Below are 72,089 nucleotides of genomic sequence, written 5' to 3' on the forward strand. Positions count from 1 at the left end.
GAAAAATATGTTATATATTAAAATCAATGTTTTAAGATTTAGAAATGAAAATATATGGGTTTGTGACCGAGTAGAGCCATAATTTAGTCATAATTTATTGTTTTGTATGAGTGGGTTGCAGTAGAGTTACGGTTCAACCATAATCTATTATTTTGTGGGATGTGTGGTTGACTAAAGCCATGGTTTAGCCATAATCTAATGGTAGTCTATGTACGAGTAGAGTCAGGGTATGTGTCATAATCTATCATGTCTTGTTGATTTGATTTATGTATGATGTAAATGTAATTATTTTCAAGAAAGAAGTATTGTATTGAATTGTTGTAGGATATGTGTTGAACGATAATTCATTGACGAGATTATCTTCACTCTATTAATAGTAAACTTACATAAAGAAAAATATTAGATGGTGAGAGTTGATAAATATTCTTATAATCTCGAGTGCGATGTGAAAAAGAACCTTATAGGATTTATCCTACTATATGATGATGACTTTGTTTTTAGGATGTGACTATGTGTGAGTTGATGATTATACGAGAGATGTAGAATCTCTAAATCTAATTCAACACACGACTCTTCAAAAAATAAAATTAATAATTGATAATTTAATAAGTTTTATTATTAACTAATATGAAATCAAACTTTCACTTTTATTAACACAATTAAGCATATTACACTAATAAATCATAGGTTTAATACCCAATTTTGTCCCCAGTTTGGTTCGGAAATCTCAATTTAGTCCCTTGTTAGAAAAGTAATTGTAATGGATCATTACTTGTACATTTGTGAGTCAAGTTAGTCCATTCCGTTAAATATAAGCAAACGGCGTTAATGGGATGATGATGTGGCAATAGTTAGTGGTTAGGTGTCAAAACGCAATAGTGTACGAATCGGATTGGGGGAACAAGCTTTTGTTTCTACCTGCGGTGCGGAACATGTCCATGCTTGTGGTGGAGTCGAGTCCTTGGAATGCGAATGATTTTGGGATTCCTTATCCCACCTATTTTCACCCTGCTAAGGATGATGATGTCTTCATTTGGCAGGAGAGGATGCGGAGGTTGGAGAGGAAGTGGTTGTTTTCTTTCGCCGGGGCTCCACGTCCGGATAACCCGAAATCGATTCGGGGGCAGATTATTGATCAGTGTAAGAGATCCAAGGTGGGTAAGTTGTTGGAGTGTGATTTTGGTGAGAGTAAATGTGATTCCCCGAGCAGCATAGTGCAGATATTTCAAGGGTCACTTTTCTGCCTTCAGCCTCAAGGGGATTCCTATACCCGACGATCTGCTTTTGATTCAATGCTAGTTGGGTGTATACCTGTGTTTTTTCATCTGGGTTCGGCTTACACTCAATACACTTGGCACCTTCCCAAGAATTATACTAAGTACTCGGTGTTCATTCCAGAGGACGATATTCGGGCAGGGGAGGTAAAAATTGCATCTGTAGGTTCTTAGATGTATTTTATTACTGACTCAAATGGTTTCCCTGAATTAGGGAAGAATTAAAGCTATAAAATAATTGCTGGATTGTTGCTACGATCTTACTCCAGTGCATGTACCTGAGTTTATTGAGCAGGCTTTCTCGTTGAAAACCACTAGCATGGAGAGATATCGCTGCTTTCTACAGTTTTGTTATATAGATTTTTTTTCCTGATATCTGTCATATGTATTTCTAGATGTATTGGCCTAAATTAATAATTTCTTTGTTACTTTATATTTTCTCCCCTTGATTCATATAGGAAATATAAACAAAATTATGTCAATGAGCGGAAGTGTTCAATGAATGATAATATCATTTGGCAGCTGCATTATCAGAGTTGCCTACATTGTTAGTGGCCTTATTTGGATTGTGGTTAATAGATTACTCTATTTTGATAACCGTGAAAAAAAATGTTTTCGGTTGCTATATTTTACTAGTTGTTTATCTATTTTTTTTAGCCAAATGATGCAAACATATTGGGTGGTATTAATATACTGTTTCAGGCCTTCATCTGTTTGATTGGTTAATTACATGGCCCGATAAAGCATGCATCTAATGAAAACTACGGTTATTTTTTGATTCTGATTTGAAAAACTCTTGTTTCTGATCCCTTATTGTTGTGTTATTTAGAATTAGAAACAAAAATTGGGCGCACAATGAAATCTACTCTTTGATTCAGTTGACAAATGAGAGTATTCTGATTTCCTTTACACCTCCCTCTCCAAATACCTCACCACCTGCCTCATGCTGGGCCTCTTCTCTAGTGCCTCCGTGGAACAGTACAACCCTACTTTAATCACTACCAAAACTTCCACCTCATCAAACGCCCCACCCAACCTGGGGTCCACCACCGCAAGTGGCGCCCCCATGCACCACCGCTCCCAGACCCAATCCACCAGCACTAGCTCCTCCGGCAATGCCTTCACCTCAATGGGCCTCCTCCCGCACACCACCTCCAATAACACTCCGAAAGCGTAAACATCAGAACTGGTGGTGGGTTTCCCCGTTCGTGTGAGTTCAGGTGCAAGGTACCCCATCGTTCCCACATGAGTTCAGCTGCCAATTTATCCCCAATTAAAATAAATTCAATTTCTAATAAAATCCAAACTTCTCTAATTCAACACCACGTAAGCACGTACACTATTGCGTTTTGACACCTAACCACTAACTATTGCCACATCATCATCTTATTAACGCCGTTTGCTTATATTTAACGGAAGGGACTAACTTGACTCACAAATATACAAGTAAGGATCCATTACAATTACTTTTCTAATAAGGAACTAAATTGAGATTTCCGAACCAAACTAGGAACAAAATTGGGTATTAAACCTAAATCATTAATTTAATTTTTGTCAAAAAAAATTATCTACATTTAATAAAATTGAATTCAACTTCATAAAATCTTATTTATATTAATCAAATAAATTTGTTCAAACTTATCTAACAAATACCCTTATTTTATATATATATATATATATATATATATATATATATATATATATATATATATATATATATATATATATATATAAGTTTTCATGTATCTAGTCTATCAAATATGTAGACATTTTATGTTAACTATTATCATAAATATATTAGTAAACTTTATCTTATAAATTAATTTTATAAATTGAGTTAAATATAAAGTCACTTATTACTTAAATACTATGTTTATTGATCATTTACCTTGCTTAAATTACTATACAAAGGACATTTAAAAATAAATCATATATTTGTAACTATCCATCACCTAGTAATGGTTTTCTTATGTTTGACTTTAGTGTTATAGTATTTTTTTTATTTTGATTTTTGGATATAGTTACTTTTGAAATAACATTGGGAATAGAAGATACTAAAATATAAAAAGGAAAATTGTTAGCAACAGGTATTGTGCAGGTACATTTATTTTCTTGCCCCAAATGAAAAGGACAAAAGTGATTCACACAAATATATATGGAAGCAAACTGAGTGACACTTCAATTGAGAACATGGTAATTGGGTTTTGACTAGCAATTGAGAACTCTAAAAAGTTAAGCTTTCAAACAATTTACCTTTGCATTTAACAAAAATAATTGGGTGAAGAATCTTGGCAACTCATGAAAGCAAGTCATTGCAGAAAAGGACATGTTTAAGGATTTTATCATTGTTTTCGACCAAAAAAACCACTTTATCATTTTCCACTGTTCAAACGTGGCTTTAAGCTCATCAAGAACCATTTCCAATCACCCTCAACAAAACATAAAATAGACAGAGGGCCATAAAATTAAAGCCTTTAGTAATATACATTTGTAAACAAATTAAAAAAATTTACCTTTTTCATACTTTTAAATTTGGAAAGATATACATTATTTGAAATGTCCTTAAGTTTTATATGAAAAAGTTGTTTTTTTTAAATGTATAAATAACTTATAGAATATTATTAGTTTTTCCTATTTATGCTCAGAGAGTCACACACATAAGATATTCACTACTTTTACACCATATAAGATTTTAGTAAAATCAAATTTCTGGTGTTGCACAAAGAGTCATCCCAAATATCTAGAATTTCAAATTTCACCAATAATATTTTACCTTCAATTTTATATTTTTATGAATTAAATACTTTACAACAATTTTATTTCATTTTATTCTATCATGTATGGAATATTAAAGTAGTAAACGATTTTTTTTCAAAAAAATTGATAAAAATAAGAGAAAATTGTCCAAATAATTAATGCATGACTGACTTTAGAGTAGCTAGGTATTGTATAAAAAAATATTTGAGGGAGTAATATGATCTTAAAAATTATCCTTCCTGCAATATGTTATCATCTAATTCAAAAAGTCAAGTTAAATTTTAACATCTTTTTATTTTTACAAAATAAACCTAAATTTGAAAATACTTGTCTTGTGTCCACTTGTGTACATATATCCTCACAATTATGAATATGGTCACAAAATCATGATTTGATATGAAATTGATAAGTACTATATTGCCAATCAATAGGATATATAGCATAGACATAGACTTGAGCATCCAATCTACATATTCCACTAATCTTCACCACCTACCTCATTATATTCAATAATGTTGTCTTTATATACTCACACCCCTTTTCTAATTATGCTCCATCATAACAAAATATTTCAACACAAATACACAAAATTACTATTCCTAATTCAAATAAGTTTTTATGAAGCTAAAATGCAAAAGAATGCCTTAATTACTAATTGGTCTTACAAAATTAAATCAAGTCTGAATTTTTAAGGTTGTCGTTTTATTACGTAGAATGATCCCATGATTTAAGAGTACTTGTTGAAATGGTTTTGTTTATTTTGTGGGTATTTTTTGTGACAAGAAAACAAAATATAAAATGAGTGTGGAAATGATGGTGAATGAAAAGAAAAAAATAATGGGGAAAAGGAAGAAACTCATGATTACAAAGGAAAATAGGATGCAAAAGGACAATCTAATTGAGGATCCTTTACCCCACAAAACATACACATCACATATAAATGAGAGATCTTTTGGTTTTATGAATAAAATAGGAATGCATAGAGAGAGAGAGAGAATGAGAGAATGATAGAGAGTACTTTAAACAAAGCCTCCATCTTGGACCCAATATGTCTAAGCAAAACTTCTTTGCCATTTTCCCCCTTATGATGGACTCCATTTATTTATTTCATACCAATATTAAAAACCACAATAATGCCTTTTTCTTATTCTTCTAAGCAAAACTTTCCAATGCATGTGTACCATAATAATACAAAATAAACCCTCTTTTCTTGCCGCTAATCACTCCACATGGCATCCATCAAACTCCATTTGCCTCAAACTAATTCTCTTTAAATGGTTTCATTAAAGTTGGAGATTCTACACACACCCATTATGATTGCGCATTTCTTGGCCAATTTGGCTTCACTTGAGCAAACCTTTTTTCTCTTTATACAAATTATCTGTGTGTTTTACTAGAGAGGATAAGATTACCATGAACAATGAGATTACTTTTCAGAACGGGAAATAGATTTTAAAAAAGTAGAATTATCAATCTTAATGTATGAACTAAGAAGAATAAAAGAACTTTTGAGCTTTTGTAACAGAAATGTAAACATAAACGAGCACTTAGTAATTCACAAATTCATACCTATTATTGATAGCCCTTGAGAATTTAGAGATATGCACATGTAAGTGAAGAGTGATGGAATCCCAATGGAGAATGTAAAGTTTGGCATGTTACTAAAGCAAGACAAAGAGGGCAAAGGGGATACCAAGAGGGAGATATATCTAGGGATACCTTCCTAGGGATTTATAAAATATTCAAATAACCATTAGGGTAGCCATTATTTTAAGGGTACAAGAGCCACATTACTTAGTGCTTACCTTGAAAATGCAAAAGTGAGAGAGGAAAAAAAAAAGAGTAAGTGAAATAAAGAAAGAAAAGGGTGAGAGGAAGTGTAATTGTGTGATGAAATTGCATGAAAATTAAGAGTGAAATTGGATTTTGAAAGTTGAAAGGATAGGGAAAAGAAAAGATGATGTTTGCTTTTGGTCCTTTGCCTCCTTTTCCTTTTTTGTGATAAAGTGGAGAGAGAGTGGTGAAGATGTACTTGAAAGGATTTACAATAAAGTGTTTCCACATGGAAAATTACATACCATATCAACCAACATCACCATCCTTCGGCTAAAATTAAGCTTCACACTGCTTCTTGTCTTCTTGAGACCTGTGTTCATACACTATCACAATTAAATATTATTTTTCTTTACAGTTTACATTAATTTATATAATTAACACGCTTTCGTTAAATCTAATAATTTCACATTATTTAAAAATTAAAAAAAATAGTTTAAAATTTTTTTTTTTTAATCTTATGAATTTTTTTTAACTGTTGACAAAACATTCAAATTTTAAATCGTAAATTATAATTGTTAAAAAGTGGATTTTAATCTAATTCAATATAAAATTGATTTGGAAAATAAAATTTATATTTTTATAAATTTTTTGAATCAATCTTATCTTCTTCAGTCGATAAGACTTTTAGTTAATGTTAATTATATTATGTTTATTGAAGATCAGAATTCTAACTTTATAATTTAATTTGCATAATTATTTAAGTGATTTTGTCATAAAAGAAAAGATATAAGTAGGCTAGCAAAAACCAAGATAATTTTGAGACTTTGGTGTATCCTTTTGTTTTTACCTTTTTTTCTTTTCTTTTCGATTTCTTCCTTAGCATGATTTAAGTATAGGACATGGGTTGGTGAAGAAAATCAAAGATAAAAAGTGACATAAATGGGAAGAACTTTCCTCATTTATGAAATCGTTTGTTTAGTAAAATGTTGAATGTATGGCTTTCACTTTCTTCTCAGGGCACTTTGTTTTGTTTGTCTTTTTTTTCTTATGGTTGTAACTTTTTTGTTTTGCCTGATGATGTTGTTACATGGATTTATTCGAATGCACTTTGTTGTTTGTTAGAAACTCTAGGGTTATAGCTGAAACTTATTATATAGCACGTGAAATCTAAAATCATCTACTGTTGGGTTTGAATGGGCTGAATTCTGGCCCAAATTCTCAAAAGATTTCAGCTGAGATTTGTACAATGCAAGATCAAAGCTATCCAAAAATTTCCTACCATAAGCACAGATCCCAAGCTCTTTCGGTCATTGTCACTTGTTACTTTTTGAATAATTGTCACATGTGATACTTTAATTTTTCTTAATTTTTTGCTATTCTCTTTATGTACCGAATATCTTACTTGGAATTATATTCAAGTATAAATTGAAACTTGATTAAAAAAAATTAATAGTATATAAGAAAAAGAAAGATATATAAGCATTACGTTTTAAGATTTTATGGTGAAAGTTTTGTCAATTTTTTTATATAAACAACCCATATTCCAAAAGTATTAATTTCTTCATTCTATTCCAATAAAAATTATCATAATTTAATGTAAAATTCTTTATTTTATATTTACATTTCTCGTTTTTTTTCTTATATATATATATATATATATATATATATATATATATATATATATATATATATATATATATATATGATGTATCTCAATCATCTTCACATTTAGTGGGATTCTCAAATCCACATTTGACTTCTCTCAACTCTACATTTGAATACTTTGCCTTTGCATTTAGATAGACTTTATTCATATGTTGAGTACTCAAATCTTATTCTAAGAATGATTTTTTCTCTTAACACTAATTGATTGATTATTAACATTCGTTTCTGCTATCAATATGGTTAAACAAAATCATGAAATTTTATATGATAAAGACTAGAAACACACTTTTAGATCATTTTTTATTATTATTTAAAATTGATTAAAAACACGATTTTGTGGGTCGTAATTTAGTGTGTTAGAAATAGTTTGTTTGAAAAAAAAAAATATAAGACCAATTATAATTAGGTAAGCCTAAATGAATTTAAGCGAATCTAATTAAGCCAAGCGAAAATATATTGGGTGTTGCTTCCTTCACCACCACTACTTCTTCCTCCACCTCCGCAATCTTATGAAAAAAAATTTTAATTACAAAAATAACCTTTTTACTTTTAACTCTATTTATTTACTTTAAACTCAAACCCTATCTTTCTACCAATTTTTACTTTTCACTCAGTCCCACCTCCCAACTCTCATTCTCTCTCTTTTTAGATTCTCACCCCTCAACTTCACCACATCTGTTTGTTTTAATTACAAAAATATTAATATAATAAAATTATATATTTCATATAATTAAACTAATAAATAATTTTTTATATTGTTAAAGAATACAAAAACCATATATAAAAAATATATATTATACAAAAACATTAAAACAAAAAACTAATTATATATAACTGCAAAATACAAGAAAATATAAAAATATAAACTAATAACAATAAAGATCTTCAAAAATACATTATTAAAATACATCAAAACATATAAATTACATTATTAAAATATCTCCAAAATTAATATAAAAAAATAAACTAATAAAAATAAATTGAAAAATAAACATGTAACTTTAAACGGAACATCCGTTTAAGGCAAGACGGATATTGACATCCGTTTTCCCGGATGTTGACATCCGCTGAGGATGCTCACATCTGTTTAAAGATTATACGTTTATTTTATTAGGGTTTATTACGCACCTTCACGACGAATCCTTAAAGCACCACCACCACACACCGATCTTGACACGAACGTGAAAAAGAAGAAGAAGAGCACAATAAAACAATGAGGGGACGAACGATAAAGAGGAAGAAGAGTTGTCGCTGCATACATGTACATTATTGGGGTGGGTAGAGGTTAAAAAATATTAACTCTAAAATTTTACTAAGGGTAAAATAGGAATGAAAAAATAAAGAAAGGGATAAAATAAAAATGGGGTGGTGGAGGGAGTAAGGGGTGGTGGTGGAGGAGCAACACCCAAATATATTTGAGTTACTGGTGTCGTGGGTATACAATTACCAGCTCAAACTCTTAGTTTCAGCATCGATCTCTTAAAAATTGACTGTTATTTCCTGCACTCCCTCAAATTTCTTCCTGCACCCCCTCAAATTTCTTCCTGCACCCTATTATTCTGGATTTTATTTTCCCCAAAGATTTTTCCAGAAGAGACTTACTCAATTTTTCGGAAAACACTCACCTATTTCTATTCATAAAGAAAGTTGATCATTTAACATTTAACGCATCGGTTTTTGCTATCTCGACGTGATTCTAAACAGCCAAAATCACAATCATTATACCACACGATCCCTCAAACCCAGTCCACAATCTTAGGATTAAAATGTTAGTCGTATTAGCCTTGCATTTTCTCTCCAAACATAAGCACATCAAAACTACATTATAGCGAAAGTATTACCCAGAAGTCCTTTTGATTAGTTTCATGCAAGAGTAAGCATAACCAAGTTGACATGAGGTTGATTTGAACATTTTTCAGATTTTGAAATTTGAAAATTATAACATCTTTTGAAATGGATTTGCATTATGTTTCCAGTTGTTTCTACCTAGTTTGGTGTCTTGCATTCTTCTTACGTAGCTTTTTAAAACCATGATTTTTTTTTAATAATAACATTTTATTTTGTCCTATTTTTGATACTCATTGGTTATTTTATATATTATAGTTTCAGTACATTCATTTGATCGATTATTAAATAAAAATGTAATTTAGTTATTTACCCAGGTGACCAATAATCCTCATGTTACCGCGTCCTTGGGTTCTCATCAATGAGGGTGAAGAAATTATGACAAAAGAAACACATCAATTGATCATCCTCTATTAATTGAACCAAATTTAACTACCGACCAGTTTCAGGAAAGAAAAAAAAAACTACAGAAAAAGAATTGGGACACCCAAATACTCTTTCTCAAAATATATCACCACAATAATTACAAAATCCTATCAGATCAAAGGATCCAAAGAATACAGCCTTAATTCAATGACACTTATGTTTCATTGTATGTAACTTCCTTTGCTTTTAAAAAACTAATTCAATGTCATCTATTTCAAGCAGCTAGTTCACACTTACATTTAAAAGAAAATTTATTTACTCACTCCTCACTTACATTTATACATGGTTCCATTGCAGTTTCTTTCAAATGACTCAAATTGAGCGACACTATCCCATTACCTTTCCTGGCTACAATCAAACTCCATTAATATGTACAAATTTTCATTTCAAATGTGAGGGAAGGTACTCACCATTATTATTACCAGTTTGGTAATTAGCATATTCACTTGAAGTAGAATGCAGACTAGGTAGCCAAAGAACATATTCTATTCTTTGTTAAAAAGAAAAGAAAAACTTTATAAAATAAGTGTTGATATTTCCATTATTCTATCTGATTTACCTTAGGCTAATCTATCAAACTGGTCCGTTTCTGGGACACGTACTTCCACACTTACCCTTCAACCTACATCGTACCAATCTAGCAACGGCGTCAACTTTCTTAACAACTAGAGGAAATATCTCAGCTGCCTCGTCTAAAAACTGAGCTCCTGCTTCAGTTGCAACCTCTTCGCTGTAAAACTTTTCTAATTCTGAAAATAATCGCAGCGCATTCTCAGCTGCGACCTCCAATTTACCAAGTGCATCCTTGCACACAGCTATGGTTTCTCCCTGTTCACTCCCTTTCTCAACTGAATTTTCATTAACTGGGAGTCTGACTAGTTCACATGTTGATTCTGTTGAAGGTTCTGAATTCTTCATATCCTACCATAGGCATTTTGAGCATCAAACATTTCAGCAAAGTCACAGTGATACTTTCATAGAAAAATCAGACTTTTCAAATTCCATTATGAAATATAAAACCAGAAAAGATCACTTGCGGGATCGCATATACTTGAGAATTAAACTATAAAATAATTCTAGAGGGCTTGATTGATCTCTCGTAATCTTCTATTTATAAGAATAAATTGATATAAGAATACATGATAAATAGAGTAATCTTAGACCCAATATAATCATGACACAATATAATCATAATAAATAGATAATCCTTTGACACAATATAATCATGATAAATAGGATAACACAATATAATGATGATAAAATAGAATAAATATCCTAACACATCATATATTAAGGAAACAGATTTATGGTTCTAGTGCTAATGTTAGTATTAAGGAAACAGATGTGGACCCAGCAATGCTTAATAAAACATGACCCCCACAAGGGATAATTGAAAGCAAACTAACCTTCCGTTTACTGTCAATCTTAATATTCTTCAAAGAAATTTTTAACATGTCCCTATTGCTAAAGGAATGGTATGATTTTATAGTAAGCCTGTATAAAGCCCCCATACATACCTGTCCCGAAGAATGTCTCACTTTCTCAATTTCTCAATTTCCTTCCCCTGTGAGGATCCGTCTTCTGATATAATATAAGTAGCAGTTTCATCCTTAGAGTTCTTTCTAACACTTGTATTCTCTACAGGACTGCTAAACCGTTCCTTAAAATCCCCTGGGTAATCCCATTGCACAATATATCTAGCAGAAAACTTTCTAACTAAAGACTTCCTTGACTCTGCCTGCACAGATAGCAAACTGGGTAATATTAAGGAAATGAAGTTGCAGACTCAAGAAAATCTAAACAATTGTCATCGAAATCAATTATAAGATATTTAAACTTCTAAACAATTATAAGTTTTAGAGCAATTCCACCACATCTCGGTAAACTTAATTTCCATAAATTGCACATTTTCTCAATTATAAGTTTTGGAGCAATTCCACCACATCTCGGTAAACTTAATTTCCATAAATTGCACATTTTCTCGGGAAGACTTGGTAAGTATCTATCTTTTTTTCATTTAGGAATAGCACGATTTATTAGAAGAAAAAAATAAATATCAACGTTCATTATCCACTATACATTTATAATGATTTTCCGATAATATAACGAATGACATGTTAATAACTGAGGTATTCATCCCATCCATTGGTTGAGGACATCAAGACACTATTATAGAGTACATTTTCACTATTAAGCTGGACAAGAAATCATGAGATTAATTCAAGGTTGAAGAAACAAGACTTGTTTGTTTTTTAATTCCTTCTCTACACTTCAGAATACAACACCAACCTTGCGCGTATTTGATAAGCTACCAAAATGTTGCTTAAACATGTGACTGTCTTCTTCATATGATACACTGTCCAAATTGCCTTCAGTAGATTCACTCAAATACAACTGCTCTGCTTTACTCTCAGAAAGTTCTTCAGAACACCAAGAAACATCGTTATTATTGCAACCAACATGTTGGTCTGGAGCAACACCCATCTTTTCATTCTTACTAAGGTTATTAAGCCCAAAGGAGTTCTGGTCCTCACTAATCACAGTCCTATGTTTTCCTGCAACAAACCATTATTCATAAGGTTAAAGCATAATGTCATGGGTTTGTTTTATTGAAATTACCGGGTTTTAAATATTGAGGAAGGATTTGAGCGAAGAGACATTGAATGATATTCTACTTATGTTGCTAAGATGAATTACAATGTGATGTTAAGATCATAAAACTCATAGCTCTAACCTTTATTTATACTAATCATATCCTAAACAAATCACTAGTATCAGAAAAATAAGAAAATAGAAACACTTGTACTAACAGAATCTCTAAGATACCCAATTAAACTTCCAAGGTATTTGGTTGACAGAATTAGTCTTCTAAGCTATCATAATAAAGATGAAAATTGAGAAGAAAAAGAAATTATGTGGGAACAAGCTATGAACTTACTTATATTCAAGGGAATCTCTGCAAACTCTGTCTTACACAAATCAAACATCTCAGGGGAAGAAAGCGCTTCCGTAAAAACAGTGTAAACAGAGTGCCAATGGTTGTCTAACGGAACGTTGCTGAAATTGTAGTGACTTCATGAATAAACAGATATCCCATCACCAAAAGTCCATGATTGAGATTTGAGACTCAACACTTACCTATAAGTTCTTCCATTAACAGTACCAGGCGATGGAGAAGCATTATCGGATGGAATTTGAACTTCGGTGGACAAAGGAGAAAAAACCTAATCATCATAAATTCAAGAGATATTAGACACTTAGTCAAAATCCTAATACTGCTGTGTTGTTATTAAGGAGCTAAGACTTGTGTGTCATAGCACCTGTAAATTAGACTTTTAATTTTTTTAAACGTTGGCACTCTAACAGGATAAGCTTCAACTAGAGTTGGCTGGGCTCTCATTCGATGCCATCGTGACAACCATAGATTTTGACCCAAAAAAGTTATCCCTAGACGTAGCTTTGGGCTTAATTGTTATACCAAAACAGCAACAATAATTGTCTGGTGCAGATACAGATTACGTAGACACTTCAATTACCAGATATGAATTGGCAGTGACTCAATTTCCTCTCCAACAAATGACTAGGCGGACAACTAGCTTAGCCCAATTTCATTACAAGGAATTACTTCTCTTGCACATTCCAAAACTAAATGTCCACTAAAATACCAGCTTCAACCAAAAATGATTAACTTGCAATAGATATAGTTTATTTAAGTACAGATCTTCAAATTCCAAAGAGGTTTACAATAAGATATACATAAGCTTCTGAATCTTCAAAAATACTACTGTGGTAGGGGCGCTCAGCATATATATATATATGTATAAATATATATATATATATATGTGTATAAATATATATATATATATATAGATATATATATTTATATATACATATATATATATATATGTATATATGTATAGATATATATATATTTATACACATATATATATATATACATATATACATATATATATATATATATGTATATATAAATATATATATATCTATATATACACACACATATATATATATATATATATATATATCTATATATATATATATATCTATATATATATATATATTGAAGAGTACACATACCTCTGACGAAGTGCAATTTAGATTCTTGCAGACACCATTTGAACCGGTCACTTTTGCTTGTGCCCATTTGGGAAGTCTTGAAACACTAAATTTAAAAGCTGAAGCCTCTCTCTGACTGATCCCAGGATTAAGCATTCCATTCAAATGTTGGCTGTTGTTCATCATTGACCAAACACCATCAGGATTGATATTGGAATGCTGGAATTCTTCTTTGCAAAATGATAGACAACCAAGGTAGGGAGGCTGACTAGAGCTTCTTGGAGACAATGGATTGTTTCTTTCCATTACTCTCTCCAATATTCTAGAAGACAATGAAGCAGGCAATTTCCACACAAAAACACAACCCGTACCATCCACCTGAATAATGATAGGTTGATTAACAAAATCGCTGATCACAAAGGCAGGACATCAATATCTTAATTTTTTCCAACATGATGAAAATAAATATATGCATAACTAACCACCCAAAAATAAATAATCAAATGAATTATAAAGCATTCATGTTAAATTGCCTATTGTTAACTCAAAGAAATGAAGAAGAAATCGACAGTGGGTGTTAAGGAAGCTCACCGAAACTATATGCTTGCAATCAGGTAAAAAGATGACACCAGTAACAATTTCAGCATGCCCTGCTGCCTTCGAAGCCATCTTCCCTGTGATCAAGTCATATATGCATATAGACTTGTTAGAGAATGAGCAGACCACGTAACTGCAGCTTGGGTCCATTATAACCTGTTAACAAAATTAATTTCAGATAAAGAAGGTTAAAATCAGCACTCACTTTCTGATAATGAAGCTCACCTTTATAGGTTCACCAAAATTTTTATCGTGGTTGTGCGACCTAATTAGTTTCTGAGCAGCCATGTCAAACGTCTTTATTTTCTTATCCTATAAGATAATAATATTAGTACTCAAGTGCTGATTCCGCAAATTGAGTGATAATCTTATCAAATTGAGACATGAATATACTAATTGTTAAAGAATTCACGAGGAAGGTCTTCCACAACAGAAGCAACCCTCCCTTGAATTTTGATGATTTTCAATGTTGACATCATCTATCTCACCTGCCCAACAGTGACAACAGTCTCACATGTCGCATCCACAGCCATGTCATAGACAGTTCCACGTTGTAAAGCCTTTTGGCGATGTTGTTGCAAAATCTTATAACCATCATCTGCTATTACCACATCTCGAAGAACCAGGAAACTGTGAAAGAAGGATTATGCTTTTGTTAATCATAGAGGAAACCTTTCAGTGTCATACAAACAATGTTAGGTTCACTGGTTATTGTATATTACAGAGTAATTTAAAAACAGAAATATAACAGCCAAATAGAATAAGTATAAAATCAACAAATGGTAAAACTTAAAAAAAATTAATTATTCTAAAAAATTTGTTGGCGTTTCCATCCAAAGATAAGACTGCCTCAAACGCAGATTATATGGGTCTGTATTACGCATCTACGAAACTACTTCATAGAGAAACTATATTCAAACTAGCGAGGAATGAATTGTTTGTCTCAAATGGTCTTTCTTTAATACAAATTAGATATAGGATAAAAGCAAGCAAGTGATATTTTATATTTCTTTCAACAGCCTGCAATACAAACCTATCATACTTTGTAAAGGGGCTGTCTTTCTCAGATTCATTTTTAAAGGGGCTGGAACAGCTTTCAGATCAACCGAATACTACAATCCTATCATACTTTGTAATTTGCATGCAGAAATAAAGCTAAAAGTTTTATTATTTAAATTATAACAATACGTCACACGCATTATTAATGTAAAATTAATGCAATTTTTTAAACATGGAATGCATTGTGCTAATATATACCAAGTAGACTACGTAGAAACCAATTAAAAGTTTCCTTCACCTGAATTTTCAAGTTCATAGCCAACCAACCTATCAGCCATCTCATAATTGATATTTCAATAAGTAGACAAATAAAGAACTGTAATTTGTTTTGGCTTCTAAGATCGTCTTTCCAGTACATTTTGACTCCTTTCCAGTAATACTCGTTAATTGAAAGGCACTGCTAGACACTATTTCCTAATTGCAGTCGTTATTCCCAAGAGAGTGGTAATGCTTAAATTAAATATGTTTAAATTTTTCTTCCCAGATAGAATCAGAACATTAAGGTGAAAATTTTCAGTTTTCCTTTGTTCATCTGTCAAGCATTTTGACTCCTTTCCAGTAATACTCGTTAATTGAAAGGCACTGCTAGACACTATTTCCTAATTGCAGTCGTTATTCCCAAGAGAGTGGTAATGCTTAAATTAAATATGTTTAAATTTTTCTTCCCAGATAGAATCAGAACATTAAGGTGAAAATTTTCAGTTTTCCTTTGTTCCTCAGACCTTGTTGAGGGGGATTAGGCTCCCGTTATTGTATTTCGTTATACGTTACAGTAAATACATACAATCATAGTGAAATTCATACTATTCCTTTGTTATTTCTTGTTTGATTGCCTTTGTTTGAGTGGGAGTTGTGAGAACGTTAGGCTTCTATCTTAGAAACCTAACATACTATCCTAACTGTTGTAGCAGTTAGGATGGACGGGAAATATTTAGTAATAATTATAGTAAATAGAGCTATATCCTACGAAAATATTCAGTATAAGATAATTACAGTAAATAGAGCTATATTCTAGGGAAATGTTCTGTTACGTAGCTGAGTACGTAAACTAGCCAAATACAACCTTTCACTCTCTCTCACACGGAATAGAACAATAAACGAATAATATTGGATGAATGAATCTCTTTTATTGATGGTAATATCTGAATAAACAAGGATAAACAATAATTGGGAGCATAACCTCCTTCAATTACTTTGAGAGCATAACCTCCCTCACAAGACAATAATGTCTGTCACAAAACTCAATAATCAAAAGCCTCCCTTTAACCCTGGACTCTAACCTTATTTATATTAATTATTTCCCGCCCATCTCTTATTAAATATTCCTCTAGAATATATCTGCATTTGATATAAATATCCCTATATTTAATATTCAATAATTTATATAAATATCTCTATATTTAATATAAATATCTCTATATTTAATATAAATATCTCTCCGTATATTATCTTAGCACATATCCTTAATTATAAATATCTTATATTGAATATTTCCCTAAATATATATTTATTTACTCTAATTAACTTATACTATATTTATTTACTCTAATTAACTTATATTATATTTATTTACTCTAATTAACTTATACTAAATATTCTCTATGCTCATATACTTCCTAACCCTTATTATTACCCCTACCTTAGGTCGTAACATTACACCCCGCTGCAAAACAACCTTGTCCTCAAGGTTGGAAACAGGGAGCTGGACCTCATGGCTCCTCATCAATTCATGTCTGGAGGTTCGGGTGGTGGTAAAACCTTCTCTAATGTCTTCCATTCTTCATCCAACATTCTGGTTACCACTTCTCCTAAATCATAAGCCCTGAGGGAATGGTTTTCAATGTCTTGCAGTACTTCACGTCGCGCTCTTCCTTCTGCCAGTGTACCAAACACTGCAAGCCCCCTGTTCTTTTTGTCGGCCCATCTCTTCACAGACTCCATTGTTCTCTCCAGGGTATTGATTCTTCCATTTTCCCTTCCTTCCAAAGCCTTCATCCTTCCTTCCAATACTAGACCGTTTGGTTCAGGTAGTTTTCTCACGCTCGGTTCTGGCCGTCTCCTCCCGTTCGGCTCGGTAAGTCCTCTCTCTATAGGTTCCGTCCATTCTTTCACGTTCGGATCCAACAGTCTGCTATCGTTCGGTTCTGGCCGTTTGCTCACGTTCGGATCCGTTAGTCCACTATCGTTTGGTTCCAGCAGTCCCTTCCCATTTGGAGCTTGGACTTCATGGCGTATTCCACTCAACTCTGCCTTCAACCTCCTTAGGGAGAACTCCATGTTCTTTATTCTCTGCTCCATGCTCTCCAGTTTCCCTTCAACTGCATTTATTCTTCCCTCCATGATGTCTTTCACTCGTCTCTATTAGGATCCGACAGGTCGGACCAATTGTTACGTACCTGAGTACGTAAACTAGCCAAATACAACCTTTCACTCTCTCTCACACGGAATAGAACAATAAACGAATAATATTGGATGAATGAATCTCTTTTATTGATGGTAATATCTGAATAAACAAGGATAAACAATAATTGGGAGCATAACCTCCCTCACAAGACAATAATGTCTGTCACAAAACTCAATAATCAAAAGCCTGTCTTTAACCCTGGACTCTAACCTTATTTATATTAATTATTTCCCGCCCATCTCTTATTAAATATTCCTCTAGAATATATCTGCATTTGATATAAATATCCCTATATTTAATATTCAATAATTTATATAAATATCTCTATATTTAATATAAATATCTCTATATTTAATATAAATATCTCTATATTTAATATAAATATCTCTCCGTATATTATCTTAGCACATATCCTTAATTATAAATATCTTATATTGAATATTTCCCTAAATATATATTTATTTACTCTAATTAACTTATACTATATTTATTTACTCTAATTAACTTATATTATATTTATTTACTCTAATTAACTTATACTAAATATTCTCTATGCTCATATACTTCCTAACCCTTATTATTACCCCTACCTTAGGTCGTAACATGTTCATTATAAGATAATTATAGTAAATAGAGCTATATTCTAGGGAGATATTTAATATAAATAAAGCTAGATGCTATTGTTAGAGTTATGTTTTGATTATTGAGTTTGTTGACAGACAGCTACAGTCTTGTGAGGGAGGTTATGCTCCCATCTATCCTTGTTTAGTAAGGGAGGTTATGCTCCCAACTATCCTTTGTTTACAGAATTCTATTACCATTAATAAGATAAATTCATTCTTTCATTATCTTTTCTGCCTACTATGATCGTGATTAATTATGTCTGGTACTCGGAAACGTAACAGATAGTGTGATGCAAAACCTACTAACATACCTGTCAGCACTACAACTGAGGATCCTGCAACCATTGCTGCTAATTTTGATAGAAGTCACTGCAGCCGAATGGTCATCAATGCTGTCAATAAGATCAAAATTTCTGCGACATACAATCAAAAAGTTATTGAAATGTATAAACAACCAACTAGGTTATCCTTACAAATTGCAGAAACACACCTTTTCACATCATAGAGATGGATCATACAATCTCGTCCCCCTGAAGCAAGAAAATAATTGTTTTTCACAATTTCCTTATCTTGGGTGGACAAGGTGAAGCTTAATGTAAGAATCTCCCCATCATGAGCACCCTGAAATATTGTGAAGGATATAAATGACCATATAAATGTTGTGAAGCTTCAAATATGGTTTTACAGCACAATAATTTCTAAAAAAAAAAAGCAGGTGCCTGAGCTCACCTGGAAACATGTGTAATCCGATGTTTGAAGGTTGTATATATGAATGTTCCCTTTGGAATCACCAGCAGCGAGATAATTTCCATCGGAACTAACAGCAAGTGACCGAAACTCTCCATTTGTAACATGTACCTTAACTGCATCACGTTCAAATGTCCCAGCAGTTACTGTAGCAATAGACAAGAAGAGCACAACTTGTGAGAACTAAATAACTTAAAAGAGGAGATAATTGAGAATTTTTTCTAACAATCAAGTTACCTAAAAATGAAGAACTCAATAGTTCAGTCTTCAAATCTTCAGCATCATTTGAAAAATCAGATTGCAAAGCAATATCCCAGATCCTGATTGTACCATCAGTAGAACAAGTTGCAAAAGAAATCCCCCCCAGACAACCTCTAGCAGTGCATGCAAGAGATGGATCATGCATGTTTTCACAACATAGATTCTTGATATCCCATATGCATGAGGAATGTGAAACAAGCACATAACACTTTGTGACCTGGAAAATAATGACAATTTGTTTCCCATTAACCATTGCAGATTTGTCAACACCTTGTGGCCAAAAAATATGGGGAATAAAGCTTGCTGCATCATACAGTAACTTACAAAAAAAGAGTTGAGTAGCACGAGCTTAATTAATCTAATATGAATTATAACCAATTTATAATAAATCAAAAACTATTGTAGAAGGATTGTTGTGTGTTGTACACAAGAGTTGTTTATAATCACATAGTAGGGCACAATAGAATCATTCATAATACATAGGAATAAATTAAACCCTAAACTATGGTAATTGCATCCCTAATTTCTAGTAAAAACTATTAAAACATTGAACATGTTAAATATACTATTGAAAAGTCATAATAACAAACATATTACAAAAACATCTACCTGATTCACATCATGGATGTCATAGATGTAGAGACTATGATCTCCGTAAACAACAACTATATCGAAAACATAAATACATCAGTGCACAACACAAGAATATGTTAAATAGAATTAGAAAAACAAGTAGAAGATTTAGCAATCACCAATCTTTTCTAAGGCCGAAAACTGACAGGCAATTGCATCAGGCAGGGCATGTAACTGTTCAGAAGCCTGCTCTGGAACTATAGTGTGACTAACTAAATTGCTTCCTTTAAGTAACTTTTTTTTCTTTGAATACAATATACTACCCACGTATTCTAGAGAGATGGGGGTGAATAATTGGACTGTTCCATTATTGCATGCACACGCAATTAGCTTTGCTGATGTTGATAATGCAAAAGCTTTTCGAACCTGAAAATGAGAATTTGGGAATAATGAAAATTTCAAGGAACTAACAGTCTAACACCATAATAAATCCTCAAACTAGTAGCAACTATAATTAACTTTAAACTAATACAGTTCATGATGGCATGATCATCTTAGAAAGTACAAACAACATAAGAATGTTAAGTCTTGTACTTATATCATCATTTACTACTACATGTAGTTTTAAGTCTCTACAAATCTGTTAAAACATAACCTTTGGTATGCTAAAGACATATTACAAAAATGAGAAGACATGGACATACTTTCAAGGTCACAGACTTTTCAACCGACATCCCAGAATTAATAAGGTATAAAATGCCTGCAAACAGAAAGAAAACAAATAAGGCGCAAAATGCCAGTAAAACAGAAAGAAATGAAATTGTACTAAGATCATACTCATCATGGAAATCCAAGAAACACGAATGCCTTAAAATCTTAACAAAAAACAAATTCAAACTGAGACTCTCTGAACTGAATCTAACCTGAATCAGTCAATGTATATATGGGAAAGCAATCACCAGCTTTTTTACAATTATCATAGCCATTACAACACCACACAGAACTGATAGATGTAACAGAGCTTGCTTTATGAATAGAAAGATTGGTAGGCTTTTCATGTATTGCTAATGATGTACTCTTTCTCATCCCTTCATATAGTTGAGTCTTTCTAGAAGATCCAAGTAACCAGAATTTCAGGTGCTTCTTCCCAGAAGTTACAAAAAATTTTGCATCTGATGAGAAGCTAATACTTGAAATTGTAGAACAAGAAGTTGCTTGAAGCTTTGTTATCAGCTCACCACTCCGCCAGTTCCAAAGGTAAATATATCCTCCAACAGACACCAGATGTTTACCTTGGACAGAATACTACATAATGAGTAAGAAGCAGTGATTACATAAAATTAAAAGCAAGCATATGGACTGTAAAGTATACCAACCATTCGGTGAGAAACAGATGCATGTAGCTCCATATATATGGCCTTTCAATTCAGAGACAACAGATAAAGTAAAAGAATCCCACACTAGTACTGATGACTGGTTTCCTGCCTGCAAAACATAAAGTGTAGACAATGAAGCCATTATGTGTCATTCAGTTATTTCCAAAATTTTCCATATCCACACTAGTATTGAATGAGGAACGCTCCAATAATGCATTAATAAAGCTCCTTTAAAGAAAGATATAACCACGAAAAGCATATTTTTTATTGTAATACATCAATTTCTGTAAAATTCTAATCATAATGGTTACTAAGTTATTGTGTAAGAATTCCAGCTTTGACCCACTAGCTAGCCTTACCTATAACCAATTCAAACACATTGAATCATTTAGATGCAAAACACACCAATACCTAGCCTCTTTCATATGCTTATGTTCAAATATAAAACATCATATCTATGATGTTTAAATTTTGTAAGATCTCTCAAAATTAGAAGAAAATAATTATCTCTTATTCAATCTCATTGCAAACATTTGATACAAACACATAAATTGATTGGTTAATTTAGGAAACAAGCACAGACTATATTCTAGGAAACAAATCCCTAAGTTTATGGGATTAGTAAGCCAGTAATAAAATATGGAACTTCCTGAAATATCCGAACAAAATAAAATCTGAAATTTCAAAAAATATCTCCACACTTCTCCTCGAGCTAGTGAACAAGTGTTTTTCATTTCCACTTGGATATAATTTTCTCCAAGTTGTTGTTGTTCAACCCCTTGGTGAGTATTTTTAAGTATTTGATTATGTCTTTACTAGTCTTTCTTATATTATTATTTTCTACCTTTAATAGATTGCTATTAGGATTTATTTGCATTTACTCCCTGTAAATCGGAAATCTCCTATAATCCTTCCCTTTGTTGCATATTTGTTAGGAATCTTTAGTGTAAGAACCTAACAATCACCCTCACCACTAATATGCACTCACACAAGACAGAAAGAATCAAACAATGGGTATGTTATTCACAGTAACAATCTGTTAGGATATAGAGTAAGGGGAAAGGGGATTAGGGTAGAAGGGAGAGGACGGTATAAATAGATTGACTGTATAGTTAAAAGGGATGGACTTTTTGATTGCTTAGTTGCAAACGGGTTTATACCTGTGGAAGAGGGTTATGCCTCTGCGGTTGAGTGTACAGATATTATACTTGTGAATAACATTCAGACTTCTATATCTTTCTTTCTTTCTGAGTCTTTTCTTGCGAGGAAGAGAGTTCTTGAATAGGTTCCCCATTTAGGAACCTATCAATTGGTCCGACCTGCCGGATCCATATCGGGGAGTGTCGAGTGTGGAGATGGAGGGAAGAATGGTGGTGGTCGAAGGGCACTTAGAGGCGGTGGAAGTGGCAATCGCTGAGACAAAGGCTGATACGGCAGCGATACGCCAGGACGTCCAAGCAATCTTGAAAGCGATGGGAGAACGTATACCCATTAACCAAGGACAGAGACAAGGGGAGAGTCAGTCGTCGGTGAACGATAATGGTGGTGGTCTGAATGGCGGAAGAGGAAATGGGGGAGAAGGTAACCAAGGAGGGATGAGCCAGTGGAGGAAGCGAGTCGAATTACCCGTGTTTGAGGGGGGCGAACCGTGGGTATGGATCGGCCGAGCGGAGAAGTTTTTCGAAGTTCAGAAGGTGGCGGAGGAGGAGAAGTTGGAGTTGGCCTTTATCAGCATGGATGGCTACGCCGGAAGCTGGTTCCGATTCTGGCGAGAGAAAACCAAGACACTGTCTTGGGAGGGGTTGAAGAGGGCGTTGGGTATCCGATTTGGGGGAGGAACTAGAGGAACGGTGTATGAGAGACTCTCCACTATACGACAGACGGGATCGGTGGGGGAATACATACGTGATTTTGAAGTTCTGGTGGGGCAAACGACCCAGATACCCGAGGAGCAGATAATGGGGTATTTTTTGTCCGGTTTAAGAGAAGAAGTGAGCGATCATGTCCGGCCTCATGATCCACCGGATTTGATGACCGCTATGCGGGTGGCGAGAGATGTGGAAAAACTGTGCGCGAAGACGGGAGGAGGATGGATATCCAAGAATCCAAGTTCTTGGGGAAAAACATCGGGATCGGTAATGAAGGTGGAGACGAATCGCGAACAAGCGGGACGAGCGGGACCAGCGGAAAGTGTCGGTTCTGTAAACAAAGGCGCGACCCACGGGGGAAACCACAGGAGAGACAGCGGCAGCGGAAATGAAAGGGGTGTCCGCAATCTTCCCTACTCGGAGTACATCAAAAGGAGGGAAGAGGGGAAATGTTTCAGGTGTGGCGGACCCTTTAGCCCCGGTCATCGTTGTACGGAGAGGGGGATAAGGATGATAATTTTGGCTGAAGAGGAGGAAGAATCGGAAAATGACGGAGAGGATGAGCTGAACATCACCAAGATGGAGTTATCGGCCCTTTCTGCCGGTGGCCTCACGACATCCCGGACGATGAAGCTACGAGGGAGAATGGGTCAACGTGAGGTATTGGTTTTAATTGACAGTGGCGCTAGCCACAATTTTATAAGTCGACGGGTGGTGGAGGAATTAGAGATGACGGTGGTGGAAACCCCCCCGTATATGGTAAGCTTGGGAAACGGACAGAAGGAACGAACTAGCGGGTGTTGTGAAAAGGTGGCATTGGAGATGGGGGAAGCAGAAGTGGTTGAACGCTTCTATGTTTTTGAGTTGGGCGGAGTCGACGTCATTCTGGGGGTGGAATGGTTAGAAAAGCTCGGGAAAGTGGTGGTGGACTGGAAAGAATCAACAATGAAGTACCGACAGGGAGAGAGGAAGATAACAGTGAAAGGGGATCCCACTTTAGAACGAAGAGTGGTGGGCCCCCGAGCTTTACAGAAAATAGATGAGGTGGCAGTGTGGTTATTGGTTTGGGAATTGGGCCCGGGTGAGACCCAAACGAGCGGCCCAAATTGTTTGGGGCTTACTGAAAGACAAAAACATCATATGGAGAAGTTACTAAAATGTCATGACGTGGTATTCGCGGAGTTATTGGGGTTGCCACCTAGCAGAGAGACGGTGGCCGCGATGCCAATCGCACGGGATGGGGAGGAACTTAACGGAGGAGCGAAGACCGGAGGAGGAGGAATGAGAAGAAACCTGACGAATTGGAGTAGACCGAGCGGGGTGGCGTCGCGGGTTGAACCCAGTCGACAAACCCAGAACCGAACGAGGCCAGCGGAGCATAGTGGGTCGGTGCGCAAGGAGGTGACACAGGCGAGCGGGCTTGCGAAGTCAAACTTCGATAACAGAGGGAGAAATTCTGGGAATTTACCCTATTCACCGTTTGCGAAACGTAGGAAGGAGGAAAGTTGTTTCAGGTGTGGAGGGGCTTTCGGCCCAGGTCATCAATGCCCAGAAAGAAGTTTGAGAATGTTGATGATGGTTGAGGACAAGGAGGAAGATGGAACAGAGGCAGAGACAGAGTTGGCTCAGATGCAGATGAAGCTTTCTGCGTTTTCTGCTGGGGGCCTGACGCAACCCAAAAAGATGAAATTGCAAGGAGAAATTGAGGGAAAACGAGTTTTAATTTTGATGGACAGTGGCGCGTCCCATAAATTCGGTCTCTTATTTCGACCACCACCCAAACCCCCAGACTTGAAGTTGCAGGTATCGATAGAAGCAATTGAAAATCACATGTCACAAGTTTTGGTAATTGATGAGATTGGTACAAAACATGAAGCAATGGCTGCAAGCACAATTGCACAACGTGGGATTCAGTTTATTGCCACTGCTAATGGAATCCCAATTGAAAATGATGATGTAAAAAGTAGTGAAACTTTTGAGTGCAGGTAGTAGCAGCGGGTTCCTTCCTATGATCAGACCATATCACAATGCCATCGGCTCAATCTTCCCGATTCCAACCTTGAGGACAAGGTTGTTCTGCAGGGGGGTGTATTGTTAGGATATAGAGTAAGGGGAAAGGGGATTAGGGTAGAAGGGAGAGGACGGTATAAATAGATTGACTGTATAGTTAAAAGGGATGGACTTTTTGATTGCTTAGTTGCAAACGGGTTTATACCTGTGGAAGAGGGTTATGCCTCTGCGGTTGAGTGTACAGATATTATACTTGTGAATAACATTCAGACTTCTATATCTTTCTTTCTTTCTGAGTCTTTTCTTGCGAGGAAGAGAGTTCTTGAATAGGTTCCCCATTTAGGAACCTATCACAATCACTGAGTATCAAGTGTAACTACTCAAGGGCCTAACCCCTCTCACCGGGTTTGAAACCGGTATGTACAAAGTATACAATTGACTAACTCCCTTACAGAATTACAAAAGGTTTACATTTATAGGCCCTTTGCCCGCCTTCTCCAACTGTTCCACCGCCCTATCTTATATCTTATCATTACACACCGCTGCAAAACAACCTTGTCCTCAAGGTTGGAACAATGAATCTTGAACCCGTTGCATTGTGATGTGGTCTTATCATAGGAAGAGAACCCGATGGCTACTACCTGCAACTTCAGGTCTGGAGGCTTGGGTGGTGGCAATTCCTCCTCCACTATCTTCCAATCTTCCCGGATTCTATTAACTTCCAGCAGTATGATCACCTCTTTTCAGCATCATAAGCCGTGAGAAAATGGTCTTCAATGTCTTTCAAAACTTCAAGCAGCTCTCTCCCCTCTGTAGGTGTAACATGAACTGCAAGCCCCCTTTGCTCCTCTTGGTTCTCGGTGGCCACATCCACCACTTTCACTGTTTCAACACCACTCATCGCTTGCTCTGCAACCCCTTCAACGCTACTTTTATTATTATTCTCTTCAACACTCACCACTTTGTGCTCAACCTCTTCTCTTTTCACCCACGAATAGAATGGTTTTTCCTCACGCTCTTCTTCATGGTTGTCCTCGTGCCTTTGTTCAAGTTTGGGCTTTTGAAAGCGGTGTCTAAACTTACTCCGTTGCCCTTTTCTTTTAGACCCAGTTTCCACAGTGGTGTCACGCGCATCGTTCCCTGCTTCAGTATCGCTCTCGGGATCAGCCATGCCCCACTCCTCACGTGCCCTCACAATGCGTTCAACTGCCTCAAACAATTCGTAATCGAAATTCAATTCGTAATCGCCATTCGGCGACATTTTGCCTCCAGTGGTGGTTGTTCTCTTGAAGCGGTCGTAGTCAGAGAGCAACGCATGCCACTTGCGGTGGCACTGCGTGAGGTCGCGCTGCACGTCCAAGGCCATGCAGTTCTGGGTGATGATGTTTCACTGCTGGGAGGAGGAGAGCGCGACAGAACAATCGGCTTCCACCGCTGCGATTTCGTTCACCAGAATGAGCGACTTGATGATGCTCCAATCTGGAGCCTCTGGGGAGCGCGTGCAATGAAACGCACCAGCTGAACCTGAAGCGTCGATGACGTCATCGTCGTAAATCTTCATTTCTTTTTGCCCTCCAAATCGCACCACCATAGCTTCCTTCAGTCCTTCCCAAGAAGGATTCTTGGCTTTAATTTTCCAGTCCCAGACCCAATACCCAACACTTCCCTCCATGCTACTGTATGCCTGGCGCACTTTTCCTTCCTCTTTCACCCCCTAGGTCTCAAAAACTGTCTCTGCCCTAGCAATCCACCCCATCGCATCAAACCCTTCAAAAACAGGTAAATCTACTCTCCTCTCCCCGCTGGGTTGCACTTCATGGTGTTCATCCCCTCTCTCCCCTTCCTCTTCCTTTCGCCGGTCCCAATGTTGGTCGTCTTGGTTGTGGCCTCGACCACCCAACATCCTTATGATTTCTTGCAAATCTTGGCGTATTGCAGCATAATCTTGGCGTATTGCAGTATAATCTTGGCATATTGCTGCATAATCTGGTCGCAGCTCCTCTGTCTGCGCCTTCACACGATTCCGACGGCTTCTCAATCCGGCAGGTCGGACCAATTTGTTAGGAATCTTTAGTGTAAGAACCTAACAGTCACCCTCACCACTGATATGCACTCACACAAGACAGAAAGAATCAAACAATGGGTATGTTATTCACAGTAACAATCACTGAGTACCAAGTGTAACTCGAGGGCCTAACCCCTCTCACCAGGTTCGAAACCGGTATGTATAAAGTATACAATTGACTAACTCCCTTACAGAATTACAAAAGGTTTACATTTATAGGCCCTTTGCCCGCCTTCTCCAACTGTTCCACCGCCTTATCTTATATCCTATCAATATCTCTTGTAATCTCCAATATTAATGTAAAAACATTCTATGTTGTCTATTTAAGAAAAGAGGGTTGCATAATACAATTAAACAATTCTAAGCAAAGAAATCTCTCATATGCTCTCTCTTGTCTTGATATTTTGACATGGTATCAAAGTCTGGTTTCTGAACCATGGTTGGATTCTAGTTTTGTTTGTTGTGGGTATCTTGGGGTTGGAGTAAACACGTTTGAGTCGTGGTCTTTTCTTGGGTTCTAGTGTTGTTCTTGTGAGTATCTTGGGGTTGGAGTAAACACCTATTGGGTTCTCTATTCTTTCATCATGTCTTATGATAAATCTGGATCATACCTTTTTCGTTTTAATGACAAAAATTATGTTGTTTGGGAATTTCAATTTAAGCTCTTTGTCAAAGTAAAAGAATTATGGGGCCCTATTGATGGTCGAGTTCCAGCACTTATCGGTGCAGTGGATTTGGCAAAATGGGAAAGCAAAGATGCCCAAATCATGTCCTGGATTCTTAGCTCAGTTGAGCCACAATTTATTCTTAATCTTAGGGCTTACAACACTGCTAAGACATGTGGGATTATTTGAAAAAGGTTTATCATCAAGCCAATGCCACCCGGAGGTTTCAATTGGAGTACGAGATGGTCAATTTCACATAAGGGAATCGATCAATTGAGGAATATTATTCTGGTTTTCAGAATCTTTGGGTTGAATATTCAAATATTATTTATGCGGGTATTTCTAGTGAAGCCCTAGTTTTTATTCAAACCATGCACGAGACTAGCAAGCGAGATCAATTTTTGATGAAGCTACGATCTGACTTTGAAGCTACTTGTTCCAATCTGATGAACCGTGACCATGTACCTCATTTGGATGCTTGCTTGAGTGAGCTTCTCCGAGAGGAACAACGAATCACAATGCATGTAGCGATGGAACAACATATCAATTCTACTGCTCCTGTTGTTGTGGTCTATACCACACAAGGAAAGAATAAGACTAGAGATATGTGTTTTGTCCAATGTTACATTTGTAAAGGATTTGGTCATCTTGCAAAGGATTGTCCACAAAAATTTTGTAACTATTGCAGGCAACAACGGCATGTCATCACAACTTGTCCCACTCGCCTTAAAAAGAAGCAACACACTGTTTATCATGCCTCTGCTAGTGCTTCGAGTTCTACTACATTCCCGCTCCAGCTTTTGTTCCTACACCTTCTGCAAACACTCTTACTCTAGAAATGGTACAACAGATGATTATGTTAGCTTTTTCTGCCTTTTGGTCTTTCAGGTAATACTTTCGTTTCTTTTCAACCTTGGTACCTTGATTCTAGAGCCTTTAATCACATGACAAATTCTGATGTGTCTCTAACCACTGTGAAAACTTATGATGGCAATCATCAAATTCAAAGAGTTGATGGCACCTCCTTACATATTAGTGTTATTGGTGATATTTCCCCTTCCTTGCCTAATGTTTTTGTGTCTCCTAACCTTTCCACAAACCTTATATTTGTTGGCCAATTAGTTGCTCATGATTATAATGTCCACTTTTCTCGTTTTGGTTGTATTGTACGAGATCAAGTGTCAGAGAAGATTATTCTAAAGGGACCTAAAGTGGGACGACTGTTTCTGCTTTTCCTCATATGTTGCATCTTCATCTTCACCTTTATCTCTTATGTCACATTTTTTTGAATCCTCACTGGAGCGGTTCAAGCATAGTTTCATGTATGAAAGACGTCGTCCTCATCCTTCTGGTACCCTTCATGATGATGCTCCAACACTTGATTCTGACCCACCACCTCCTGCATTGGATCCTGTTCTGTCTATTCTACTTCTTCGTCGGTCCACTCGATCATCAAAACCTCCTGATTGGTATGGTTTTTTTAAACCTATTTCTTTATCAACTACCTTATCTTCTATTTCTATTCCTTCTAGTTATACCCAAGCTATGGAACATGAATGTTAGAAAAAGGCAATGCAAGAAGAAATCCAAACACCTCAAGAAAACCACACATGGGATATTGTGTCTTGTCCTCCCACAGTCAAACCTATTGGAAGTAAATGGGTTTTCCCTGTCAAGCTTCGATCTGATGGCTCTTTAGATCACTATAAAGCTCCAATAGCAGCTCTTGGTAATAGACAAGAGTATGGGATTGATTATCAGGAGACATTAGCTCTTGTTGCCAAGATGACTACTGTTGTAATTGGAGAAAATATCTTTAGAATCTTCCTAATTAGAGGAAATAGATATATAATCTTTTATTTTATTTTGTTTTCCTAGTTTCCCTATTTTCCTTTTTAGGAGAATTAGATTATTACAAATAGAGGATATGAGAATGTATTTTTCATGATTGCGAATAATAAATCAGTCTTATTTTCAACTTGGTGTTAGAGCTCCCGATCTTGGGGCTCTGTTCCGCTGCAACAGTCGCACCGCCGCCGCTGTCCGACCACTGTCGTTGCCGCCGTCGCCGGTTGGGGTTGTTCATAGGGCAGAAAGGTGTGCCCAACACCGACGATCACAATGCTAAAAGTTGCTCCGTGAGAAAAGCCATCACGCGCCGCCATGCACCTCCACTGTCGTCGGCACGTGTAGGCCACGCGCCCACCTCCGGCGAGACCCACTCGCCACCGCCGCCACAAACAGGGTCGTCGGAGCCTCCTGAGTCTATTCCTGGGGTCGGTGACGACCCGTTTGACCTATATTTAAGCAGATATGAGTTTGAAGGTTTTGCTCCTCTTCTTGGTGTGACCCACACACCGTCGTCGTCTCGGAAAAGGTCACCGGAGACTCCTAGTTCCTTTCTACGGGATGTCTGAAGTGAAAAGGATTCCTTTGGGAGTACCTAATGACCTACGAAATATAGGAGGTACCGATCGGTTGAATGGTCAAAATTACTTACAATGGAACCAATTTATTCGAAGGGCTCTCAAAGGTCGTTCAAAACTTGATCACATAGATGGAGGAGGACCAGGACCATACAACACTTATTTCTCAATTTGGGACAATGAAGATTCATTAATTATGACTTGGATGTGGCAACTCATGATTCCTGAGATAAGGAGAAATTATATGTTTCATTCTTCTGCAAAAGAAATATGGGATGATTTACAAAGTACTTTTTCTTTAAAGAAGGACCTTGTTGCTTACTATGACATTGGGAACAGAATATTTAATACAAAACAGGGCTCCCTTTCCGTATCAGAATATCACGGAATCTTGAGTGGTCTTTAGATGGAATTCGATCAGAACCAAACAATAAAGATGTGTAAAACAGATGGCTGCCACTCTTGCTGAATTCATTGAAAGGGGAAGAATCTTTAAATTTTTCCAGGGCCTGAATCATGAGTACAACCCAGTCCGAATTCAGATTTTTGGAAGAGAAAAATTACCATCCCTGTTAGAAGTTTTTTTTATGGTAAGAGGAGAAGAAACTCGGAGAACTGTCATGCTAAATGGAGAGATCTCCAACACAGGCTCTGCCATGACAACTGGAAAGGGAGTCCACAAGGGAACAAATGCTGGGGGAAAGACGTTTGAAAAAGGTACTCATGGGGACTATTGTTCATACTGTAAAAGATCTGAACATACCAAGGAAACATGCTTCAAACTCCATGGAAGAAAGAATGTTCTCGAGCGCATGGGAAACAACAAAGGGTCTCCTCAAAATGGGTAAACCATACCACCTCAGAACAGGAAGCCACCAATCAATCTAGTTCTTCACAATCTAATCCACCACCACCAGATCTTGATATGAAAGCTTATAAGGAGAAACTCGAGCGCTTGGAAGCAATGGTTAAATCAATGAGTAAGCCCTCTAAATCATGTACTTTGTCCATAAAAGGTAAGATTTGTCTCAATACTGTTGGTCAAGTGTCTCAAGGTATTTGGATCCTTGATTCGGGTGCAACTGACCATATGACACCTTTTAGTGGGTCTTTCAACTCAAATGGTAAAAGCAATAAAGCAAAACTTATTACAGTTGCGAATGGTCAGGGTATACCTATATGCGGCTCTGGGAATATAATTTTGGACTCATCTATTATATTGAAGGATGTTTTACATGTTCCTCAATTAGCTAATAGTCTTATCTCTGTGTATAAACTCACACAGGATTTAAAATGTTCAGTAACATTTTTTTCAACTTATTGTGTTTTTCAAGACCTTGCCACATGGAAGACGATTTTAACTGCTAAGGAGCAAAGTAGGTTGTATTTTTTAGAGTTTGATGACCAAAGCAACATACAAATTATGAGTCAACAAGCTACTTCTGAGACGTGGGCAAATTCCCAAATATGGCTACATCATCAAAGGTTTGGGCATCCTTCATTTAGTCTTATCAAGTCCTTATTTCCCCATTTGTTTACCAAAGAGTTTGTTGAGTCTTTTAATTGTGATATTTGTTAATTGTCAAAACATCATCGTGCATTTTATCCTATTAGTAATAAAAAGAGTATTTTTCCATTTGATTTAATTCACTTTGATGTTTGGGGTCCTATCATAGATTCTATTTCTAGAGCCAAATGGTTCGTTACCTTTATTGACGATTGTACCCGTGTCACGTGGACATACTTTATGAAAAATAAATTCGAAGTTTTTCAAATTTTTGTTAATTTTTTCCGTCTTGTCCAAAATCAATTTGGAAAAAATATCAAAAGAATTAGGTCTGATAATGGTACTGAATATGTAAATCATGAATTTCTCAATTTTGTCTCATAATGGTATTGTTCATTAACTAACTTGTGTTAACACCCCTCAACAAAATGGGGTTGCTGAAAGAAAGAATCGTCATCTTCTTGAAGTAACTAGAGCTCTTCTTTTTCAAATGTCTGTTCCAAAAAATTACTGGGGAGAAGCTGCGTTAACTGCCACATATCTCATCAACAGGTACCCACTCGTATCTTAAATGGCATTAGTCCTATAGAGTCTCTATTGTCTTTTGTTCCTTCTTCTTCCCAAATAACGAGTCTACCTAGTCAAATCTTTGGATGTGTTGTTTTTGTTCACTCTCATATGAAAAATAGAGAAGATTGGGAGAAAATATCCCTTGTGTGTTTAGCATACACATAGGGTAGTTTATTTATATTGTAAGATATGGGCCAATGCCCTTAATACAGAATAGACTAAGCCCAAATAACAGAAACACACATCTTAACATCTAACACTCCCCCTCAAGCTGGAGCATATAAATCATATGTTCCAAGCTTGTTACAAAGATAATCAATTCTAGGTCCTCGTAAGGACTTAGTGAATATGTCTGCCAACTGGTTGCTTGAGTTAACAAACTCAGTCTTGATATCTCCGGATATGATTTTTTCTCGAATGAAATGACAATCAACTTCAATGTGTTTGGTTCTCTCATGGAAGACAGGGTTAGAGCTAATATGGAGAGCAGCTTGATTATCACATATAAGTATCATGTGAGTGACATCTCCAAATTTCAATTCACTAAGCAATTGTTTAAGCCACACAAGCTCGCAAGTAGCTGATGCCATAGCTCTATATTCTGCTTCTGCACTGGACCTTGCCACAACACTTTGCTTCTTACTTTTCCAAGATATCAGGTTGCTACCAATAGAGACACAATATCCAGAAGTAAACCTCCTATCAGAAGGGGAACCAGCCCAATCAGCATCTGAATAGCAAACGATTTTTGTATCGTTGTTAGGGCCATATAGCAAACCTTTTCCAGGTGATCTTTTAATATACTTCAGTATGCAAACAACTGCATCCCAATGGTCTTCACATGGGGAGTTTAGAAATTGACTCACCACACTAATTGCGAAGGAAATGTCAGGACGCGTAACAGTAAGATAGTTTAATTTACCAACTAGTCTTCTGTACCGTTCAGGATCTGAGAAAGGCTCCCCCTGATTTGGTAGGAGTTTGATATTAGGGTCCATAGGTGTCTCAACAGATTTACAGTTCATTAACCCTGTTTCCTCCAAGATGTCTAACGCATACTTCCTCTGAGATATGACAATACCATCATTGGATTGTGCTACTTCAATACCCAAAAAGTACCGGAGTTTGTCAAGATCTTTGGTTTGAAAATGATGACAAAGGTGTTGTTTCATCTGAGAGATGCCAAGATAGTCGCTTCCTGTGAGAACAATATGATCGACATACACTATTAAGTAGATACTGTTACCAATAAGGAGTATTGGTAAATCTTGAAGAAATTTGTTTTGATGATGCTACAAGAAGTTTTAGTTGAAGAAGATATTAGAATTAGTTAAAAGCAATTTGTAGAAATTAAATGTAGTAGGAAATTCTTGTAAACCTTGTAAACTTGCATTTTTAACTGCAATAATCGATTATGATTAAACAATAATCGATTATCACAAGTCTTACTTGAATAATCGATTATCACTTCATATAATCGATTATCACATTTTTGAAAACCTGTAACGGACTTGAATAATCGATTATCACTTACAATAATCGATTATTCATGGCAGTTGGGAGCTGATCTTTGGCACTCAGTGTACTTGGCTATATATTTTGTTTTGGAGAAATTAGAATACAACGTTGTTGAACAGAAGCTCTAGCAGAATACTGTTTGACAGAGGAAGTTCTCAGAAGCTATAGTTCAAGTTCCCTTGCTTGGTCTCGTGAACAGGAGAGGCTCGCGTTTCGTGTGTCGATTGTCGGAGCAAGCTCTCTTCGAGTTAGCAAGGTACTCTGCCTGGTCTCGTGAATAGGAGAAGCTCGCGTTTCATTTGTCGATAGTCGGAGCGGTTCTCTTCGAGTTGGCAGAGTGTTCTTCTTCCGGTTCGTTCGTCGAAGGAAGGTTTATTTATCTGCTTTATTAACTATTTGTTGTAATCTGTGAAACATCTTTTTAGTGGAATTGTTAATCACTTTTTATAGTGATTAACGACTGGATGTAGATTCTGTTGAATCGAACCAGTATAAAAATTACTCGTGTGATTTTCTATTCCCTACACTCTTTATTTTTTACGCATATCAACTGTTCGATAAATTTTCTGAAAGAAAATTATTTTTACAAATTTATCTTAAAAAGGTGACCCAACACGCTTTCCACTCTCTTTCAAATTTTTAATTCCGCTGCGCGACTCTATAACGGTACCGATTCTTCCAACAATTGGTATCAGAGCTTTCTTTGATAGTTTTTCAAAATTTGCGAAAATGGCTGGTCACAATCAAAACCATGTATATGCTGAGGGTGCTTCCATTAACAGACCTCCATTTTTACTGGTGATAACTATGCTTTTTGGAAATTTAGAATGGAGATTTTTATGGGGTCTGTTGATAGAGGCATCTGGGAAGCTGTACAAAATGGTCCATATATTCCTAAAAATACGGTTGATGGTGTGGAAGTAGAAAAATCATATTTTGACTGGACTGTTGAGGAAAATAGAATAGCCCAATTTGATATTAAGGCTCGGAATATAATTTTATCTGCACTAACCATTGATGATTTTTTCAAAGTATCTGTTTATAAAAGTGCTCAGGAAATGTGGAAATTTTTAAGAGTCACTCATGATGAAGTATCGAATGTGGCTAAGTTGACTTGTTCGAATTCATGCTCTACATCAAATTCCTTAAGCTCAAGCGATTCAAATGAGCAAGAAAATCTATGCTTGATGGCCAACGTTAAATCATCTGACAGCCAAATCTTGAAGAAAAAGAAGGACTATCAAGGTTCTTCTTCAAGTTTCAAATGTTATGGATGTGGTGAAAGAGGCCATCTGAAAGCTGACTATTCAAGCAAAAAAAGAAGTAAAGAAAGAAAAGAAAAGAAACTTCACAAGAAAAAGAAGGTTCACATTGCTTGGGTTGATAATGACTCAAGTAGTTCAAGTGATTCTGTTGAAGAAACAAACTTATGTTTGACAACTAATGTTGATGACACTGCAAGCCAAGTAAGTTGTTCTAATTCTGAATCTAGTGTATTTGATTTGCAAAAAGCTTTTCTTGAATTGCTTGATGAATCTGAAAAATTGAATGTTGCTCATAAAAATTTGAAAAAGGAATTTAAACAATTGCAAATTAAGTATGATAATGCATTAGATGAGGAAGTCATATTAAGAAACAAAGTTAGTAATCTTGAAACAAAATTGTCTGAATCTAATTCAAATGAAAAACCTGTTGAGTGTTTATCTTGTAAAAGTCACATGTTTGACATTGACATATTGGAAAATTTACTTTCTAAAGAAATCAAGCCTATCTCACATGTTCAAAATGTTTTTAGGAAGAGCAATCTTAGAAATATAAACATGCATCTTCATAAAAAGTCTAAAGTTAAGAGAACTCGTAGAGTTTGGGTTGAGAAAGGGACTTTTGTGAAAAACAAGGTGCATGATGTTTGTTGTTTTTATTGTATGAAAAAGGGACATACTTCTAACAAATGTAGAATTAAACATTTTGATGTTCCAAATGGAAAATATGCTTGGATTCCTGTAATAAAGTAAATTGTCTCTAACCTCAAAGGACCCAAATGTGATTATGGGGACCAAAACTCTATTGTTTTGTTTTGCAGGTTAAGTTCTCAAAAGGAGAGGAGAGATCCATGGTATTATGCTTTCGGAAATAATGATCTAAGAGCAGGAAGTGAATCCATCAAATGGCATTCAAAGTCTTGGTTCGAACTCCATGTGATTGAGCTAAGTGTTGTTTGAACTGTGTTATTGCACTTTGTTCTGGTTATCTTTCTAATTTTCCATTATTTGATTACTGTTATATTCATTTAAATGAGTTGGTTGATAGATTTTCATTGGCATTTTTAGATAATTAAGTTATTTGATGATTAAATTGGTATTTCCGTTTCAAAGATGATTTCTGTGGAGATCTATTTATATGCATGCCATATGAGCTATGATTTGCTCCGCATAAAGCTTGATTACAAATTGTGAAAATCACTGTAGAATAGTCTTTAAAAGAAGTTGTCGGAACTGCATTTCCTTGTTTGAGTCAATTTTCCAGTTTTAAATTCTGGTTTGCCAATATTTCATGGATAAAATCCATTGAACCAAGATAAACAATGTTAGTGAATTAAATCTGATTACTGCATATTGTTGTTTTAATTTTTATATATGTTGTTTTATATGCAGAGTTGAATTCATTGGGTTGAACAGATTGGGATATGAGAGTGCATGAATCATAGTTGTTGTTTTGAAAGTTGTAAATTGTGTTGTCAAAGTTAGTTTTTTTTTTAACTGATTGTGCTAGCTGAAATGCTTTCATGTCAAACCTGTAGCAGCTGTGATCATTTCCATTTAAGCTACTGTTGCATTCATTTTAGTTTATAAATTGGTTGCTTAATCATTGATATCTTAATTGTTTGAAAAGTGGTTGTTGATTTCGTGGGTTAATTGAGTATGCTAAAAATTAAATTTGAATTGCATATTTAAGGGGTATCTTTACTTTATGAACTTAGAAGAGAGTTAGGAGTGTTAGACATATCTTAGAATCAAAATCTATGCAAATTTTTGCATTTTTCGTAAACTTAACGCTTCATAATCGATTATCACCAAGTCATAATCGATTATTCATGCCTAAATTTCAATTCTGGAAAATCTTGAGCAGTTAATCGATTATCATTATGCATAATCGATTATCATGCAATTCTGGGCAGTAATTATTAAACTGATAATCGATTATCACGAGCCATAATCGATTATCGCGTTGACAGTTTCAAAAATAGAGCCGTTGGAGCATCCCATAACGGCTATAAACGGCCATAAACGGCTAACTTTTCCATTTTTCTTATAAATAGCCCCCCATAATCGATTATTAGACACTCTTTTGCACCTAAATACTGCTGAAATCAAATCTAGAGCTCAAATCTTCTTCATTTCTCTTTATCTTCTCAAAATCTCATTTTCCCATTCTTCCTCCATGGCTGACTCAAGAAGGCACCGTCGCAGAACAGCTGGAGCCTCCTCTTCTTCTCAACCACGTCTTGCAAACATAAATGGATGGATTTCAGATCAAGGGAAACACGCAGACTTTGTTAATTCTTGGCAAGAAAGGAAGATCAATGCGGTAAAGTTTATTCGTCTTGACTTTTTCCGCTTCTATGGCTTTCAATTTCCAAACACTTTTGCTGAGCAGGGGTTAACGCATCTGTTAGAACAAAAAGGCTGCATTTATCCTGATCTGATAAGAGTCTTCTACTTCAACTTGCGCTATCGAGATGGGATAATATCTACTAAGGTCAGGGGAGTACGCATCATTTTAGATGATGACATATGGACCAATGTTGCTCAACTTCCCATCTGGGATGATGCTGTCAAAGTCCACTTAGGACTTGAAGATTTCAACAGGATGATGACTTTTCAATCCTTCCTACGTCATCCTGAACAACAAACAAATCGAAGGCAATTACTGGTTGGAGGCTTTAAAGTTGAAGAAAGGATGATCCACTACTTGATTGTCTGGATTTTATGTCCTAGAGCAACCAACCATGCTCAATGCTCTGAGCAGGATTTACTTCTATTGTATGGGATTCTAAATCACATACACATCGACTGGCCTGCTCTCATTGCTGACACAATGGTAAAAGCCAAGAAATCCCATTCATATCAACTTCCCTATGCTCTTCTTATCTCTAGGATTTTAGAATTCAAAGGTGTACCTGTTGAAGGAGAACTAGTTCAAAATATTGTAACTGTGGGATCAGAAATTGGAGATACAACTTTTCATCAAATGGGATTCATTACTAGAGGATGATCATCCTGATGTAGATGAAGATGATGACATGGACACTCATATGGCTGACCCAGTAAGTGTTGCTGCTCCGTCTGATGCTGGACCATCCAACATACCCTCCTCTTCCTCAACTTCTATGGAAGAACATTTTGCAAGGTTATCTAAACAATTGGAGGATATGAGTCTTGCACAAAAGACTCACTTTGAGGAGATTTATGAGTGGCAACGATCTGTTGATGAGTACATGGTTGATCTATTTCTTGATCTTGATGTTCGCCTATCTAACATCGAGAATCATCTCAACATTCAACCTCCCGAGAGATCTCCTAGTCCTGAGTTTTAGATATAGGTTCTATGTTAGACTGTTTTGTTGTTTACTTGCCATTTCATCTATAATGTAATATTTATTTTCATAAATAAAATGATCTCTTGATTATATGCATCCTTTGATTAATTGAGGGGGAGATCATTTTTAGGGGGAGCCTTTCACATCCGATCTTTTTGCTTCTGATCAAAAAGAGGGAGAAGAATAATACAAGGGGAGAAGTATAAATTATTACAGGTATTGCTAACCTTGTTGTTTTTTGTTAGCTTGTATGTTTTGCAGGTAAGCCAAACTTGCTTTTAAAATTGAATTTTTGATCATCATCAAAAAGGGGGAGATTGTTACCAATAAGGAGTATTGGTAAATCTTGAAGAAATTTGTTTTGATGATGCTACAAGAAGTTTTAGTTGAAGAAGATATTAGAATTAGTTAAAAGCAATTTGTAGAAATTAAATGTAGTAAGAAATTCTTGTAAACCTTGTAAACTTGCATTTTTAACTGCAATAATCGATTATGATTAAGCAATAATCGATTATCACAAGTCTTACTTGAATAATCGATTATCACTTCATATAATCGATTATCACATTTTTGAAAACCTGTAACGGACTTGAATAATCGATTATCACTTACAATAATCGATTATTCATGGCAGTTGGGAGCTGATCTTTGGCATTCAGTGTACTTGGCTATATATTTTGTTTTGGAGAAATTAGAATACAACGTTGTTGAACAGAAGCTCTAGCAGAATACTGTTTGACAGAGGAAGTTCTCAGAAGCTATAGTTCAAGTTCCCTTGCTTGGTCTCGTGAACAGGAGAGGCTCGCGTTTCGTGTGTCGATTGTCGGAGCAAGCTCTCTTCGAGTTAGCAAGGTACTCTGCCTGGTCTCGTGAATAGGAGAAGCTCGCGTTTCATTTGTCGATAGTCGGAGCGGTTCTCTTCGAGTTGGCAGAGTGTTCTTCTTCCGGTTCGTTCGTCGAAGGAAGGTTTATTTATCTGCTTTATTAACTATTTGTTGTAATCTGTGAAACATCTTTTTAGTGGAATTGTTAATCACTTTTTATAGTGATTAACGACTGGACGTAGATTCTGTTGAATCGAACCAGTATAAAAATTACTCGTGTGATTTTCTATTCCCTACACTCTTTATTTTTTACGCATATCAACTGTTCGATAAATTTTCTGAAAGAAAATTATTTTTACAAATTTATCTTAAAAAGGTGACCGAACACGCTTTCCACTCTCTTTCAAATTTTTAATTCCGCTGCGCGACTCTATAACGGTACCGATTCTTCCAACAGATACATCCAGCACTCGAGTGGCGATAGAACACTGAATCATCCGCTTCACTGCTAGACATACCAAATTGTTGAACAACACAACTGAATTTACCAAACCAGGCCCGAGGAGACTGTTTTAGGCCATATAAGGATTTGCGAAGACGACATACCAATCCAGATGACTCCCCCTGAGCAACAAAGCCAGGCGGTTGCTCCATATAAATTTCTTCATGCAAATCACCATTGAGGAAAGCATTTTTTATATCAAGTTGGTAAAGAGGCCATTGTCGAAGAGCGGCCATGGCAATGAATAGGCGAACAGAGGTCATTTTTGCCACTGGAGAAAAAGTATCACCATAATCCAAACCAAAAATCTGTGTGTAGCCTTTGGCAACCAGTCGAGCTTTCAGACGATCAATTGTGCCATCAGGGCCAACCTTGATAGCATACACCCACCTGCAACCAACAACAGACTTTCCAGATGGTAATTGGACAAGCTCCCAAGTTCCACTTTCCTGTAAAGCACTTAATTCATCCATCATAGCTTGACGCCAACCAGGATGAGTTAAGGCATCACCCACAGATTTGGGAATTGACACAGAAGAAATGGATGAGAGACAAGTATAAAAAGATGGAGATAATCTGTGGTAATTAAGAACAGTATAATGGGGGGAAGGGTTACGGGTAGAGCGTATACCTTTACGGAGGGCAATAGGCAAGTCAGACTCAGTTGCTGGAGCCGGAGGAGACACATGAGGCGGCACCGGAAGTGAGTCATGAGGGAGAGAATGACGGCAACTATAAACCTGAAGGGGTGGAGGTGAAGGATGATCCTGTGGTGAATGAGAGTCTAAAGAAGGAGAAGACAAAATGGGTGGAGCATCACCAGGAGGATCACAGATAAGAGGAATATCAACAGTAACAGGGAGAGGTACAGAACTAGAAGATAGATGTGAAAAGTAAAAAGAAGACTCATCAAAAGTGACATCAGCATAGATAAAATGACGATTGAGGGAAGAGGAAAAACACTTATAGCCCTTTTGTGACTGTGGAAATCCTAAGAAGACACATTTGTGAGACCTAGGAGATAACTTATCAAGACCAGGACTAAAATCATGAACAAAACATGTAGACCCAAAAACTCGAAGAGGTAATGGATGCAGAGGGTCTTGAGGAAATAAGATAGAATGAGGGATTTTGTTATCTAGGACGGAAGATGGCATGCGGTTGATAAGATAACATGCTGCATCACCCCAAAAACGTAAGGGTACTTGACCATGAATCAGAAGTGTACGAGTTGTTTCAATAACGTGTCTATTCTTGCGCTCAGCCACCCCATTTTGTTGAGGGGTATAAACACATGAGGTTTGGTGAAGAATGCCATGAGAAGCCATAAATTGTTTAAACGGTTGAGAAAGGTATTCACGGCCATTATCACTACGTAAATTTCGAATAGAAACCCCAAACTGTGTTTTTATTTCATTGAAAAAAGATTGGAAAATAGAAAACAACTCAGAACGATTCTTCATTAAAAACAACCAAGTACATCTGGAATAGTCATCGATAAAGGTAACAAAATACTGAAAACCTAAAATGGACTTAACACGACTAGGTCCCCAAATGTCAAAATGAACCAATGAAAAGGGGGACGACGCCCGTTGTGAAACACTACAAGGAAAGGAACTACGAGTATGCTTCCCTAACTGACAAGACTCACACGACAAACTTGATAATGTGGACAACCTCGGGACAAGTTGTTGTAGTTTGGCAAGACTAGGATGACCGAACTGAGCATGAAGAAGGGATGGTGACTCCATGACTACGCCAACATGTGGAGAAGGGCGGAGATGATAAAGGCCATGAGACTCACATCCTGTGCCAATCATGTGTTTCGAACTCTGGTCCTGGAACCAAACAGAATCTTTAGTAAATGAAATAACACAATTAAGAGTACGAGTTAAACGACTAATGGACAATAAGTTGAAGGGAGACCCAGGGACATAAAGTACATGATCAATGGATATGGATGGAAAAATATTAACAGTACCAATACCATGAGATGAGACTTTAGACCCATCAGCCATTGTTACCGAGGGTAAATTATCCGGACATGACAAGGAAGAAAACAAGGACTTGTTACCAGTGATATGATCGGTGGCGCCTGAGTCAAGGACCCAAGGTCCGAGGGAGTGAGTTAGACCAACAAAAGGTGTACCTGTACGTGCAACAGATGCAGATGTAGTGGAACCAGAGTGTTGATGATCCTCATACCATCTGAGAAATTCGTTAAAGATTGCAGGTTTGTCTACGGTATTAGATGAAGTAGGATGGTCTGCAAACGGTGATCGGGGAGGTGGATCAGAATTTGCCATTGCTACAGGTCGAGGAGGACGTCCATGGAGAGCATAACATCTATCAATCTTGTGGCCTAACTTGCCACAATAGTCACATTTTGGACGTCCTTTACTTGGCTTGCGAGACCGACTTCGATCATCACGTTGAGCAGCCATAACAGAGGAATCATCAGTATGAGGGGATGTCTCAGTGACGGGTTTGCTCGATATACGCAAAAGAGCAGAACAAGTAGAAGTAAAGTTGGGTATGACAGGAGAACCCAAAATCTGATCACGGACATGAGAACATCATCAGAGAGTCCGTATAATGCCAACAACATGAAGAACTTTGATCGTTGTTCCAATTCTTCAGCAGGAGTGGAAGCAGGAGGTAATATATCATTAAAGTCATGAAGAAGGGCATGAATTTTACCCAAATATTCTGCCACGGGATCAGGATTGCGCGGACCAATAACAGTTAATAGGTCCTGACAAACACCATAAAGACGTTGAGTGTCATTTGTGTATAACAACTTCGCTTGTGCCCATACTTCTGAACATGTTTCATAGGATCGAAACATTTGTTTCAGTGAGGAGTGAATGGTGGACTTTATAACAATGCATAACTGAGCATCAATTTTCATCCAGCGGGAAGTGTCATCTATGGGAGCAGTAGTCACATTTTGAGTAAGATGATCTAAGTACCCCTGACTCTTCAACCAAAGTTTGATGTCGGACGCCCATGTTGCATAATTTTTGCCATCTAACTTGTCAATGGACAAGTGTACATTCACATAATTGGTATATATTGAGGGATCAGAAGATGAGCCACCAATAGAGGTGTTTGTAGACGAGAAAGACGCCATGGAGAGGGAGAAACCCTAAAAATTCAAAGTGCTCCGATTGACGCAAAGACCACAGATCCAGAAAGAGGGCTAGGAGGCGATCACGGTGGTGCTGATCGGCGGCGGAAATCTCCGGCGACGCGCCGGCACGCGCGGCGGCAGCGATGACTCTTGCGGCGGCGCGTGGAGGCGCGTGGGTGGTCTGTTCACCGCGATCTTCGTACCACGATGGTCGCCCGAACGAGACGATTCCGATGGTGTGGTCGTCGGTCGATTCTGGAACTCCGGCGGCGGCGGCGGCGGCGATGGCAGCGGATGAGGCGATGGCAGCGGCGGCGACTGCAACGACAGCGGCAGTAATGTGCCGGAGACCGTGGAGTTGACTGGAACTATTCCTGTGCTCTAGATACCATATGAGAAATAGAGAAGATTGGGAGAAAATATCCCTTGTGTGTTTAGCATACACATAGGGTAGTTTATTTATATTGTAAGATATGGGCCAATGCCCTTACTACAGAATAGACTAAGCCCAAATCTTGACAAACATGTAGAACTATATTTATTTCAATACATATTATTACAACATACTAATGTATTTATAGGAGTAAAAGTTAGGCACCTCCTTAAGTTAGGCACCTCTAAGTTAGGCACCTCCTATGTTAGGCACCCCTAAGTTAGGCACCTCATACCTAAATAATTATAGAAAAATACTTAGTAAGTTTTTCTCTAATTACAACACCAAATAACAGAAACACACATCTTAACATCTAACAACTCTCATCATCCTAACCATTGTAAATTAGATCCTAGAGCTCTTAAATGTGTCTTTATTGGGTATCCTTCTAATAAAAAAGGGTACAAATGTTATCATCCTCAGAGTCGTCGCGTCTTTATCACCATGGATGTCACCTTTCATGAAACACAATCCTTTTATGTCAGTCCACCACTTCAGGGGGAGAAAGCACTTGAAGTGGATGAACTCTCCTTGTTATTACCACGTTTGTCTTTGCAGGATGCCCAAGACCTGAGCAATGAAGCTACCATAGTCCACAGTGAGGAAGAAGACAGATTTTTTGGCAACAAATATGAAAGAAGAAAACAACTCACTTCGACTCTCGAGCAAGAAAAATTGTCTAATCCGGAGGTGAGGATCCCGGAAGATATCAATGAGGAGGAAGTAAGTATTACTGAGGATTTATCCATTGCATTAAGAAAGGAAAGAAGATCATTTGCTAAATATCCTATTTCTCGGTATGTTTGCACTAACAATCTCTCTGATAAGCACAGAAGTTTTATTGCTGCCATTGATGCCACAGAAATTCCTACCTCAATCTAGGAGGCCATGAAAATTGAACATTAGAATCAAGCCATGAAAGAAGAGATGAATGCATTAGAAAGAAATTCAACTTGGGAGATTGTTGATAAGCTAAGAGACAAGAAGGCAGTAGGATGTAGATGGATATTCACAGTGAAACATAAGGTAGATGGGACAATAGAAAGATATAAAGCTAGATTGGTGACAAAAGGATATACCCAAACATATGGGATTGACTATGAGGAGACATTTGCCCCATTGGCAAAGATTAATACAGTTCGAGTTATTCTCTCTTTGGCTGCCCATTTTGGATGGGACTTACACCAGCTAGATGTGAGGAATGTCTTTCTTCATGGAAATCTAGATGAGGAAGTGTACATGGAGATTCCCCTTTTGAAGTGAAAAATGAAAGAAACAAGGTATGCCTCCTGAAGAAAGCATTGTATGGTCTTAAGCAATCCCTTAGAGCATGGTTTGGAAGATTTACAAAAGCAATGGTTTCCTTGGGATACAGACAAAGCCAAGGAGATCATACTCTATTCATAAAGCACTCTTCTACCGGTAAACTCACTCTATTACTTGTCTATGTGGATGATATGATTATTGCAGGAGATGATGAAACAGAAAAATTGGCATTAAAAGATAAATTGGCAGCTCAGTTTGAAATGAAAGACCTAGGAAAACTCAAATATTTTCTTGGAATAGAGGTTGCCTACTCCAAGAACAAAATTTCCATCTCCCAAAGGAAATATGTACTTGATCTCCTCAAAGAAACAGGAAAGTTGGGATGTAGAACCTCAACAGTTCCTATAGAACAGAATCACAGAATTGGAAGTGAAGAAAGTGCTCCAATAGAGAAGGCCCAATATCAGAGATTGGTAGGAAAATTGATTTATCTATCACACACAAAACCAGACATTGCTTATGTTGTAAGTGTAGTGAGCCAATTTATGTATGATCCAAGAGAGAGACACATGCAAGCAGTTGACAAAATTCTCCAAAACTTGAAGTCAAGTCCAGCAAAAGGGGTTATTATTCAAAAGGGAAGACACATTGACTATGAAGATATATACTAATGCTGACTATACAACTTCTATTACTGACAGAAAATCTACTTCTGGGTATTGTGTATTTCTTGGAGATAGTCTGATAACATGGAGAAGCAAAAAGCAAGATAGAGTATCCCATTCTAGTGCATAAGCTGAATTTCGAGCCCTTGCTCAAGGAATGCGTGAAGGACTCTGGATGAAAATCATTTTGGATGATCTTAAAGTCAAAGTGAAGAACCCGGTGCAACTACATTGTGACAATAAGTCTGCTATGAGCATAGCCCATAATCCAGTACAACATGAAAGAACCAAACATATTGAAATTGACAGACATTTCATCAAAGATAATCTTGACAGAGGATTTGCGATTACAACTCATGTTCCTACAGAACTTCAAATAGCAGATATTTTTACAAAAGGGCTTCCTCCGGGTAGATTTCAAGATCTTGTAGGCAAGTTGGGAATGATTGATATTCATTTACCAACTTAAGGGGGAGTGTTGTAATTAGAGAAAATATCTTTAGAATCTTCCTAATTAGAGGAAATAGATATATAATCTTTTATTTTATTTTGTTTTCCTAGTTTCCCTATTTCTCTTTTTAGGAGAATTAGATTATTTCAAATAGAGGATATGAAAATGTATTTTTCATGATTGAGAATAATAAATCAATCTTATTTTCAACTACTACAATTCGAACAATTCTTACTCTTACTACTTCTTAATTCTGGCCATTGCATCAAATGGATGTGAAGAATGTCTTTCTTCACGGTGATCTCAAAGAAGAAATCTACATGAAACTTCCTTTAGGTATGCTTCCTTCTTCTTCTACTTATGTTTGCAAACTACGCCGCTCCTTGTATGGGCTTAAACAAGCTCCTCAGGCTTGGTTTGAGAAGTTTTGTACTACTCTACTTTAGTTCTCATTCATGTAGAGTCAATATGACTATTCTCTCTTCTTTCACAAGTCTCCCACTCGTATAGTTCTTCTTTTGGTTTATGTGGATGATCTCATCATCACAGGAACTGATCATGACTTAATGAAGAAATTACACATTAAGCTACATGCAACATTTCACATGAAAGATCTTGGACAACTCACCTATTTTTTAGGATTGGAGGTACATCATCAATCCAATGGAATATTTTTAAACCAACAAAAGTACATCTAAGATTTGATTCAATTGGAGGGATTAGATGGAACTATGTCAGTTGATACTCCTATGGAAGTCAATGTCAAATACCAGAAAAATGAAGGAGATGTTTGCCAAATCCCACTCTGTATCAGTGTTTGGTAGGACATCTTATCTACCTAACCACTACTAGACCTGACATTTTGTATGTTGTTCATCGGGTCAGCCAATTGATGTCTGATCCTCGTCATTTTCATTTTGTTGTTGTTCGCCGCATTATTTGATACCTTAAAGGATCACCTACACGTGGGTTATTCTTTCCCAAAGACTCATCTTTACAACTTGTGGCATACAGTGATGCTAATTGGGCAAGTTGTCTAGATACTCATCGATCTACTATAGATTGGTGTATGTTTCTTGGTGGTACCTTAATTTCTTGGAAATGTAAGAAGCAAAACCATGTTTATAAATCTTCTACTGAGATTGAATATCGTTCAATGTCATCTGCTTGTGATGAAGTTATGTGGTTATGTGGTCTTTTGGAGCAGCTTGGATTTTCTCAACCTAAATACATTTATTCATGTCGATAATATGAGTGCTATTTAGATTGTTGCAAATCCAGTGTTTCATGAACGTACCAAGCATATTGAAGTAGATTGCATTATATTCGGGAATCATTGACCAACATTGTCGTCTCTCTACCTTACATCTGCATTGATCTTCAAGTTGCTGATATATTTACCAAAACCTTGTCTCGACAGCATCATCAGCTTCTTGTTGGCAAATTGTTGCCAGATGACTTACCAACATCAATTTAAGAGGGGATGTTAAGTATTTGATTATGTATTTATTAGTCTTTATTAGATTATTATTTTCTACCTTTAATAGATTATTAATAGGATTTATTCACATTTACTCCCTCTAAATAGGAAATCTCCTATAATCCTTCCCCTTGCATATCTCTTGCAATCTTCAATATTAATGCAAAAATATTATATGTTGCCTATTTAAGAAAAGACGGTTGCATAATATAATTAAGCAATTCTAAGCAAAGAAATCTCTCATGCTCTCTTGTCTTGATATTTTGACAAGTATGTATGCAAGTTGTCCTTAAGTCGACACATATGGGTGCAAATCACGTCATTGTCAAGCTTATATTTGATATAATGTTTGTCCACAACAGTCCATTTTAAGATAAACAAACCTGTTGGGGGTTTACACAAAGATAGGACAATATGGTTTAGAGAGACTTTAGGGAAGGAAATGGGAAAGCTTTACCATTCAAGAGAATGCAGTGCATAGGCTATGCAAGGCATCAACACATATAGCCTCTTAATAGATTCTTGGGTTAAAATTAATTGAGCACAACTTTATAGACACTAATACGCAAGACCACTAAATCCATTTGACCATGAGATACAAGACAATACTATTTCCTATGTACATGTACTATTATCATTTCCGTGAAAAAACCTTTTACAGATGGTGAGCCACTATGAACAAGCCTCTAAGGCAAAATTTTCCCCAGTATGCAACTTTTACCATTGACTGTCATCATTAATTGCTTTTGATTTGGAACACTACATAAATGATTCTATCTTTAAAAGACGAAATGAGGTTTTAAACATCCATAGTTTCAGCTTCACTACTTAAAAACTTCATCCAAAAAATTTGTTGTCTTCTATAAGTTTCGATGTCCCCAATAAGATCATTCACACTAAAATGGATTAAAGTATAATATATTAATCTCTAAAAAGAGAGGAATGTAATTTAAGAAGTAGATGTGACGGCAGGTAATTTAATAATATACATAGGGAAGGCATTGTAATATTTCAAAATCATAATTTGATAATACCCCAACTACGAAACAGATTTCTCAAACAGTTTTCTTTATCCTATAAACCCAACTGAAATGAAAATTTTAAGCTACACCAAACACGCTTAAAAAAATGACGTGGTGGCTAAAAAACTGATATACACGTCAACTTAAATTAGACAATAGCACCACAAGCACATAAAGAGTGTTATCTGTGTTTGGTCTGTCAAATTCCCCTTTCAAATCAATTGGCACTAAGTGAAGTTGTCCACCAGATTTATAAGCCACACTCCAAGAGTTGAGGGAAGTGATGTGGAGTGGAACTTCCCAACTTTGTCGATCAAATTTCATCTTATGGACAATTATTGTTGAAAGTCCAACATCGACTAGAGATAAGATCAATTTATAGTATATAAGTGAATGCAAACCTCACTTTATAAGCTGGTTTTGTGAGGTCAAGTTAAGTTTAAAGTTCATCTTTAATATGGTATCAGAATCATGATTTAGAGCTTATTTTAGTGAAATTTATTGTTTGTCGAACGTATTGTTCCAGTTATATAGACTTTGACTTTGATACAGATTTCATCTTATAACTAATTGGTATTGTTGTAATTAGAGAAAAACTTACTAAGTATTTTTCTATAATTATTTAGGTATGAGGTGCCTAACTTAGGGGTGCCTAACATAGGAGGTGCCTAACTTAGAGGTGCCTAACTTAAGGAAGTGCCTAACTTTTACTCCTATAAATACATTAGTATGTTGTAATAATAGGTATTGAAATAAATTATAGTTCTACATGTTTATCAAGATGGTATCAGAGCTCCTGATCTTGGGAGCTCTGTTTCCGTTGCACTGATAAGCTACCAGCCACCAGCAACCACAGCTATCCAGCCACTACAACTGTAGTAGAAACTATTGGAATCACTGATAGGACAGAAAGGGACGCCTATCTACAGCAAACACAACATTGCAAATCGCTCCGGAGAAGACGTTGCCACACGCCGCCACGCACAACCAGACTTGCCGACGTCACAGAAGGAGTCGCCGGAGCCTCCTCATTCCGTTACAAGGGCCGGTGACAACCCATTTGGCTCAGATCGGAGTAAATCTGAGTTTTTGAAGTACTGCTCCATATTATCCTGTGTAGCCCACACTGTTTTCCGCTGCCCAGCACTGTTTTTCCGTTGTCCGACACCGTGTGCCGCTGTCCGGCACTGTTTGCCGCTGTCCAGGCGCTGTTTGCCGCTGTCCAAGCGCCGTTTGTCGCTGTCCAGGCGCCGTTTGCCGCTGTCCAGGCACCGTTTGTCGCTGTCCAGGCGCCGTTTGCCGCTGTCCGACACCGTTTTCCACTGTTTCGTCAGCAGATAGGGTCCCCAGATTGCATTCCCAAGGATGTCTGAGGTAAAATTTATTCCTTTGGGTCCTAAGATCTTCCAAATATGATAGGTGCCTATCGATTGGATGGGCGGAATTTCTTACAATGGAGCCAGTACATTCGAAGGATTCTCAAGGGTCGTTCAAGACTAGACCACATAGATGGTGGAGGACCAGAACCAGATGACTCAAACTTCCTAATGTGGGACAATGAAGATTCACTAATTATGACTTGGATGTGGCATTCCATGGTTCCTGAGATAAGTCGAAATTACATGTTTCATTCTTCTGCCAAGGAGATATGGGATGATTTACAAAATACTTTTTCATTAAAAAAGGATTTTGCTGCATGTTATGACATTGAAAGCAGGATATTTAATACAAAACAGGGCTCACTTTCTGTATCAGAATATCATGGAATTTTGAATGGTCTTTGGATTGAATTAGATCAATACCAAACAATAAAGATATGTAAGACAGATGCTGCCGCACATGCTGAAGTCGTGGAAAGAGGAAGAATCTTTAAGTTTCTCCATGGCCTAAATCAAGAGTATGACCCAATCAGGGTACAGATCTTAGGAAGAGAAAAATTATCTTCCTTATCAGAAGTATTTTTTATGGTAAGAGGAGAAGAAACTCGAAGAGCTGTCATGCTTGATGGGGGATCTCCAACACAGGCTCTGCCATGACAACCGGAAAGGGATTCCACAAAGGAACGAGCACTGGAGGAAAGTCATTTGAAAGAGGAAATCGTGGAGATTATTACACTGGAGGAAAGTCATTTGAAACAGGAAATCGTGGAGATTATTGTTCATTTTGTAGAAGATCTGGACATACCAAAGAAACATGCTTCAGACTCCATGGGAAAAGTAATGTTCTAGAGCGTATGAGGAATAACAAAGGGCCTACTCAAAAATGGGTAAATCACACTACCTCAGAACAGGAAGCCACCAATCAATCTAATGTTTCTCCACCACCAGATCTTGACATAAAAGCTTATAAGGAAGAACTCGATCGCTTGAAAGCAATGGTTGAATCAATGAGTAAGCCCTCTGGATCATGTACTCTGTCCATGAAAGGTAAGATTTGTCTCAATACTGTTGGTAATATGACTCAAGGTATTTGGATTCTTGATTCAGGCAACTGATCATATGACACCTTGTCGTGTGTCTTTCAACTCATATGATCAAAGCAGTAAAGAACAACTTATTACTGTTGCGAATGGTCAGGGTATACCTATACGTGGCTCTGGGAATATAGTTTTGGAATCATCCATTATATTAAAGGGCGTTTTACATGTTCCACAATTAGCCAATAATCTTATCTCTGTGCAAAAACTCACAAAGGATTTAAATTGTTCAGTAATATTTTTCTCCACTCATTGTGTTTTTCAGGATCTTGCCACGGGGAAGACGATTTTAACTGCTAAGGAGCAAAGTGGGTTGTATCTATTAGAGACTAATGACCAAAGCACAACAAATATTTTGAGTCTACAAGCTACATCTGAAACGTGGGCAAACTCTCAAATATGGCTTCATCATAAAAGGCTTGGGCATCCTTCATTTAACCTTATCAAGTCTTTATTTCCCCATTTGTTTACCAATGAGTCTGTTGAGTCTTTTAATTGTGATATTTGTCAATTATCAAAACATCATCGTGCATCTTATCCTATTAGTAATAAAAAGAGTACTTCTCCTTTTGATTTAATTCACACTGATGTTTGGGGACCAGTTGTTGCATCTATTTCTGGAGCAAAATGGTTTGTTACCTTTATTGACGATTGCACTCGTGTCACATGGACATACCTTATGAACAATAAATCTGAAGTTTTCCAAATCTTTGTTAAATTTTTTCATCTTGTCCAAAATCAATTTGGAAGAAATATCAAAAGAATTCGGTCTGATAATGGTACTGAATATGTTAATCATGAATTCCTCAATTTTTTCTCTCATAATGGTATTGTTCATGAACTTACATGTGTAAACACCCCTCAACAAAATGGGATTGCAGAGAGAAAGAATCGTCATCTCCTTGAAGTAACTAGAGCTCTTCTTTTTCAAATGTCTGTTCCAAAAATTTATTGGGGGGAAGCAGTGTTAACTGCCACATATCTCATCAATAGGTTACCTACCCGTGTCTTAAACGGCATTAGTCCTATAGAGTCTTTATTGTCTTTTGTTCCTTCTTCCCCTTTAATATCAAGTCTGCCTAGTAGAATTTTTGGATGTATTGCTTTTGTTCACTCTCATCACCCTAATCGTAGCAAATTAGATCCAAAAGCCCTTAAATGTATCTTTATAGGGTATCCTTCTAATAAAAAAGGGTACAAATGTTATCATCCTCAGAGTCGTCGCATCTTTATCAGCATGGATGTCACATTTCATGAAACACAATCCTTTTATGTCAGTTCACCACTTCAGGGGGAGAAAACACTTGAAATGGATGAACTCTCCTTCTTGTCATTACCAAGTCAGTCTTTGCAGGATGCCCAAGACCTGAGCAATGAAACTATCAGGATCCATAATAAGGATGAAGAAGAAGACAAATTTTTTGGTCAAAAATATGAAAGAAGAAAACAACCCACTTCGACTCTAGAGCAAGAAAAATTGTCTAATCCAGAGGTGAGAATCCCTGAAGACAACATCGAAGAGGTAAGTATTACTGATGACTTGCCCATTGCATTGAGAAAAGAAAGGAGATCATGTGCTAAATATCCCATTTCTCAACATGTTTGCACTAACAATCTCTCTGATAAACATAGAAGTTTTATTGCTGCCATTGATACAACAAAAATTCCTACCTCAATCCAAGAAGCCATGAAACTTGAACATTGGACTCAAGCCATGAAAGAAGAGATGAATGCATTAGAAAGAAATTCAACTTGGGAAATTGTTGACAAGCCAAGAGACAAGAAGGCAGTAAGATGTAGATGGCTATTCACAGTGAAACATAAGGCGGATGGAACAATAGAAAGATATAAAGCGAGACTGGTGGCAAAAGGCTATACTCAAACCTATGGGATTGACTATGAGGAGACATTTGCTCCTGTGGCAAAGATGAATACAGTTCGAGTTATTCTTGCTTTGGCGGCTCATTTTAGATGGGACTTACACCAGTTGGATGTAAAGAATGCCTTTCTTCATGGAGATCTGGAAGAGGAAGTTTACATGGATATTCCCCCAGGGTTTGAAGTGAAAAATGAACGAAACAAGGTTTGTCTCCTAAAGAAAGCATTGTATGGTCTTAAGCAATCCCCTAGAGCATGGTTTGGAAGATTTACAAAAGCAATGATTTCCTTGGGATACAAACAAAGCCAAGGAGACCACACTCTGTTCATAAAACATTCATCTACAGGTAAACTCACCCTATTGCTTGTCTATGTGGATGACATGATTATTGCAGGAGATGACGAAGCAGAAAAGTTGGCATTAAAAGAAAAACTGGCAGCTCAATTTGAAATGAAAGACCTAGGAAAACTTAAATACTTTCTTGGAATAGAGGTTGCTTACTCCAGGGAAGGAATATTCATCTCCCAAAGGAAATATGTACTTGATCTCCTCAAAGAAACGGGAAAATTGGGATGTCGAATTTCAACAATTCCTATAGAACAGAATCATAGAATTGGAAGTGAAGAAAGTGCTCCTGTAGAGAAGACCCAATATCAAAGATTGGTAGGAAAACTGATCTATCTATCACACACAAGACCAGACATTGCCTATGCAGTTAGTGTAGTAAGCCAATTCATGCATGATCCAAGAAATAGACACATGCAAGCAGTTGATAAAATTCTCCAGTACTTGAAGTCAAGTCTAGGGAAGGGATTGTTGTTTAAAAGGGAAGACACATTAGGTATGAAAATATATACTGATGCTGACTATGCAGGGTCTATTACTGATAGAAAATCTACTTCTGGGTATTGTATGTTTCTTGGAAATAGTCTGGTAACATGGAGGAGCAAAAAGCAAGACAGAGTATCTCGCTCTAGTGCAGAAGCTGAATTTCGAGCCCTTGCTCAAGGAATGTGTGAAGGACTTTGGATGAAAATCATTTTGGATGATCTTAAAATTAAGATAGACAATCTTGTGCAACTATACTGTGACAATAAGTCTGCCATAAGCATTGCTCATAATCCAGTACAACATGACAGGACAAAGCACATTGAGATTGACAGACACTTTATAAAAGATAATCTAGACAGAGGCTTTATGATTACAACTCATGTTCCAACAGGTCTTCAGCTAGCAGATATTTTTACAAAAGGGCTACCTCAGGGAAGATTTCAAGATCTTGTAAGCAAGTTGGGAATGATTGATATTCATTTACCAACTTGAGGGGGAGTGTTGTAATTAGAGAAAAACTTACTAAGTATTTTTCTATAATTATTTAGGTATGAGGTGCCTAACTTAGGGGTGCCTAACTTAGGGGTGCCTAACATAGGAGGTGCCTAACTTAGAGGTGCCTAACTTAAGGAGGTGCCTAACTTTTACTCCTATAAATACATTAGTATGTTGTAATAATAGGTATTGAAATAAATTATAGTTCTACATGTTTATCAAGAGGTATTAAGTGAAGTTGTCCAACATATATATATATATATATATCTACATATATATATATATATATATATATATATATATATATATATATATATATATATATATATATATATATATATATATATATATATAAGTCGCACTTCAAGGGTGGTTGGCACAAGAAGTAGTGGCTTGCAACCTTTAACCAAGTGGCTCAGTCAAATACTGAAAATGTTACTGTGTATTAAATAAACCATACTGTAAGAAGAATACCACATTGTGTGCGTTCAAGGTCCGTGACGATGTTAGTCATTGCTTTCGGTATTGAATAATCTATACTAATACCATGGTTAAGAAAAAAGAAAACTGCGTCGGATAAATGAGAGATTGTTAAGTAACCATATGATCATTTCTTACTCATTTTTATAAACATTTATAACTAATAATTTAGAAATCAAAAGCCATCCCATTACTCAGTCAAACTCCTCAATCTAATTTCAAACAGACCCTCAGACATCGAATGGAATATCATCAAATATTATAAAGAAAATAAAAATCAATATACTCAAGAATTGTAAAATCAATAAAAAAAAAATAGTCAGTCCACCCTTCAAAATGGCCATCCTCGTGCTAATTCAACCAGACGAACATATATTATTTATAGCGTATGGAACTTATTTCAAATTGGCTACTATGTGAAAGCGCAGAGAAATAATATTAAAACCGAGCTATGAGAATTAACTCGTACCTCTCCAGCGGCAACAAAGTGCCCATCTCGTGACAAAGCTACGCAGCTCAAAGGCTTTGGCATTCTATTAGACACCATGAGGTGTGACTGAGAGCCCAAATTCATGTCATATATCACCACCACGGAACCTGCCAAATAAGCACATTTGGAGCTCAAGGCATTTGAAGCTAACCCATTGCTATTCTTTGTTGTCAACCCAATCACCTCCTCCAAAACCAGCTGAAAGGGGCGAAAGTTACAAATATCAGGAACACTGAGAGTCGCGATTGTGCATTGGTTATGAGAAGGAAAAAGAAATCACGGTCCAATATACAAATTATGCACCAAAATTTAACTTAACTCGCCGTTTGTAACTCAAATTGTTACGGAAACAAACAGAGTTAAGGTTTATTTTCCTAAAAAACAAGATGCATATCACTCAAAAAAGTTCAAACATAAGGAGCCCCCAAGAGCAATAACGCGTTGATTTAGGGAACAAAACACTACTTAATACCACGCACTACACAAATTTACCATGAATCATATTTTGTTAGTTTAAGTGGCCAAGAATTACATTCTCTTTGAACAAGGTCCCATTTTTCAGACTTTTACGCAAAACAAAAAACACAACCATTGAGCCGAAAAAACTTTTCCTTCCACGGCTTCTAGTTTAATTTTATCGACAAACAAACAATTCTTAGGGTTTATAGTTCATAATTCAAAAGGCACATTGTTACGTAACACCCAGAAGAGCCATTGCAAGTGAATTGGGCTTCAAATTCACAACTTATTATTCATAATCACGCAAATTAACAGTGAAATTTTGCTCAACAAACAGCTTCTAGCTCGACTTCAAAAATGCATAGGCTTAATAGGTTGGAAAATGAAAAAAAAAAAAATTGAACTTCGTTTTGAAACTGAATCAATAAAATGAAACCTTTGAGACTGGGTCGGGTTTGTTGAGTTTGCGAGTGGCCTTCATTGTCTCTGGAGAACGTTGGAATCCTCAGAGCATCTTCAGTTTCACGAAGCTCTCATTGCATGCTATCATTCAATTTTGAGTGATAAATGGAGACTGGGAAGAGAGAGAAGCGGGAATTTTGTACAAACTAGTTTGAAACCGTACGTACTCACGGAACGCTTCTCTTTTTTTTTCGTTTTTTCTGTATTTTTTAATAAAATAATATAATTATTATTTATATTAAATAAATAAGTTTTAAATATGTATATTTAATTGCTATATTACATATAATAAATAGATGTAATAAGGTTAATAATTTAAATAAATAGTTAAATAATTATATTACTATATTGTAATATACTGAATGTATTTTTATAGGTAGATTTTTTAATATTAACATGTATAATAATAATTAAATTGATGCATTAAGGAATTATTTTAGATAATGTTTAAAGAAATGAATAGCTTAAATGAATATTTGATATAATTAAATGTTATTAAAATGTAATAGTTATCATACGTTGAATATAATATTGTTGTGGCGAAGAATGTAATTATTATAATAAATATAAATGGTAAAACAATGAAAATGTAAGTTATTGTTATAAATAAGAAGTTTAAATTTAGTATGTAAAGGCATAAATTTAAAATGTTACAATCAATAAAAATGTCTCATTTTTTTCAATTACATTTATATTATTAATAATTAATTGTTATTAATGCTTTGCTTGGATTTGAAAATATTAAAAAAAATTAATAGATGAAATTGTAAGATAAATAAATTATTTCTGCAGTAAAAATTATTATTACTATTATTGTTAATATTATTAATATGTTATTATTAATATAAATGTATTTATATTATTAATTCCTTTATTATTATTATTTTATAAATTTATTTTTATTATTATTATTATTATTATTAATTTTACTATTATTATGATGTAAATTAATTTAAATGTATATTTTTGAAATTCAATTTAGAGTTAATTTTATTTAATATAAACTATATTTACATATTTATTTAAGACGTCAAGTTACATTTTGTCATGTAATATAATTCATGTAAGTAACTTTATATAATTAAAATAAAAAAAACATAAATAAAACAAAATTTACAATTAAAATAATTACTATAACACATTAAAAATAAATTATTGATACGTTAACAAAATTATTTATTTACAAATCCCGTATATTAAAGGGTTTACATCTTCACTTTGATAAAAAAAAAAACAACTTTAGAAGTAGTTCAACCTTTGTCCATTTTGATTGTCTCTTGCTAAACCTTCTTGGTTAATGTTGTCCAGCTTGCATTTCTTTGTGACAATGGATCATTATTAAAATTAGAGAAGAACTATTATACAAATTTGTTAATTTGGATCGTGATTTGTTGTTCGTAATAACTAGTAATATACAACATAGAACAATATCACTTTGTTTATTGGTTTAATTATATAGTCTCTAGTGGCTTCTCAAAATTACATTTGAAAAATTAATCAAGTCCTCTATATTAGTTTTGTACTAACAAAGTTAAAGATAATATTAGGTGTTAGTTGGTAGTTTTTTATATTTTTTTAAATTATTTTATATTTATTATTAAAAAAAATTGTCACATGTCAAACTCATAGTATCAGTAGTAATGAGACACAATGCTAGATATTATTACATTAGTCTCAATTTGATTCTTTTATTTCTATTTTGTCTTAATTTAGTCCAATTTTTTTTAAAAATTAAACAATTTTATCTCTTTCATTTAAATTTGTAAATAAATATTTACACATATTTTATTAAAATTAATATTTTTATTAAATATTTTTTAAAATATTAAGTTTATTTATATTTATATTTAGTTAATTATATAAATGTTAATTATATTCTTTAAAAATACATAACTCCTGTTGATTTTTTAAATTATGTGATTTAGTGAACAAATTATTGACCCAAAAATTCACTTTTTTTAAATAAAAAGTTGGAAAAAATTTATGTGAAAACTATTTTTAGATGTTGTTTATTGTTCATGATCTTCTACATTAATTAAAATTTTCACGCAATTTTCTTTAATGTTTATTTTAAAAAACGAAATTAGTTCAGAATGTTTTTAACATGTATATTTAAAAAACATAATTAACATTTATATAATTAACTAAATATAAATATAAATAATCTTAATATTATTAAAAATATTTAATAAAAATATCAATTGTAATAAAAATATTTGTATAATATTTATATATAAATTAAATTTTGTTTGAATTTGGAAAAGAAAAAAATTGTTTAATTTAAAAAAAAAACAAAATAAAATTACAAAAATCAAAACAAGACTAATGCAATGACACATAAGATAATAGTGACACATGACAATGCTAGTGTCACGTCACACTCTCAATGCAATGTGGCACAATATTAATTTAATATGTGACAATTTTTTATTTTTTTTAAAATTAAAATAATTAAAAAATATTTAAAAAAAAATACGTGACACCCTCTTTAACCATGTGAGTATGGAACTAACATGAAGGACTTGATTACTTATATTTTTCACAATTAGGAACCTAATTGAAACAAACAAAAGTAAAAAATCCATTTGAGTCACTAGAAATCAAGACCAATTATATAATTAAACCTTATTTATTTAAAAAAGTATAATGAAATTAATTATCTATGAACACTTATAATAGAACTCTTAGTACCAACACCTAAATCACATATTGCAAAATTAATCTCATAACAAAATTAGAACATGAAGTTGAGATTATAATTTTTAAATATATATATATATATATATATATATATATATATATATATATATATATATATATATATATATATACACGGTCTTCAAAAGATAAAGATATATTGAAAGATATTTACATATGAAATTAGTAAAAAAAAATAAAATTAAACTTAAAATAAAATTCAAACATGTTATGAAATCTCATCTTTGTACAAAATTACAACGTAAATCTAAAGTTAAATTTATTAAATAAAAGCACATGGAATATAGACATCTTAAAAAGTAAATCTAATGACAAGTGATAGCTTATGGAATGAGAAGAAAATGAAATCGAGCTTAAAACATTTTAAACAGAAGTAACATGTCTCAGCTCATAAAACTTTATTTATACTTATAAACTATGGATTTTTTATTTAAGTAGACTATTAGGAGAAATGATCATCAAAGAATACACAGGAACTCTAAGATTATACATGCAATCAAATAATCTTCTCACATGCATGAACGAAGCTCAAATTAAGAAAAGAATAGAAATTAACTTACTCTTTTTAAAAAATAGATTAATGAAGTTGAAGATATCATCGCCGAGATTACCTAGGTATTTTCTGATCGTCAAAGAGATGACTCAGAAGTTAGAAAGTTTAGAGAGAAGAGAGAGCAAGTCTAGAAAAAAATTTATAAAAAGATGATACGTGTTTAGATTATGAGACGTATTTAAAAAAAAAATATTTATATTATCGAACTTTTAACATTGAAATAATGTAGTCTCATTAATTTAAAACATGTATCAACTCTAATACTTTATTTTCTATAGGATTTTCACAAAATTTTCTCCAATTTTTTATTTAAAAAATAAATTTCACCTCATTAATTTGTTCAAAGTTTTTTAACTCTTATAAATATATTTAAAAAACATAATTAACATTTACATAATTAATTAAATATAAATATTAATAAACTTAATCTTATTAAAAGTATTTAATAAAAATATTAATTTTAATAAAAATATTTATATGACATTTATATACAAATTAAATTTTGTTTGAATTTGGGAAGGAATAAAATTGTTTAGTTTAAAAAAATTAGGACTAAATTAAGACAAAATAAAAATACAAAGATCAAGTTAAAGACTAATGCAATGACACGTGGTATGTCAGTGTAACATCACACTATCATTGACACGTGACATTTTTTTTAATTTTTTAAAAATTAAAATTAAAATAATTAAATAATATTTTAAAAAAAAATCATGAATTTCTTTAACAATGTTAGTACATAACTAATGCAATGACTTGGTTGCTTAAATTTTATCACAATTAAAAATCCAATTAAGACAAAAAAAATAGTGAGAGATTTATTTTAAAAAAATCACTAGAAATAAGACAACTATATGATTAATCTTGTTTATTTAAGAAAGTATAATGAAATTGATTATCTATGAACACTTATAATTGAACTCTTAGTACCAACACTTAAATCACATATTACAAAATTAATCTTATAACAAAATTAGAAGAACATGAAGTTGAGATTACAATTTTTTAAAAAGAAACACGCAAATATAAGAACCTTAAAAGATAAAGATATATTGAAAGATATTTATATATGTAATTAATGAAAAATATAGTTAAACTTAAAATAAACTAGAAACATATCGTGAAACCTCATCTTTGTACAAAATTAGCAACATGAATCTAAAGTTAAATTTATTAAATAAAAGCACATGCAAATATAAACAACTTAAAAAGCAAATCTAATGACGCTTATGGAATGAGAACAAAATGAAATCAAGCTTAAAACATTCTAAACAGAAATAGCATACTCTTACAAATGAATAACTTAAACTAAAATACAGACATGATGCGTAATGTAATCGATTATAAAATCAAAGCAACGTCATGCTGCAATTAAATTTAACCATAACTATATAACTATGGTTTGAAATACATCTAAAACAAAGTTACCAAATAATATAACCATACAAAACAAATCTATACAGGGAATAGGTATACAAACTTGTTCTCTTGAAATCATTTACGAATGTATATTATCTTACATTAATTTGAAAGTCTTATCTCCTGATTCAGTTGAATATTTTGGAGATAGGATCATTGTCTTAGCTCAAGGAAAGTCCAAACCTAAAATATTACAATCCTGAAATCAACTTCAAAGTAACCATAACATTAACACACTACAATAAGCACTAGTCAAATTTACCTCAAAATAACAATCAAATTAGTATAAATATAAAAATGTACAAAGTAAAGAAAACAGTAATATAGCAATTATTACAAATAAAAACAATTTAAGAACCAAATGACATTGAAATTAAAATTATATTTGTTCACTATTATTTATAAAACTAGTAAAACTATTGAAAAGGCGATGAATATAAAAGGAGGTGAATCCATGGAGGAGTGAAAAGTTGGAGAAGGAGCGACAACGGAAGTGGTCACAGAGGTGTGGTGAGTTGAAAGAGATTGAGTGAAGGGTTTGAGAAACTGAAATTTCCTTAATTACACATTATCACTTTTCAAACTATGTTAACATTAATAAAAAAAAATTATTGACTTTTTTTAAATAAAATGAGGACTGAAAACAAAAGAAATTGAAAATTATGTTGAATAAATTCTTGAAATATTTGAATAAAAAACTTATTAAATTATTATGTATTTAAATTATACTTAATTTCAACATGTAAAATTATTAGGTATATCAAATCGTTTAAATGAAGATTTATCTCTTGGTGAACCTCAACTGAAAGTTTGTTTCATCATATCCAATAATTTTACATTATTTAAAAATAGAAGTCTAAGTATGATTTAAATATATCTTCTCTATTCAATCCTCTAATATATCTTTTAAAAATAAAACAGTTCCACAGTGGACACAATATCTACAAGTTGGAAAGATATGTATGTCATTTGTTGGGGGATTGAAGACATTTTTTTTAGTCTTAGCTTTTACTTTCGTTATTAGGAATTTACTAACTTGATTCTGTTTTTGACATATAAGAATAGTTGAATAACATGGTTCCACCGAGTAAGATTAGTATTTAGTATCTGAGTGGTAAATTAAAGAAACCCATAATAAAATTGATCATGATAACGAGCCATAGAATGACCTAAAGTTCAGAGCATGAAAGAGATTCAACCTAATTGATTTGTGTTCTGAATAAGCCTTTGACGTAACTAAGACTCATAGTGACGTTTATTAGCCAAATAGTGGTGTTGTTTGTGGTTGGATCTCATCAAATTTCATAAAGGCAATGCTGTTCTTTTATTAATACTTCGTAGTTGGCCAACAAATTAGACGAGTAGTGACGAGACAGAGTTTGGAAACTTTCTTTTGATGTTGAAGATTTGGTGAAATAAGTGGTTTTGCTTATTGCTAACGTCATTTCAATCTTAATGCCAAATCAATTATGAAAGAAAATGAAAAAAATATGGAAGGACATGGACGTGTGGAAGGAAACTTTATATGGGTGAATTTTATAAAAGTTTATGAAATTTGAAATACTAAACTTAAATTACTTTTATTTTAATTTATTTAATTTTTCATTTTTATTTAAATAAAATAATTTTTTTGCTATCTATATATATTACGAAAAATTGTATCACGGAATAGCATTGGTAATGTGAATAAAAAAAACTATAGAAATTGATAAAAAAAATCACTACATACTTCAATAAAAAAAGAGTTAGGTTAATCCCCATCGAAAAACAGTTAAACCAATATTCGTTTACTTTACTTGAAAAACATATCAATAGGCATCAACAGAAAAACTCTTTGAAATCGACCAAGATAAATAATTTCATCAATGTTAACTAAAAAATAATTTCAATTGATGTCAATCAAATCCATACACGTCCACAACATTATATAAATATGTACATGTAACATCATTATGTACATCTATTATCACATGCATCTAATCATACAATGTGCAAGTAGAAATTAGCATGAAGATCTAAATATCACATTAAACACCATTAATATCATTTTCATTTACAAATATAGAGAACATTAGTTTAGTATATGCAAATGTTAGACAAAGTTAGAAAAGTTTTATCTTGCTTTCAAAGGACTCAAAAATATAATACGATCAAGTCAAATTTTTGTAACTATGTTGTTTTCTAAATCGTGTCTTTTTTATTGGAAAAAAGAAGAAGAGAATTTGTCTCAAAATTTTATAGAGCCTATGATAATTGTAAAATTAATTATTAAATAGTTAAAGTTCTAATTTATATATTAAAAATAACTTTAATGTTTAACCTTTATTATTTTTAAAATAATCCATAATAAACTTAAAATGGAATCTTATATCCTTAAACTACTAGCTAGCATCAAGAAGATTTGCACATGTCTTACATCTCTTATTGTATAAAAAAGAACACGATCATCACAATTTCAAAATAGATAAATATAAATAAGGCAAACTATCATAAATGAATAAAGCATATAGAACTACACCCTCAAAATCAAACAATTATATCACACACACCTATTGTTTACCAAAAGCAACCACGAGAAAAAAAGCTTCATTTTAAATATTAGATTACTTATGAAATATTTTATTAAGTTTATGAAAGATTTTATTAAGTTTAGATATGATGTAATAATATATGTCATACTTTAATAATATTTTACTTTAAATCTAACTTAATCTTTTAAAATTAAAATTTGTACTCACTTGTATATATTTATATATATTCATGTTCAGCCTACACATGACTATGAGATTATATATATATATATATATATATATATATATATATATATATATATATATATATATATATATATATATATATATATATATATATATATATATATTAAATTGGTCTTATTTCTATTTGAAATAAAATTATTACCTATACTCCTAAAAATATTTGTAAATTCTTGGATTCTCATTTCAATTCATATGATAACCCATAAAACATTGAATAATTTCATATCCACTCGTATGTTTGAATCTCTAAACATTCATCAACTTTCTACTACTTAATAGGTTTATTTATGGAATTTGAGTTATCAATAAAATTTGAAGCATTCCATAAATATATTATTAGCTTGATACATACATTATACTCAAGCCATCACATTATTACTCTCAAATGAATCACCTCAATTATTTCACACTATCATAACATAAAAGTTCTCATTTATACGTCAAGATACAGCAACCATATGTCTCATTATTTTGAAGACTTTTAGTATTTTTTTCCCTCTAATATAAGAATCTTATAAAACGTCCATTTTAATAATATGTTTTTCTAAACTTGGCAGGAGAATAATTGTTTATAAGATAAAAGATAATTTTTCATTTTTAATTAAAACAAAAATATCAATATTTAGATCATGTCAACACATTTTAATGGAGGAGTCTTATAAGACTCAAGTTTCAAAAGTATAATCTTAAATACTTTTTTTATTTTTTATTAAGTATTTCAATCCTCACACTTAATACTCATAAATGATTTTTTTGATGTATTCTTAGAAAATGTTTGATATAAGATAAACATTTCCTTTTCTAAAAATTTGAAAATGAAAAGTATGATTTGCATATTTGGTTTAATTAAAAAGGTAATTATTTTGGAATACCTAATTTTTCTAGGTAAAGATAAAAAGTTTCACTGTGACAAAATACTAAATTATTTTTATAAGACGTTTAATGAAATAAAACTAAAAAAGTATCACATTCCTCTTTGACTCTCATAAAATTTATATAATTATTTTTAGAACTATTTTTTACCAAGTAACAAGATTTCAGTTATTTCTGAAATTTATATTTATTTTGATACAAAAATATTGAAATGGATTGACGTTCTCCATTTTTACGAAATACTATTTTTTATTCTTAACTCATCTCTAAATTACTATTTCTGTCCTATAAACATAGTACGGTCATTGAAAGAGTAAAGTCATTTAAAAAAGTAACATATTTTTTTTTCATTATTATCTCATAAAAGATATAAGTACAATCATTATAAAAAGAAAATAATATTTATCAGAATTGATAATTTTAGAGAATGAAATTTGTCGTGAATAATGAAAGAACTTTCTATGTAAATGTTTCCAAAAAATTAAAAACAAAGCAAAACGACGTTGCTTGTGTAAGACCCAAAAAAAAAATATTACCTTAACAATTTTATTACTTTTTGTAAAAAAAAAAAAGTAAAATAAAATTTAAAATATTGATAATGGAGAAAGCATTCATATTTGAAGTCATTATTAAGGAATCCATTATGAATCCATTATGTAAGTGGTGATTAATATAATAAAATTAAAATAATAAATAATATAAAAAAAATATGAATAGTAAAATTTTTGGACTATAAATAGCAATGAGGGGAGGCTATTTTGCACAAAGAGAGGAAGAATCAAGTGAGAAACCTTGAGAAATAGAGAAGAAAGAGTTAGGAAGAAATTTTTATTTCCAAGAAGAGTAGAGGCTCTGGAAGATTTTCGGGGAAAACGAATTCGGAGCAAGAGAAGTCTGGAATAGAGGTAGGGGAGCTAATCCTTCTTATATATGATTTTTATACATGTTATGATCATGAATATGAGTTATGAACATGTTAAAATTTTGGTAATGGTAGTTATCTATTCACTTGTATAAATTTAGTTTTCATGATTATAAATTTCTTATTTTCGAATTACTGTGGTAAAAACCTTCCTTTTAATTGTTTTTACCTTTGGATTTAGCTAAAAGTTTAATATATGAATCCTAAGACCTATTTCTTCACTTTGACCGTTCGAATCATCAATTAGAAGTCTCTACTTGGAGAAATAAATCCTACATGTTTGAGTAAATTAATTACCCCTATAATTTGGTTACTGAGTCCTCTCGGTAAAATATAGATTCTGACCTATTTCACCGTTAGATCAACTTGAAAATTGGATATATGATCCTAGTTCAGACTAGCTTGTGAAAAGAGCTGATCTTTGGCTCGTTCTTGGGCCTTTTATTTGTCAATCCCAAGCCCTATCCAAAGGGAGTCAGGTGGCTAGCTCCTCGTTCCTATCGATCGGCCCTCTCTTGTATAGTCTCCAATTCGTATCAAGAGATTGGATGTTCGGGGAAGAGTGAGAAAGGGTAGCTGCTTCTTCTTTCAAAGCCTTTAGAGACTCGTACAAAGAAGTTCCATGCCATGGCATAGCCTTCCTTCCCTGACTCAGACTCAAATGCAATTATTCCCTCCCTCACATGCATTTGCAACAGATTCTAACTAAGACCTTCATAAGACATATTAAGTCATCTTGACCGTTCAAATTTGTAATTAGATGTCTGTGCTTAGAGAAATTCGTTCCGCATTTTTAGTATAACCGAAAACCACTTAAAATTTTGTCCCTGAGTTACCTCGGTAAAATCTCAATATCTATCTAGTTAACCGTTAGATCAACCTGAAATTTTAATATGTAGTTTCTAACACATATTGAATTACTTTGATCGTTCAGATTTGAAATTGGAGTTATATATTTAGAGATATTAATTTCGTATCTTCTCAGGGATCTCAATATTGCTTAATTTATGTTTTTGGACCATTTATACAAAAATTATGAGTTTTGCCTTATTAACCGTCGGATTGAACTAAAAATTTTACCACATGATCTAAACATGTTGTTAATTAGTTTGATGGGTTCAGATATTTAATTAATGGTATGAGTGAAGAGAAATTTTTTCACGAAATAGTAAATTTATTTGAATTAAGTAAAATCTTGAATAATTATATTCTTAAATTTTATGTGTAGTTGTATTTTGAAGATTAGAAGATGAGTAATACAATATATTATATATTAGAAAATTAAATTATATTGAATTTCGGTGTCAATATTATATGCTACTGTTTTGAATCTGTAAATAAGAAATTTGTTAAAAACTAGTTGAGGAATACTTTGGCTAAGGAAAGACTTGGTACTTAAGTTGTCCATTGTGACGCACCTCTCTTTCTTGGAAGTCTACTCGAAAAGTTTTTAACTTAAATCCTATTGAACAGATTATGTACTGTTAAATTATTGTGTAATATATCTTGTTGGAATATATTCAGTTTGTATGATTTCTGAAATGATTGGATTTTATTGGATTTGAATTTATGCATCTGAACATGGTTGTGAAATATAATGATGTGATTTATGTTGGAAGTATGTGAATGTATGAGATATGTTGGATTCACTGTGATAATATGATGATATCTGGTTATTCATGTCTTGGGTTAAGTTTCAAAGTGACAGTATGGTTCATGGACGTAATTCCATGATCCTCAAGGAGAGGATACATGGTGGTGCCCTGGTAGTGTTTAGAATGAAAGTAGGAGCTCAGTCTTGGGGGTCATCCTGAAACTCTAATGGTCTTTCTTCTCATGTAGAGAGGATTGAACCATGTGGTGAGGAGTAGTAGGAGGTCCTAGTCTTGGGTGCTTCCAGTATGATCCAAGGTGAGTGATAATGGACTAACCTCGTGAGTGTGGTAGGGTGGGGGAGCCCAAGTTTCATAAGCCACCACGATTGCAAGACCCGCCATAGCTCGACTATCATTCTAGTTCGGACGAGTCGGTTTATAAAGTAACAAGATGAGTCGGTTTATAAAGTAACAAGACGGGTCGGTTTATAAAGTAACAAGTTAAGTCGGTTTATAAAGTAACAAGTCGAGTCGGTTTATAAAGTAACAAGTCGAGTCGGTTTATAAAGTAACAAGTCCTGTGATGTCATTTTACCATGTTTGAGTGACTTGTGCATGTCGTGTGAGGTTGAATAACATGTTTTTTATATCTAGCTCACCCCTACTTGTTTGTGTTTGTGTTTGGATATGTGCGATGATCGTATAATTCGTTATACGGGAGCAGATGACAAGGAAGATACTTTGGAAACAGTTCTTGATAGGGACGGCAGCGCTGCAGTTTAGATTCGCTAGCTTTTATTTGCTAGCTTTGAAGAACTTTTGTGCATTTAAAGTTTTAAATTTTCTGTAATTTCCAGAAGGAAACTCTAATACTCTAATTTTCAATTTCACGCTATTCTAAGAATGACTGTAATCCTAAATTATTCTTGACTACTTTTGTATATTATACAATGATGACGTATTTTATCATATATGGTTTTCTATATATTTTGGGACGTCAGAGCTTAACGTAACGATTAGTTATCAATAAAACTAAAAAAAACGTGCGATTCCCTTTCCAAGAGGAGGAAGCCATTATCATCAACCATTGAAGTCTCATGGGAGACAGTTTTCTTCTCCTTTTCTGTATCTGTAGCTTCTGAAACAAAGTTTCAATAATATTATAAATAATTATAAATGAAACGTAACGGAAAACACGAGAAAAATTATAAATAATTTTAATATCAATAGGATGGATAGGGGTGGACAAATAGAACTGAACTGTACTGTACTACTAAAATCTGTACTAAACTAAAAACTAATTTGTCTAAACTGAACTGAACTATAAAACAGTTCAGACAAACTGAACTGAACTGTTTTTTGTTTTATCAAACTAGACTGAACTGAACTATACTAAATTGTACTAAACTACAATATAAACTAAACTGAACTACTAACTATAATAATTTTAAACTGAATTGTACTAGATTTTAAACTGAATTGTACTAGTTTTTAAACTGAATAGTATAACAATACATGTTCTTTTTAATTGAAATTTATTTTAATATTTATTTTATTTTATTCATAAGTGTCTTACAAATTAACTTTTTAATTATTTGATATTATTATTTTCTATTTTATTTATATTTCTTTTATCATTATATGTGTATGGAAATTATTTTATTATTTATTTATTTATTTATTTTTATTTTATTTTTATTTTTTATTTTTTTATTTTATATTTATTTTGTCATGAATGTTATTTTACTTTCATATTTATTTTTTTAATTTTTTGTTTTATATGTGTATATAATTTATTTTATATTTTTATTTACTTATTTTATTTTAAAATAATTTTTTATTTATATTTATTTTGTTCCCTCGTAAAATTGTTTTATTAATCAATTATTTATTATTTATATTTTATTATGTAAAAATTAAACTAATATTTATTAATTATTATAATATAATAAAAGATGATACTAGAAAAATTACTCTTAATAACGTTTGTTAATTTTTTTGTCATTTGATATTTCTATAATATTAATTATTTTTACTACATTACTATTTTTTTATGATATTTTATTATATATTTTAGTTTTAGTATGTAAAATACTATCATTTAAAAATAATAATATTGATATTTATTTTAAAGTAAGTTGATTTTTAAAATAAATAGTTATTTTAGTATGTGCTCTTACACACATTTTAATATCATTAAAAGTTTTTTTAACATATTTTTACATATTTAATAATATGTTAAAGAATATAATATATTTAAAGTATTATTTTTTTTATATAGTCTTTTTTTTTATGATTTATATTACTTAATCATTTAATAAAATAAAATTTAAAAAAATATATTTTACTTTTATTACTTAAAATAATATTATTTAAAAAGTAATATATGTTTATTGATAAAAAAATATAAAAATTTGTGATAAAAATATTTTGTCTTAAAAAATTCATTATTAATTTTTTATTTGAACGGTTTCTTTTATTAATATTAACGTTTTCTTAGCAAGACGGAGCAATTGAACGGGAACTAGAGAAGATAAAAGAGTAGATACAGTTCTCACAGTTAACTGAATTGAAACTGTTATAAATTCAGTTTTTAAAAACTAAATCATAAAATAGTATGTTGAACTTTTAGTAAAAGTGAATCAGTTTTTTTAAGTATAATATAATATAGTTAACTATAGTACAGTCAGTTATTTTTGCCCAGCCCTAAGGATGGACTACTTTTCCTATCGAAAAGTGATAAGCACGCACCGGGGTCAATATCTACATGTAATAAATAGAACACAAACATGTTATTATACAAATAACTTTTATTATCATTTTAATACTAGTTTCTTATAACTTGCTAAACTTAAACATCATCACTGAATTCCAAATTTTATCTTAATTTCAGTTTTAATGTTTTAATAATATTACCGTTTATATTCAGATTCTCCAATTAACCGTTGCAAACAATAAAATATAGTATTTCGAATTTCATTTAAGTATTTGAAACTAATTCATTTATAATAAAGACATTATTTAATAAAATTAGTTAATAAATTTATTTAAGAATTTTATATTAATTTGATTGTATATTTTTAATTAAATTAAACTTAATCAATTTTTAAATCGTGATATAGTTGTATATGTTTGATGAGTCCGTTTTTATTTTTTTTTCAATTAAGTATTTGTCTTTTAATTTTGTTGTTAAATATGTAAAGTGAATGTTATTTTATTTATTTATTGCCATATGTTATTTTATAGTTTTACGATTTTATGATTGACATAAAATTATATATAATTTTACAAGTCATCTATTTCTTGACCATGATCCATGATCTATTTCATACTCTAGACCAACGTCATAAACCATGCTCTTAAATCTATCGAGGTGTCTCTCTTGTGTGGTTAATATCTTAGGACTAGTTACAAACATGTTTGGGTCACTTTCTCCATGATATGTCCAATTCCAATATTCAAGAATGAATAATTATTTGTAAAAATGAACTTTAATTTCTATTAAACTGAAGAACTTTAGATTTTTGCATTTAGAACAAGGACATTTTTTTTCCTATTTGACAAATTCATTTCTTGACATGCATACGACACATAATCCTCTATTTCTTCTAAAAATGTATGGTTATATAACCTCCTATTATACATTACTATATTATTAATACATCTAATTTCGATTTTCAAAAGTATCCATAATCTAGCATATAATATATAATGTATCATTAAAATATAATAAAAAAAATAGACCAGATTTTGGGAAGTAAAGAAAGAAGAATGATATATTAAGAAACTTTTTATCGACAAAATACCAAGCATTACTAGATAAACTTTTTGAATTTAGAAAGTTTTCCTAAAAAAAGTGTGATTATAAGTTCAATACTCTAAACAATAAATTGCTACAAGTACAAATTACTAAATCAATTTTATGAGTAAAGCAAACATAAATTGCCATATAACAAAGTATAGCTTCCAAAAAAATTCAGAAAATAAAAGTACTTATAGGACTCTTTGAAATGAGTAATGTATTAAATTTGAAAATAGACCACTAAATAGATCACAGACAAAACAAATACTAGAAATTCTTATTCTGGAGGAAAATAATCAAGGGTCTTTGGTTGTCTATGGTTCTAAATGAAAGGTACAATCTTAGAATATTAGAAGTAAAATATTTAATTAATATATATGTATGTATATTAATTCATGAAAGTTCCATCCATTTGTATATTGTAAAATGAGATATTTACTTGTCAACCAACCAATTAAACTGCAAAATGATTTGAAAATATCATACAAAAATAAACCAATATTAATTGAGAGATCAGAGGAAGAATTAAAGAAATATAAAATACTTTTAAACTCTTCTCCCTAATAATATTTTATTGGTAGACATATAGTAAGACCTATCCATATACAATCCCTTATCCATAATGCCAAAACTCATATATTAGTACACCAAAATAAATATGAAACCATAAATGACTGGGACTACAGTGACTAAGTTACTCATCTTGGTTACAAAAAATTGACATGAAAACCAAAAGAATTTCCCCATCCATACATAACCAAAATTGGCACCAATAAACAAACCGAGATTGAAGGAATATATAAATAAGTTAAATGCAAAACAACCTATCACAAGGACTAAAAAAGCTCTAAATATCTCTTTTACTCTAACTTAGTAATAAAGTCACAAAAACAGATATATAAAATTTGATGGAAAACTCAATTTGAACTCTCAAACATGTAATCTATGTAATAATATATGATTAGTCATACATAAAAAAAAAATTTAATCATTATGATAATTCTTATTTATATTGAGTTTTCTCAAATAGGTTCATTTTTTTTGTCTTAATTGGATCCCTAAATGTAAAAAATAAGTCCAATTGAATATCTGCCATTAAATTGGGATAACATGGTTAAATTTAAGCTTTATGACCTGACTTCATTAAATTACGTGACAGATTGGAGACATGGTACATAGATTTTGATATATTAAAAAATTAAACAATTTTAAATCTGATAAAAATTGAAATTGAGAATATTTGTCAAAAAATTAGGATTCTACCATTCCAAATTGGGAGTCGATTTAGTGAGAGATATTGAAATTAGGATTGACAGAGGGACCGAAATTAGAGAGTGATTGAGCACAATTAGAGCACTAGTGGTTGGAATTGGGCATTGCTCATTAGAATCAT

General features: G+C 33.7%; 2 protein-coding genes across 3 annotated transcripts; one reads left to right on the forward strand and one right to left on the reverse strand.

Annotated features, from left to right (window-relative positions):
* The first annotated feature begins 932 nt into the window (after nucleotides 1-932).
* Nucleotides 933-1,448, forward strand: LOC108327340 (xyloglucan galactosyltransferase MUR3). Its single transcript, XM_017561056.1, has one exon. It carries the CDS (start codon nucleotides 933-935, stop codon nucleotides 1,446-1,448), a length of 516 nt encoding a protein of 171 aa, XP_017416545.1.
* Nucleotides 1,449-10,211: 8,763 nt separating this feature from the next.
* LOC108329194 (uncharacterized) lies at nucleotides 10,212-56,134 on the reverse strand. Of its 2 annotated transcripts, XM_017563289.1 has the most exons (20): nucleotides 56,012-56,134; nucleotides 55,096-55,314; nucleotides 21,461-21,569; nucleotides 21,008-21,376; nucleotides 20,789-20,844; nucleotides 20,264-20,510; nucleotides 20,121-20,176; nucleotides 19,488-19,728; nucleotides 19,233-19,396; nucleotides 18,994-19,124; nucleotides 18,815-18,916; nucleotides 14,906-15,047; nucleotides 14,643-14,729; nucleotides 14,412-14,573; nucleotides 13,842-14,198; nucleotides 12,882-12,967; nucleotides 12,682-12,800; nucleotides 12,033-12,298; nucleotides 11,261-11,481; nucleotides 10,212-10,664 (listed from the first exon to the last, which is right to left on the reverse strand). In XM_017563289.1, exons 1-19 carry the CDS (start codon nucleotides 56,054-56,056, stop codon nucleotides 11,278-11,280), a joined length of 3,162 nt encoding a protein of 1,053 aa, XP_017418778.1. In that variant the 5' UTR covers nucleotides 56,057-56,134; the 3' UTR covers nucleotides 10,212-10,664; nucleotides 11,261-11,277. The 2 variants fall into 2 exon arrangements, with proteins under 2 accessions (XP_017418778.1, XP_017418779.1); XM_017563290.2 differs by lacking the exons at nucleotides 55,096-55,314; nucleotides 56,012-56,134 and having other exon boundaries at nucleotides 21,008-21,389; nucleotides 21,461-21,565.
* Nucleotides 56,135-72,089: the final 15,955 nt, after the last annotated feature.

This window comes from Vigna angularis, chromosome 2 (genome assembly GCF_016808095.1).
Source record: "Vigna angularis cultivar LongXiaoDou No.4 chromosome 2, ASM1680809v1, whole genome shotgun sequence".
NCBI classification, from domain to species: domain Eukaryota; kingdom Viridiplantae; phylum Streptophyta; class Magnoliopsida; order Fabales; family Fabaceae; genus Vigna; species Vigna angularis.

What these genes read in the sequence shown, in the direction of transcription:
- LOC108327340 (XM_017561056.1), top strand. Translation starts at nt 933, where the DNA reads ATGTCCATGCTTGTGGTGGAGTCGAGTCCTTGGAATGCGAATGATTTT.
- LOC108329194 (XM_017563289.1), bottom strand. Translation starts at nt 56,056, where the DNA reads ATGAAGGCCACTCGCAAACTCAACAAACCCGACCCAGTCTCAAAG. An exon ending in CTGTTGTCACTGTTGGGCAG is followed by an intron (nt 14,730 to 14,905) that starts GTGAGATAGATG and finishes ATTATCTTATAG; the next exon opens with GATAAGAAAATAAAGACGTT. An exon ending in AGAGATTCCCTTGAATATAA is followed by an intron (nt 12,299 to 12,681) that starts GTAAGTTCATAG and finishes GGTTTGTTGCAG; the next exon opens with GAAAACATAGGACTGTGATT.